Source organism: Candoia aspera, chromosome 1 (assembly GCF_035149785.1).
Source record: "Candoia aspera isolate rCanAsp1 chromosome 1, rCanAsp1.hap2, whole genome shotgun sequence".
NCBI classification, from domain to species: Eukaryota; Metazoa; Chordata; class Lepidosauria; order Squamata; family Boidae; genus Candoia; species Candoia aspera.
The window spans coordinates 226,739,451-226,811,539 of NC_086153.1; the positions used below are offsets into that span (position 1 = coordinate 226,739,451).

The 72,089-nt window shown below is 43.5% G+C and overlaps 2 protein-coding genes across 2 annotated transcripts; one reads left to right on the plus strand and one right to left on the minus strand.

Annotated features, from left to right (window-relative positions):
* Positions 1 to 8,657: 8,657 nt before the first annotated feature.
* On the plus strand, positions 8,658 to 19,154 carry FEV (FEV transcription factor, ETS family member). The gene is made up of 3 exons (XM_063288926.1): positions 8,658 to 8,744; positions 9,171 to 9,245; positions 18,389 to 19,154. The coding sequence occupies exons 1-3, from the start codon at positions 8,696 to 8,698 to the stop codon at positions 18,889 to 18,891; spliced, it is 627 nt and encodes a 208-aa protein (XP_063144996.1). The 5' UTR covers positions 8,658 to 8,695; the 3' UTR covers positions 18,892 to 19,154.
* A 44,894-nt stretch (positions 19,155 to 64,048) lies between these two features.
* Positions 64,049 to 65,415, minus strand: CDK5R2 (cyclin dependent kinase 5 regulatory subunit 2). The gene has a single exon (XM_063288908.1). The coding sequence runs from the start codon at positions 65,193 to 65,195 to the stop codon at positions 64,263 to 64,265; it is 933 nt and encodes a 310-aa protein (XP_063144978.1). The 5' UTR covers positions 65,196 to 65,415; the 3' UTR covers positions 64,049 to 64,262.
* Positions 65,416 to 72,089: the final 6,674 nt, after the last annotated feature.

Consider the following 72,089-nt stretch of genomic DNA (forward strand, 5'->3'; position numbering starts at 1 on the left):
AGCCATGACTGGAATGAAAATCCATCATCAAAACCATGGCATGGAAGGCTACAGCTTTTTTGATACTCAGATGAGGTATCCTTACAAATTCCAGCATAAACACAGACATCCCAGAAAAATAAAGAATAACTATCCCACCTGGAAAAGCTAAGAAGCACCAAAATCATACAAGACAAAGAATCTGGGACCTTAGATTAGCAATATGGACAAGATTGTAAGGAGATTTACAGCTGCTTAATGCTGGCTACATTCTGCCTTCTTCATCGTCACAACCACCATTCCAAAGAAAATCACTAAGTTTGCAGAGATGCTAAATTCTTTAGTCCTTGGGTTTATCACAAAGTGAATAGTCTGCAAAGTGGTGACCAGCTCTGTCATCCTGTAAATGACAAGAGGATCACAGAAGCTTAGCCACTGTGTGTGTGTGTGAGTACATACTTTCTAAAGGGAAATATTATAGAGTAACTAGATATTCTGAGAAGGCTCCTGTGGCATTAGCAGTGACCCACCAACAGAAGTTCAGCTGGCTAGCTGGCACTGTGATGATGGGGTCTGGTTCAGCTAGTCCACTTTCATTTGTCACACAGTCTCTAAAACTAAAACAGATGGCTGCTTCCTTCTCTGTATTGCTTGGCACAGTGTACCCTGAGGCTGTTCCTTTCCAGTCTCCAATAAGGAAGTGCTCGCTGCAGGCCTCTCCCCTTGCACAAACATTCCTCCACACCTTCGGCCTCCTATCAGGAGCAACGTGGTCCACCCTCCCTTCCTTTTCCAAACAGGTGGCAAACCTGCAATTCTCTCTGCCAGGGCCACGTCAGCTTCTGTCCTCAGCAGTCCTAGAGGTAAGTGGAAAAAAGGAAGGTGGTGGATTGTGCTGTGGGCATATGTTCCAATGCCTGATGCATGAGAGAAGGGAAAAGAGTTTTCTAAAGGGGGTATTCCTTGCTTCAAGAGGGAGACAACTTCCTGAAGTTCTGCAGGTGTGCAAGATTGCTTTATTCTGGTGAGAAAGAGCAGGTCAGCTGAGAGCAAGAACTCTTCCTTTTAACTAAGGGGAACTAGACTGTACTTACAGCCAAAGAGGTTTATCTTCCATTTTTGATCTGTACATAGAGGTAAAGGACAGATTCCATTTCTAACTCTCCATGGTTTTATTGATCTCAACAGAACAGAAGGTTCACACAATTTGTACTTTATCTTGCCTATCTCAGGATGGACTGGAATCACCTTCCTGTCTCCCATTGCCTCATTTCTGGAAGTTGGAATTTATCTTGGCTCTCTTCCCCACTCCCCACCAAAGCTCCTTATCACTTCCAGCTGGAGTCCTAATCTACAGATGAGTGGGTCTTTGGGGCAAAATGAAGTGACCCCCACACGTTAAGATTTTAGAAGGGTTTTCTTTGACCACAAATTTATTATATATACCACGGCTTTTTCTATAATTTTCAGTTTCATTTCCAGGCTCTTGCCATGAATACCCAGTACTTGGTTTTGGACAGAGAATATCAGTAGTGAGGTAGAGACCAAGCAGGATTTCCTGCATTAAAGAGACTCCTTAACTCTCCATACAACTAGCAGAAACAGAATCCAATTCTTAACAATAAACAAATAATATACATTTGATTTGGCTTTGGGGACTTCAAAATTTATCTTGATGTAAATGTTGTTTTGTACATAAGGCTCTGCAGTTTTAAGAAGGCGGTGGTAAATATTTATCCCTAATTTCATTTTTGCCCATCCTGCCTACTTCAGTCACTGAAACACTTTGTTCCAAATCTCTGTATTACCCCTCCATTTCCTGTACGTGGGCAGAGGACAAAGAGAGGGAGCAGAAAGATCAGGTGATTCTTTAGCAATTTTGAGGTTTCCTTCAGAGTATCTGCCTTAAAACTAAATTCAGAGAAGGGGGATCTGTGACCTTCCAGATGTTGCTCCCAGCATTCCTTGTATCAGCCATGCTGACTGGATCTAGAATTTTCCACCTCTGTTAGAGGACAGCTGGGACCTCCTGGGCTTCAGGTGGACCTTGACGATGCATTGACTGCATGTTCTGCAAATCAAGCTGTTCACCCAGGTAGAGAAGGGGCTTGGATAGCCACTCCACATTCCCATTACTTGCTCAGGACAGCTTTGCTAAACATTTCTCCGCAGGCCACACATGAAGCTTTGAGGAGCAAGAATCTAACCTGATCACTACTGCTCTGTGCCATAAACCTACTTGTGCTGGGCTTGTTTTCAGTTGCCTGCGGCTGGCTAATAGGACTCAGGCAGCTAAAGCAAGTCTGGGGCATGAAGGGTGAACCGGCAGAAATGAATCTTCCATTCATTAAATATCAGGAGTGTTTGGCTGGAGAAGGTGCCTCTGGGCCCTGGGACAGACCAAAATTTCCAGGGTGTTCTTTCCTGGTTTTGTGATACGCTGAGTTCAAAGCATCACATCGCAAAAAGATATGTTATATTCTTCAGTAAATGTTCCCATTTTTCAAAAAGAACTTCAGGAGATCTCCCACTTTCTTCAGCTTTTCTGCTCTCAGTTCTCTGAACTAGTAGGTGCTGCCTTGGACAACTCTGAGAAGTCTCTCTTTTGAGGGTGAAAGGAACTTGCCTGTTTGGTTTTGTATGATGGAAAGTGCAAGAGGCCACGTGCCAAAGGGGTGAGTGATACAGCAGCAACACTAATGACATGGAAACCAACTTGGTTATTGATAAATATAAACCCCACACACTCCCAGGTGTTAGTTTTTCTAGTAAAGCTCTCAAACTGTCTGTGTTTACAAGAAAGGTACAGTCTATTTATTTACCTTAGAAACACTTTTGTCCAAACCCAGCCTTGGCTCATTTTGTTCTTTCTCACTGTTTTTAAGAAAGAGAACCTTAAGGAAGGAGTAGGGGAGGGGGCTGCCCTCAGGGAATGCAGGCCTGGTGTCTCATACTGGGTGTCCTAACTGCCAGGAAACACGCTGAGACAAGGAACTGGTCTCTAATGTTTTATTGCTTGTACATAACAGGAATCCTAACAAACTGAAGAAGCGTGGGAAAAACCCAGACATATAAACCCCAAAGGTTAAGGTGGTCCCGATCTGTGTCTCTTTGAATGGCTGACCAATTCCTCAGTGCTACGCATGCGCTTAACAGTCTGGATGGGAGCCCCCTGCTCGCCATCCTTACTCATGACACTGGGTCCATGTTCCAGCTCCCCGAACTCAACCCCTGTGCCTGGTCAGCAGATCTTCAGAGGCCCTGACTTTTGGCTGCTGCTACTAAATGCCGGCCGGCCTGTAATAAGGCCTCCCTCATTTGTGATATAATGACAGATGAAAGAGCCAACCTGGCATGTATTACCAAGACCTGGCTGAGTCCGGAAGGGGGGCTGGCCCTTCTGGAAATGTGCCCAGTGGGTTTTTGGATGTGGCATCAGCCAAGACTCTAGGGCAGGGTGGAGGTGTGACGATTATCATCCAGGAGTCTCTTAAGGCTTTCAGGGGCGCTGCTCCACAGATTGCCTGTTCATTAAGTTGGGCTCTAGGGTCAGTCAGGACTGTTGCTGCTGTACCAACCTCCCTGCTGCATAGCAGCCTCCCTGCCTGAGCTGTTGGGCTCCATTGCCAAGCTGGCAGTGGAGCTCTCCAGTCTTATGGTTCTGGGGGACATCAATTTGCCTTTTCCAGGAATAGGGTCAGAGGCAGCTCAGGAGTTTATGGCTACCAAGACAGCCATGGGCTTATCCCAGGTCATTCAGAGCCCGAGACAGTGGTCATACACCTGATCTGGTTTTCCTGTTGGAGTCTTGCCCTGTTATCTGGGAACGGTTTGAACCTGTTGGGCCTAAAGAAGTGGACAGGGTCCTCATGACTGTGAGCTTGGCTGCCTGGTCTTTAGGTCCATGCCCCTCCTGGCTAATTAAAGCTGCTAATTAAAGCTGTTGTGTGAGTGGGTTCCAACAGTGATGAATTCTTCCTTGGGTGAGGGGGTTTTTCCTTCGCCTCTCAAGGAGGCCCTGGTTCTCCCCCTCCTCAAGAAACCATTGTTGAACCCCACTATACTGGACAATTTTTGTCCAGTATCTAACCTCCCTTTTTTAGGGAATGTGGTGGAGAAGGTGGTCATGCAACAGCTTCAGAGGACCCTGGATAAAGTGGATTATCTGGACCCCTTTCAGCCAGGATTCAGGCCTGGGTATGGGACAGAATCGGTCATGTTTTTAGATGATCTCTGATGGGGGCAAGATGGGGGTTGTGCATCCATCCAAGTTCTGCTTGCCCTCTCAGCAGCCTTCGATACCATCGACCATGGCATCCTTCTGGACCGGCTCTGGGGATTGGGGGTGGGTGGAATTGTATTGTGCTGGTTCTCCTCCTTTCTCTGGGGTCAATACCAGTCAGTGGTGATTGGGGAGGAGACATCCCACCCTCGGCCCCTACTGTGTGGGGTGTTGCAGGGTTCGGTGCTCTCTCCACTCCTCTTTAACATCTACATGAAGCTGCTGGGTGAGCTCATCTGCCACTATGGGGTGAGGTGTCATCAGTACCCTGATGGTACCTAATTATGCATCTCTGCCCCTGGCGAATTAAGCGATGCTGTTCATGTCTTATCCTGGTGCCTGTAGGCGGTTGGGATCTGGATGGGGGACAACAGGCTTCAACTGAAGCCTGGTAAGACTGAGTGGCTCTGAGTATTTGGGCCTGCCAGTTCTGAGATGACCCATCTTTGGTACTGGATGGGGTTGCACTGCCCCAGACAGACCCAGTGTGCAACTTGGGGGTCTTCCTGGACTTGCAACTCCTGCTTGCTAGGAGGGCCTTTGCACAGCTTCATGTCATGTGCCAGTTGCACCTGTTCCTGGATCGGGAGGCCCTGTTCAAAGTCATTCATGCCCTGGTCACCTCCCAGGTAGACTACTGTAATGCACTCTACATGGGGCTGCCCTTGAAGAGTATCTGGAAGCTTCAGCTGGTGCAAAGTGCAGTGGTGCAGGCAGTTATGTGTGTCCCTAGAACGGCACACATTACACCTCTGCTCCACGAGCTGCATTGGTTGCCAGTTCACTTCCGGGTCCAATTCAAGGTGCTGTTTTTGACCTTTAAAGCCCTTCATGGCATGGGCAAGGTTATCTGAAGGACTGCCTCTTCCCAATTACTTCTGCCTGTCCCAGGTCAGGTCTGGCAGAAGAGGTATGCTACGGGTCCCATCTGCTAAGGAACGTCTAGCGGGATCCGGGAGATGGGCCTTTTTTGCCGTGGCACCCACCCTGTGGACCCCCGAGGTGAGACTGGCCTCATCCTTGATGTCCTTCCATAAGTCCCTTAAAAATCTAGTTGTGTCAACAGGCTTGGGGGTTGGTGATCTGATGAGGTGTCTCCATTGTTTGTAATCTAATGCTCTCTCTTAGCTTTTTCATAGTAATATTACTTTTTATACTTTCTGAATGTTTTTAAAATTGTTTTTTATGGTTTGTTCATATGCTACCTAGAGTCACGCCATGTTAGATGGGTGGCCATTTAAATATGATAGATAGATAGATAGATAGATAGATAGATAGATAGATAGATAGATAGATAGATAGATAGATAGCCTCTGCACATTTTCAGTTTATAAGTGCAGGTAATTATCTCAGTTAATTAAAGGGAAGAAAGTCCCTTGAAAATCTTTCAGAACAGGCACTGAGGCCTCTTATCACCAGTCAATGTTTCAGCATTTGGGTGAATATGAGCACCAGCCAAACAAAATCATTGATCCATATTACTGTCAATTTTGGTCTGAATTCCTGGCTTATATATAAAATTTCCAGTAAAGGAAGTACAGCCATCATTACGGTAAATCACTTAAATACTGTAAGTCAAAACCAGCGCCTTGAATTGGACCCGGAAACATCATATTCTTATTTACCAGGTGTCATAACGACAATCCATGTGGACAAGGTGAGAAAGCATAGGACTTTTTGGCCATCCCTGAAATGCCACCCCACCCCACCCCACCCCACCCCATCCCATCCCATCTTTTCTTCTTTTTTTCCCTTTTTGTACTGAAACCCAGCCTTCTTTACTGCTGTCACCTTCTCTCTTGATCACAAAATGCACCTGGCTTTTCCAATAAGCAGCCACTAGATGTCTCTGCTGTGTAGAGATGCAAATTAAAAATAACAAAAGCCTGGTGAACAAGATGGGGTGACCCAAGCAGGTAAGGGGAGTGGGTGGGTTAGGATGAAGTTTTCATAAAATATTTATAAATAAATATTTATTTTTTAAATCCAGTCTCTGTGTCTGTGCTCTAACGCAGGGATTAGGTGAAGCCTCTGGAGTCAGGGTCTGGCTGTAGACAATGCTATTGCATCATTGGCAAAATCTGCAGTTTATAATAGGTTTGGGAAGGACCTAACAGAAATCACAGGCTTGGTTTTTTTTTAAAAAGCCCTGCATTTCAAAAAGTGCCTTTTTCATGAAGATGTCTTCAAAAAGCATTGTGCAAACCAACATGAGGCTATTCCTCTACATCTCCTTCCAGTAGAACATCATGTGGAGCTCACAGCAACCCAGTATTGTGCGTCAGAAACAATGTTTTGCTATGTTGAACAACTTCTTCAATGGAGTAGCCTTAAATCAAGGAAAGATTTCCCTAATGCCTTGATTTCCGGTAAATCTGAGAGCCTTTTCTCACCTGAATCTCACCATGGCAAAAAACATGCCCTAGCAACATTATTTTTCTCCTGGATCTCCATGACATTACCTTTACATTGTCTTCAGCCCATAAACGAGACAGCTTTCTGCCATCTTTAGCTGTACAGGTGTTAAAGTAGCATTCTTCCCCCCTCCCCACTTCTGACACCTTCTAAGGGCAGCCTCGGGGTTAGATCCATTGCCTTGGAGGGAAGTCAGGTGACTGTATGATGGGAAGAAAAGCAGGACAGAGATGGTGGGGGGCGGTGTTTCTTGGTGGCATAGTTTTCTGACAACTCAATGCAGCAGGGAGAAAGGCACTCAGCATCCCTCCACAACTACAGAATGGGAATGACTCAGACATGTGTTAAGGATTACTGAGAGTACTGTGTACACCTATGCATGCAACCTCATCAGATGCATGGTAGAGGCTAGACAGCCATGTGTTTGGGATACTTTGATTCAGATTCCTGCACAGATCAGGCAGGGGATGGGACTGGATGGCCTAAATAGTTCCCTTCTACCTCTATGATTCTGCAGTTATCCTCTGCTGGGTTATAGATAGAAGCCAATGAATGCACACCGGGGTATGAATACAGTGTAAACTGTGAAGTCAAAGGGCCTGAAATCTGAGATCTCAATGCAAGAACCCCAAGACGTCTGTGAGATTTCTCTGCGAAGCAAAGCAGGATAAGCATGTTGCATTACAGGCTGTGCATATTGTACTGATTGCCTTTAACAGTGTACCCTGGCCTCCTTCAGGTGTATTAACCAGCCCAACTGGGGGTGATAGGGACTGGAGGGCATCAGGTGGGCAAGCTGGGTCTGTAAGCTATTCAGGATCCCCTCACTGATTTGTGCTTCACCAAACAGGCTCTACTCTATTGAACTGCTCTATTATTGGCCTTTCTCACTAAGCTTTGAATGACAATTGTGGTGTTTTTGACCCAAATGAATTTGGAAAGGGTTTTCTCTCTGCACAGAAAACAGAAGAGTCATTGAATGAAAAAGTTCAGCCACTTTCCTCCAACCTGGTGCCTTGCAGATAGGTTGGATTACACTTCATACCAACAGCATGGGAGGGGCGGGGGGGGGGGGGATAAGGCAGTGGATTGGGACAAGGGACAGCCTGCTCATAAGCCCCCCTCTGGCTCATTTGGGGACACTCAATACGGCCCAGCCCCATCTACCTCATCAGGTTGTTGTCAAGAAAAAATTAATTCCCTTTGAACTGTCAGAGAAAATAATAACTATGGAATAATAGACAATATCAGAAGGCTGACATAAATCTTGGGTATCTTTCTGGAAAGAGGGGCGACATCAAAGGAAGCCAGGGCGCTTCGCGGGTCCCCCAGAGCAGCCTGTCGTGGGAACTGCGATGCGGAGGACAAAATCCAGAAGGGCACGCGACCCTCCTCTGGCTCGGCAGGGAGGCTTCTCGGGGAGGCTCGCTCGGCCGCTGTTGCAAACGGTGGGGCTGCAGGAGTCTCGGACCAAGTTTTCTGCCCCGCCGCCGCCGCCTCCACACACACCCAAGCTGGAGTTCTTCTCTTGGCCCGGGTGGACCCGCCGGGGCCCGGCCCTCGCCGAGACTGGTGCGCTTGTTGGCTCAAAGGCGCTGGAGCAGAAGCGCCGCCTGAGCGGAGCGGACCAGGCCAGGCCAGGGCAGGCAGGCAGGCAGGCAGGCGCTGCCTGTTTGCAAAGAGTTAAGGAGGCGGAAAACGCGGCGGCCGTGGCTGCCTCTCTCCATAGAAACGGCGATCTTTAACGGGGGAAACTTTATTAAAGTCTGATGGGCCGATAAGCGCCGCGCCGCGCCTTTAATTAAGGCGCAGAGGAAATTGCAGGCGCGCGCCCCTCGCGCGTTGCCAGGCTACTGCTCCCCCGCCCGATCTCGCCCCTCCTCCCCCCGAACCTGCGCTCGGCCTCCGCGGGTGGCGGCGATGGCAATACATAATAATAACAACCGCAGCCGCAGCCACCCGCTTCCCGGGCGAAGGCGATAATACCCCCCGCGGGCGCGGGGTGCGCGCAGAGCTGCCATGAGACGCGGCGCGGCCCGGACCCTGCTGCTCAACATGTACCTGCCAGGTAGGGCAGACGCGGGCTCGGCCGCCGAGCTGCTCCAAACTCCTCCCGGGCCCGGCGTGGCTGCTTTCAGCTTGGGAAATCGGCCCCTTTCCTCCCCCTTAATTGCCTACCTGCCACCCGGGAGGCGCTGGCAGGCGCGCAAAGCCGGCTTTGGCCTTCCCTCTTTAAAGCGGCCCCGACGGCTCTCGTCGGAAGTCGGATTTCCTTTTTCCTGGACGCGTTTCCTGGCTTCATAGCGGCTTGCCGGGGAGGCGGGGGAGAGCGGCAGAGGCAGGCGGCGTGGGACGAGGCAAGAAGGCGAGGCTCCTTCGGGGAAAGGCGCTTTTCTCCCCAAAGAGGCGAACGGACCGAGGCTGCGGGCTGGGATCGGCTCGGATTTGAGTTTTTCTGCTCCTCAGCTAGCGTCCCCTTCCTTTTTTCCTGCAGATTCCGTTGGGGAAACTTTCTTCAAAGAAGGCAAAAACCAGACGTGGGGCTCGCTGGGGCCCGGGGTTCAGAAAGGTAAGCTCAGCTTTTTCGTTTGTCGCAGGAGGGACCCGGAGTAGGACGGAAAGGAGGCTTTAAGGACCTGGCGGCCCCACTGGCTTGTCCCACAGGGCTCCGTTTCAAGGGCTGATGCCCGCGCTAAGCAGTGGGTCTTGGTTGTCCCCGTTCGGGTCGGAGTCGCGCTACCCGGGGGTGCGAGGTAGCAGCGCTTCTTCTCAGCGGTGAAAGAGGCGCATTGGGCAGCCTTCCCCCTGCTCCGCGCAGCCGGTTTACTTCACTTTTGGGGTGACCGCGAAGCCAACGAAAGGGGCGTGGAGATGTGAAGGGGCCAGCTGCCCCGGTCGCGAGGGGTACCTAAGCCAGAAAGCGCCAAAGGCGAAGTCTGATCCGAGAGAGAGACGGTCTGATTCTTAGCGAGAGAGCGTTGGAGCCACAACAAACTCCGTGTCCGCGGTTAGTTTGCTGCTCCCAGCGTTCCTCATCGCGAAGCCCTAATGAGTTGACTTTTTTTTTTAAGATTTTTTATCCCGCCTTGAATAACTCAAGGCGGCGAACATACCTAATCCTCCTATTTGCCCCACAACAACCCTGTGAGGTGGGTTGGGCTGAGAGAGAGAGGGACTGGCCCAAGGTCACCCAGCTGGCTCTCATGCCTAAGGCACGACTAGAACACACAGTCTCCTGGTTTCTAGCCTGGTGCCTTAACCACTACACTAAACACCCTCCCGATAAGGCTGGCGTTTGTTTGTTTGTTTTAAAATAAGCCCGGCTCCGAAAGCGCCTTCGACTCCGTTAGACGTTTGAGCCATCTAACTCAGAATACTCAGGTTACTGAATTAACCCACCTTCTGAGTTCACACAGTACTTTGTACCATTTAGTAACCCACTGGCCTGCCTCGGTGCCCTACACGAAGTTCTCCCAAAACAAACTAACCAGGTGTTGAACTAGTCAAGCTTAGGGTGTTTCTGCCCGAAGCCGCGAAGTCTCTAACTGGCCTGGTTAAGTGTACTGTGAGAACCGGCGGTATGCTAGCTGGCAAGATCTGTCTTAACCCTCCCTGTAGATGCTGGCACTTCAGCCTGATAGACCTTTCCTGGACACCCCTGGCTCTTTAAAGAGGATGTGATTCCTTTGAGCCACTCTTTAGCGCTGCATGCGCGGATGTCACGCTTTACTCGATGTATGGTTTGGCCACTGAAGTCAGTGATCCAATAAACGGAACTAAGAAGCAAATCAGGCTTGTGGACAAAGTCTTGAGATTCTATTGTTAACTGATCACTTCTTATCGCTTTAAATGAGAGTGTCGACCCATCGGGCTAGTTTAAATTCTGAACCGTACTTCAGACGGCCCACGTTTATGCGGGAAACGCCCCTCGTCCTCCCTTTCTAAAAGTGCCGTTTCCCAAGGATCGGCGCATCCAAGCTTTTGCGTTGGAGAGAAGCCCTCTCTGCTTGAAGGCAAACCGCTTGCCTTTTGCTCAATAGTTCGCCACTTGGTATCCTTCGCTGCTGTCTTTGTTTGGATGCGGAAAAGCGACGTTTGTCGTCCGCCCTCCGCTGAAGCCCGTGCTGCGGCGCTCACAGTGGCCAGCAAGGAAGCCGGGCGTCCAGAGGGACACGCTGCCCGCTCATCTTTTGGCTTGCGATAGGACGTGAAACAGAACAGCGCACAACTCCTTTAGGCCAAGGCCGCGTGGATGGGGCCGGGCTGCTGAATGCTCGCAAGGGAGCATTTCCTTTAAGCTCCTAACCTTAGGAGTGCTTTGCAAAACTTCCCCCCACCCGAGGCTCGCAGATCTGAAATCTTGTTTGCAAACAGGGCAAAGCCGCTTGGACAAATTTGGCTTGGGAGGAGGGGTTGGTTGATTAATTTCCTTCCCCAAAATGAAGATTCCCCCCCACCCACTTATACGAACCAGTCCTTCCTTCCTTCCCATTCCTCGCCCTTCCTACATTATATTTGGAGGCTTCTCCCCCTATCTACTTAGGGAAGGGTGTAGGGTACCGCCCTCCCCTTCGCTTGAAGTGGCAGATGAAGCCAAGGTGGAAAACATTTCTAGGTATCTTTGCGTTAAATCAGAGATGAATTTTAAATAGCACCAGAAATAATATGCCATTCAGTGAACTACGAAAACGAAGTGGGATTGCAATACAAAAACAATCTGGAACAGGAAGAATTAATCCTAAAAAAGTAGCTTTGAATATTGCAATTCGAGGATGACTATTTAAAAAGTCACAGCAGCCCGTTCCTTTAAATAGATATTTTATCCAGCGCAACATCACGTTAACTCGGCTTTATTTGTGCCTCTATAATTTTCTGCGCATTTACCTGCATTAGAACCATCCTCGACGCAAAGCAAACGAACACCCTCATCTAATCGAGCCAGAGCACCTACTGCCGATGTGGTTTCAGCTTTTGTTTTATCTTTAATGTAGTCCACGGAAATTTCCGCCACAGTAACTTTGATGACCTTTCAAAAAGCTGTTTTTTCCTGCTATAGGGGAAAACCTCTCTCTCTCTCTGGAAATGATGCCAATTTAGGGAGATCGGATTGCTTAATACAAAAAAAAAACACAACTCCCGGAGTTCCAGAACCACGTCCTCTGCTTGACGTGGGTTCCCCCTTAATGGGAATCTCTGGTTGGACGCTCCGGCGCTTCGCACTAGCGCTTACAACAGCGTATTCACTTGGAAATATGAATTCCCTTGAGTTAAGGGGATTGGGAAAATCAGCTTCTCTTGAAACTGCCCCTCTCCGGCGTGCTAAATGCTTTGTTAACTTCTCTGCCCAAGAGCGGGGATGTACCCAGCGAAGACTCTTGCGGCTCCTTAAACAAATCCTACTTCTGCTCACGCTTCACCAGATCAGGGGAATACGTTCCGGAGAGGGCAATATTATGCATGGGAGGGGGATGAAAAGGGGAGAGGGAAATAATGAGAAAAGGGGAGCTGAGAGAATCATCTGCAGTTGGGTGTGACCCAGCGATTGCACTGCTAAATTGGTTAGAAGATAAGAAACCGGGGTCTGTATTCGGAATCGGCGAGGATCTTTACCTCCCTGCATCCGACCAGCTCGCTGTGATCCACGAATACTCCTGCAAGGATACGCGGGGTGAATTTTAAGGTGCCCCAAGACTCTCTAAGGCCGTCAAGGGTTTCCTTCTGGAAATGCTGGATGCGATTCAAGGTAAGCTGCCGACGGGGCCCGAGTCGCAAGAAATGGCACCGCAGAACCACGGAAGGGCATCGAAAACCCTCCTTCCACGTATCACGGTTTCCTAGTGAAGCTCAGAGCAATTGCTCCCGGATCAAGCGCTGGCGTAAGAACCAGACCAGCGCCAGCATTCCCGCTTGCATGGCTTTGCCCGCCGCCTTCCCCAATCCCTGCCCGAAGTTGGCCCCCAGCCAAGGGCGAGGGTGCGTCTTTCGCGGCAGCATCCCAAGAAGCAGCGGCGGAGCAAACGGCTCCTTTCACGGGGCCCTGTCTCGGACGCGACATTTTCCATTTGTAGATATTTTAAACGCATTTCAAAAATGGGCCGCAACGATCCCCCAACCACGGAAGCAAAGGATAAAAGAGGAAAGACAGCGGCGCCAACTGGGTCCAAGGCAGGTCGGCTCGTGACGTCCAGGAAAGGTTCGGTGTGAAAGGGCCAGCCTTCTCTGGCCCAGAAAGAAGGCTCTCCAGCTTCCAGCGGGATGGATTCCCACGCAAGTAGGGCCGGCCTGCAATCTTTTGCCCCGGGAACGTGGGGTGGAGGCGACACCCGGAAAGTGCCGCGCGGCTGCTGGGAGAAAGTTGAAATTCGCTTTTCTTTTACTGGCTCCTCCAGAGACAATGCCTTCTCCAAGCTAAAACCTGCCTGACCCCGCAAGAATCCTTCGGTCTGAAGATCTGGAAGAGAGGCAACGAACAGCCCCGCTAGAACCACCGCGCATATTCCGACAGAAGCTCGAAATAGGACGGAAAGGAGACCTATTTTCTGAACAATGCTCTTGCCCCCCCCCCCCGTTTCTTCCTTTATTGATCTTGCTGGCGCGCAAGCCTTTGAATCGGGCGGGTTCATCAGATCCACGATCTGGTTGCAGGCGAAACCAGATTCCTCAGCCAGTCGAGGAGAGGGGCACAGGCGCCGTCTGGAATTGGGCTGATTCTAGGCTCAGGACTCCTTTGGCTGGATCGGGTTTTTTTCTCTCTCTCTCTATTTTTAACAGGGGAAAGAGGAAGCACAGCACCCTTGAGCGTACAGTATGTGTGGATTCGCAAACGCGCGTCTGGCTAAGGAAACCAGCCCGAGTGTTTCTTTCTTAGCTTCAGGTCCGTCGAGGGCAGGGGATGGGCTTCTGAGTAGACTCGCGGCGTCGGACCGGGCTCTGACTTTTACGTACCTTTTGAAACGTCGAAGTTCGAAATTATCTCGCCTCTAAATACGAATCGTGCCTCCCTACAACTAAAGGCAAGCGGGACAGATGCCAATCTTTCTATAAAGCTGAAACGGCAGGGTTTGTTTAAATGCATTTAAACAGAAATAATGCTTCAACCCAGGACAAGCGAAGACTTCATCCAGCAGAGAGACAGGGAGGACCTTCCAGGCGCTGCTTGCGGTCCCGCCCTTCCGGGGGGGCGGGTTGCGCTGCGGATGGTGCTGCGGCGGTTCCGCGCCAGCGTTTCCCTCAACGGGCTGCGACTACGGCTCTCCCGGAGATGCAGGCCGCCTTCCTCCCTAAAGGGAACCAGGCATCCAGCCAAGTCTTTTCCAGCCCCAACTTTTATTTAACTGACTTTAAACTGGGGAAGGCCTCGGTTGGATCTTTCCTAGCCAGCGACGCTCCAGACAGGCCACGTGAAGGCCCATTGTCCCAGCCAACCAAAGCAATGGCCCGCTGCGTGCAAGAGATATGGGAGTTGTAGTCCAACGCATCCGGAGGATACCAGCTTGGTGACCACTTCGGTTGCTCAAGAGGGGGCGTTGTTCTGCAAAACCAGGTGTGCCTGGAGGCATCCTGAAAGGGCGGCGCTTCCCATCTTACATCTTTGGGTTGGTTTGCACAACCAAGTAAGGAGTTTGCAGAACGTATGTCCCATCCTATGCTCTCTGTTTTATTTATTTATCAGGAAGAGTTGTATGTAACTAACCTGCAGATCAGAAATGAAAAAGGTAGCCACCCATCCCCCTGTTGTACTACTTTCAGTATTGTTCTTGTTACAAGGAAGTTTAAAACGATGCCCATCCCCACATACTTGAAAGGGCATCATCTATTTGCCCATCCACTGTGAAATCCCCTCTTCTCATCCTGCTACAAGCCTGAAACAGCCTTCTTTAGGTTTGTGTTAAAAATGAAAAGTTTAAACACCCTCCCTGCCACCATTGAAATTCAGTTATTTCAAAATATTCCTGGTGGAAATTGCAGGCTGAAGGATGAGTTCACGCACAGACATGTATCATCCCCCTAGCTGGGGCACTCAAGCTTGAAGGCACTAGCGATGTGGGATCCAGCTCTAGAAAAATAATCCAAGAGACAATCCAACCTCCATACTTGGACACCACAGGAGTGGATTAATCACATTTTATACCTACTTAGCTTCCCCAATGCCTCTTAGCAGTGAGCTCGTTAATTTTGTTCCCTTTGGTTGCTGAACTCCTTTTTCCCCATGTCTTCAGTAAAAAATATTGATTATTCAGTCTGGCTAACAAGAGTCTCTTTTGGTTTGGTGTTTTTTGTTTGTTTGTTTGTTTTGCAGAGGACAGGCCTTAAAATTTCTCATCTAACAATGAATGTCGTTAGTTGTTTGTTACAGTAGCATCTTGCATTAATAAATTACAGCTAATATTCTCATATATTTCCCTGGAAGGAAGGAACTCAAAGGAGCTTGCTTCTGAACAGTGCTCGTTAGATACTGATTTTAGCGCTTAGCTATTTGGGACATTAATTTCTCCAGAAATAAGTAGACTTCATCTTGAATAAAAGTATAGAGGGCTGCAATAATACATTGCTAGGCCATTTACAGATACAGTTTTATTTGTCTGGGTGAAAAATCTGTTTCCTAAATAGGCAAAGTGGTGGCATCTGTTAAATGTTGAATTACCAAGAATTCAGCAGGATGTGTGGATGTATGCGCACACAGACACCACGGAGTAGGACAGTTCATTATAGGAACAGCATGATAAGGCTCTTCTGTAGAGATATAAACTCATATTCTAACTTAACTTCTTACAGCAGATGTTCTGGTCCTAGAAAAAACAGAACTTTAACAAACGATTTCTAGCTGGTTGAAATGCTACCTTTAGGGACTCACTAGAACCATGAATAATTTTGCTAAGAATTGTCACCACTTCAAGCATCCTGCCTGAAGTTAAGAATCTTAAGAGAAGAAAAGAACCTGAAGGACCTTTATATTGCAAATGCTTACAGTTGTCACCTCCCCGCACCTTCAGATGAAAATACAGGTTTTAAAGACCCAGCAGATGATTGGAGATTATATCAAAAGTTATTGTAACTCCCATAATTGGGACAGGCTCCCTCCTATCTGGCCAGTCTCCAGCAGTTAAATGGGGCTGGGCCTGTAGGTCAGACAAGAAAAAAAAAATCCTGGAAGAAAGTAATTGTGAACCATGTCCTTATTGAAGGTAGGTAGGTAGGTAGGTAGGTAGGTAGATAGATAGATAGATAGATAGATAGAAGATAGATAGGACATACATGCATACATACATACATGTGTGTGTGTATACATACACATACACACACTGTATATTCATGTCATATGCATATATATATATATATGTATATATATGTATATATATATATATGCACATACATGACATAAATGTCTCCATGTAGTCACTAGGAATCAAACTTTAGGAAATTTTTACTTTGTCCCAGCAGAGGCAGCACTTGGCTGACCCTAGTTATCTCATGAAAAGCTAAGCAAGATCAGATCCTGGGAAACCATCAAGGCTGGAAGGTGGACTAGGAAACAATCCCCAAAACATAGCAGTGACAAACTGCTTTGGCGTCATTTCCACACTAAAAGAAAAATGCAGCTTTTTTGCCATTGACGTGCCAGTAGTTTCTCACCTGCCATCGGGAATGCTTCTGAAGTAAGAGGGAAACGAACAAGTGTACATGCCCCTTGCTCTTTGCATGGCTTATGCTGGTCAGAGGATCTGTCTCCCATAGTTCTGAGCTAGAAGATTGCCACCGATCCGTGAGAAACTGCAAACGGGCTCTACGCAGGGACTTAGTTTATTGTATTCATAGCATTTATTCTTCAAAGAAGAAAAGAACATGTGTCTGTAGCAACACAGGAAAACTTGAGGTAGACCCAGGTGGTTACTGCTCAACTCAACCTTCTCCACATCTTCCAGTTGTGTTGAGGCTGCCACCCTTTTTTCAAAGTAGCCATTCCAGTGGGAAAAGGGCAGGGGGAATTCCCAACTGTTCCAGGCGGAGACCTCCTCCAGGCCACATGGATTGCATGGAAAAGGGTGCTTGGCGAACAGCATGTGCCATTGCTGCTAATCAGGATGGTGGAGCTCATGGCTACATGAATAATCAGCTTTGCTAGCAATGCAGTGTAAGGAAGGATCTGGAGGTTGCATGGTTCTTTGCTTATGTTAGTCCAGTATCAGCAACCCATCTGACCTCGAGAGGAGATCTCCACTTGCGCTTGGGAATAACTGTTGTGGAAAATTCAGAAGTACAGAGCACAACCCTGAGAAGAAGAAACCGTGTTTATTGCAACGATCATTGCAAGAAAGAGGGACCCCGAACAATGGGTTCATTGAATTACTGAATGTGTAGGAGGAGAGGGCCTTCTGCTGCATTGCTTCTAGCTCTGGAATGGATTCCCTGGGACGGTGTTTCTCAGCCTTGGGAGCTTTACGATGTGTGGAGTTCAATTCATGCTGGCTGGAGAATTCTGGGAGTTGAAGTCCACACATCTTAAGGCTGCCAAGGTTGAGAAACCCTGCCCTGGGAAGTTGCAGTCAGCCTGCATCCCTCCCCTCCTCACAGCCAAGTGGCATCTCTTCTACCAGCATTTCATTGTGAAATGACTGGAATATCTAATTTTATCTTAATTTTAATCTGTGTTTTAACATTATTTAAAATCTTTTTCAATTGTTAGCTGCCTTGAAAATTTGCCATAGAGTAAGACAGGATATAAATTAAACTGTTAAATAATAAATGGAATAATAACTCCTTGTATGGAAATGTTAATTTTTTGTAAAATTGTTGTGTACAACTTCAGGGCATCAAAAATAAAAATTATAAACAAATAGAATAATGCTACTCAGAGATGTGGGATAGAAGCTAGGATCATCAAATTAAATCCTAGTTAGTTGTTTAATCATTTTCCACTTAGCCTGTTGAAACGTAGCACTGCCTGGATCCTATACTGCCCACTGCAATTAGAATAAATTAATTTAAATGTGTCTATCACCAAGCCCCCAGATTAGAGAAGGTTGTGTGAAACAACTTGTATCTTAGCAGAGGTCATGTGTTTTGCATACACAGTCTCAGGTTCAAATCTCAGAAACTCTGGGAAAAGTCTTTGCTATCCATTAGTTCCAGACAGAGCCAGAGGTCTGCCAGGGGTCTGACTGTATTAACACAGCTGCAGTGTAATGCAATATTGTATGCAATAAAAGTGCAGTGTGCAGGGGTCAGTGTAATATGTGAGCATGCTGAGTGAAAATCAGATCTTTGATTCCCAGATTAAAATAATTTGGAAGCCATCATGAGGGAGGGTGACCTTGGGGATCCAAAGGGAGAGTAGAAATTTACACGCACAAACACACATATCAACAGACACCATAGGAGGAGATCCACGTTAGTCTATACAGGAGTAGCAAAGTTTTTATGAGCAGCTGCAGCCTTTTAATAGAAATTGTGTGTTGGAAGAGGTACTACCAGGCTCCTCCTGATTTTTTGCACACATACTGATAGTGCAAGTGGAGATGGATCTAGTAGGGAATGTGCTGCTTTCACCAGCCACAGCCCTTGTGTCTGCATGACATCTGGTTTTGACTGTCAGCCTAGGCAAGCTGGAGATGCAGCAGAGTGGTCGGACTCCATCTGGTTCTTGTACTCTTTGGGGAGTGGGGGCAGAGGGGGAGTAGGAGCCTCTCTAACCCCCCTCCCTTGGCTTTGCAGGCAGTGGGCAAATCCAGCTGTGGCAATTCCTCCTGGAGCTGCTTTCGGACCGGGCCAACCTCAACTGCATTGCCTGGGAGGGCACCAATGGCGAGTTCAAACTGCTGGATCCCGATGAGGTGGCCCGGCGCTGGGGCGAGCGCAAGAGCAAGCCTAACATGAACTATGACAAGTTGAGCCGGGCGCTTCGCTACTATTATGACAAGAACATCATGACCAAGGTTCACGGCAAGCGCTATGCCTACAAGTTTGACTTCCAAGGCCTGGCCCAGGTCTGCCAGCCAGCCACGCCTGACCACACCTTGTACAAATTCCAGGCACCCCTTCCCTTCTCTGGCATCTCCAAACTCAACATCATGGCTTCAGGAGTGACCCCAACCAGTTTCTCCTACTGGCCAGGCTCTGCCCCCACCCTGTACCCCAGTCATGGCTTGCAGGCTTCAGCGCCCTTCAGCACCATGGCAACATCCCACATCAACAATATGAACAGCCATTACCACTAGACCTCTCGTGCTTCCGTGGGGTGTGGTGGGGAGCTGGGAAAATAGTTTGACCCCCTAGATTTCCGCTTAAGACATTTCCAATGCAGTGAAAGAGATATTTATTAGGTTCACCCATTGTGCTAAAACACAAGGTGGTTTGCCTGGTTTTGGTTTCATGTATTACATGAAACCAGCTATTATGATATGTAAATAATGGTTTGTGACATAGAGCGATGTGTTAATCCAGCCACTGCAACTTACTCAACGAACACTGGTGAAACAGACCATGGCTTAGGCAGATGGCTGAATCTAGCTATTGTGTAGAGTGGAAAGAGACACTTTATTGAGATAGGCTGGATCTCAGCACAGGAGCTGGATGGTCCAGAGCCATTTGGGGGTGGAGGCTCTCCCCAGTGAATCCATATTTTCCAGGGAACATTTCAGTAATTTCCCTATTTTTTCATTAAAAAAAACCACAGTATATTGGAGTGACTCTGGAACTGTCTTGTACTTGGAATTTTGGAACTGTGAAAATGTGTACAGCCCCCCTCTCCCTACTAAGTCGCATACATGTAGCCACACATCCTAAGAGACTGATGGGGAGGCATCAGCACCAGCAAGACCTTCTATCCTGAGATACAGGCTGGTGACAGTGATATCCATTTAGCCTGAATATCCCTGGGTAAAATGGACAAAGCAATCTCTAACCATTCTAGCATAATTCACACAGATCATACGCGATACTCTCTGTCAAGCATATACCGCAACTTGGCTTTCAATTGAATTAGAACAAGGGCTGTACCAAACATTGATTTGGGGGTCAAAGCCCTACAAAATATGAATTATATGAATGTTCATGCTTTTCTCAATCCAGCTCGATTTCTAAATGGCAGCTGGTTCTTTAGGGCCTGCAGTTTTGGGGAATGGAAGATCATGGCTAGGCTTACATGGATATAAGGGGGAGAGGGGCAGTAATATAAATCTAATAAATCTAATAAATAAGTAAATAAGTAAATAAAATATACTGTCACTGGGGTGATCTACCTTTCAAACAAGAGACCAACAAAAGCTGCCCTGTTAATTAGGGTCCTTTCACATGTGTGGCTTAATGGGAGTTTGTGTAAAGTAATATAAAAATCAATCCTACATTGGCAAGAATGTCCATTTGTCTTTTAAATGTCTTGCCTTTGCTTTTTGTTCTAAATGAGACTCAGTCAGAAAATTGAAAGGGTTGGGAAGCTTCAGGTATGAAAAAGCTGGTAGTTAGCACTTTCCTACCTGGTCCCAAAAAGCCAAGTTAAGGCTCCCTGTTCATCATACAAGTTCATTTTTTTATGACAGAGATATGATTTTTTTTTTTAAAAAGCCCCTGTTCCTTGGAAATTATTATTAAAACTCTAATCTTGCTGTTGCTTTTTTCCCTCTGGCTCTGGATTACGACCTTCCCCTTCATAACAGCATCTCTGTTGGTTCCATTCTCAGGTTGATGGGATTTAAACATTCATATCGTTTCCCTTGATGTAAGATAAAGACACTGTTCCAGGTTTCTCTGTGTGTGTATATGTGTTGGATGGATGAGGAGAAATAACATTAAAAGATCTACTCTGACGTATTTCAAGATTAAATTGTAATCATAGCAATGAACTTAAATAGTACCTGTCATTCCTTTTTTTCAAAAACTCCATTAAAAACAAAGCAGAACACAAGTGATTTTGATAAATAATACCAGTGTAATATTAGGTACAGGTGAGGGGAACAGAAGCATTCTCTTTGTGAATGCCTGCCCACCCCCATCCCCCATGCAAAATATTACTAGATATAAGACCCACTCCCATGAATGAAATTACACTTATTTCCGCCTTGGTTTTGGCTGAGAATCTGCCTGGGATTCTCAAAAGGAAGAGATGTACAAGGCAATGAAAGGGAGGGGGACTTCTGCAGGGGAGGATCTGCCTGGAAAACCCAAGACAATCCTGCAGGGCCACCTCCAGAGCCAGGCCAGAGACGCAGCTGGGCAAATGCCTTCAAGGGGCTACTTCCTTATTTCTGCAATGGCCCTTCCCTTTGAGGTCATTAGGCAGAGGGGAAAATGCAAGGAGAGTGAAGCAAGATGCCTCTTGCTTTTTTTTAGCAGGCAAGGGACTAGGTGGAAAGAAAAGGGGGACCAGGAGCCTTTGGGAACTGATATTGGCCCTAGCTGAGTATTAGAAAATGCTGAGCCCTGATGTTAGCCTCCCAAGGATCCTTTTCACAGCTGAAATTGCTCCCTCTTCCAAGACTCAACAGTAGCTCTTAACTGCATTGCTAATTAACTTATGTTTTTGAGTATGTCTCTCATTGCCATTTCCAAGTTAGAGCTCCTGGGCCTTCCAGCTCAGGCTTTGCGCAGAGTCCAAGGGTGCCCTTTTGAATCTGACCCCGTCCCCATTCCCAAGAAGTCTTTTCCTTCCAAAGTCCCAGAGTAAGATGGCCGGTTTTGAAAGAAGATGGCGCTCCTGGAACCTTAATGGTTAAGCAGATTAAAAGAGGGCATTCCTGCAGACTTAGTAGCTTGCCATCCTCATCTACATACCTATCCAAGATATAGGATACCATGTCTTATTTGCAAATGGTCACCATGTGCCAGAGGCAATTTCATGACCCTTTGAATGAGCCTTAGACGCCAGTATACTTGAGAACTTCCCCAGTGGATACTTTTCTGCAGTCATGTTGGTGGTTGGGAATTGGAACCTCTTTCCTTTCTGGTAATCCCTGGAAGACAATGCAAAAGTCCATCTACCTCAGGATTTTGGGATGCAAAACTGCATGCAGTCTGGACCACTTTCCATGTCTTCATACGGGTTTCAGCTCCACTAAACCAGAAGGCATTCTTCTGGGAAAGCAATGTTGGCTTTTTTTTTATGCATGCTTGGAACTGAGAACAATACTTAAACACTGCCTTTCACATGTTCCTTCCTTAGCTTCCCATCACCAACACCCTAAACTGCTTCCCTCTCTTTTAATGTCTGTTGATGTTTGCTACACATCTTTTTAGGTAGCATCCACTTGGGATCAGAATGGCTCGTGTGTTGCCAAATACTTTGACTGTCCAGCAGGGAGCAGCAGTGCCACATAGGTATCCTCCTCCCTTTCTCCCCAGGATACTATTAAATTGTGACGAATTCCAGATAGTAGCATCTCTGCAGCATCTAAAAAGTTAAGGTTAAAGAATATAGAAGCTTACATGATCCATTTGATAAAAACAAAGCAGGTGGATCAGCAGAATGAAGATCCATTTAAAGAATAAAAAGATCCAATTGGAGTTAGTGGGTATGTGTTAGTAGCTTCTGTTATTGTAACCCTATAATAAAAGTAGTTCTGGTGTTTATGACTTTGGTGTTCAAGTCTACTTTGGTCTACTTTTGAAGACAACATTCTATGGATGCCCGCGTTCTCTGAATTCCCCACAAAATTCTCTGCTTAAAGCAGGTGACTACCCAATAAAAGCTTTGTCTGGAAGCATCACCCACTCATGGTTAGGAGACAAACGTGTTTCATGCTAAGCCATACTTTCTTAAATCATAGTTTATTAAATAAACAGTCATTGGTTGGGATCATACAACACACTAAGCCATAATTTGCAAACCATAAAGGTTAGATTCAGATAATAGGTTAAGCCAGAATAAAACAAACCAATAACAGTAAAGTAATTAGTCTACTCTTTCTGTTTGCTGTAGAGACATGTAGCTATTCCTCTGAAATTAAGTAAACCAGTTCATCCTGAATTAAACTAGCCATCCCTGCCTTTCTTAAACCTGTGATCTAACCCAGCAAATCAATTCTGCCAACACATTCCAAATCTAAAGTTTACTCCAGAGTCCTCTTTTGAAACATTGACATTGACATAGGGTGGAGGAGATGCTGGGCAAGAGTGATGTCTCCTGCTCTCTTTCTTTGCCACACTAGAAGATGTGGTGCCTGAATGGTGACCCCAAATAACTTCTGCCATCCCAACAGGCACACCTCTCATCTTGTGCCAGATTCCCACCTTTTCTCCTTCCTTCTGGATTTGAAAAGTTGGAGGCCCCCAAAGTCCTGGGCTGCACTTGCTCAGAAGTTGGCATGAGTAATGGTAAAAGTGGAAAATAATAAGCCTGTCACAAAAATCACCCTGAGATGGGGTTTTTTTTTGGGGGGGGGGATGCCTTCAAGTCAGTGTTGACTCCTGGCAACTGCCTGGACTAGTCTCTGCAGTTTTCTTGGCAACATTTTGGAAGTGGTTTGCCGTCTTCCTAGGGAACAGAGAAAGTGACTGGCCGAAGGTCACCCAGCTGGCTTCATGCCCAAGTTGTTGTTGTTTATTCATTTAGTCACTTCTGACTCTTCGTGACTTCATGGACCAGCCCATGCCAGAGCTTCCTGTCAGTCGTCAACACCCCCAGCTCCCCCAGGGATGAGTCCGTCACCTCTAGAATATCATCCATCCATCTTGCCCTTGGTCGGCCCCTCTTCCTTTTGCCCCCCACTCTCCCTAGCATCAGCATCTTCTCCAGGGTGTCCTGTCTTCTCATTATGTGGCCAAAGTACTTCAGTTTTGCCTTGAATATCATTCCCTCAAGTGAGCAGTCTGGCTTTATTTCCTGGAGGATGGACTGGTCTGATCTTCTGGCAGTCCAAGGCACTCTCAGAATTTCCCAAGACAGGACTAGAACTCCCGGTCTCCTGGTTTCTAGCCTGATGACTTAACCACTACACCCAGTGGCTCTCATATTTATAATAGGCAATCACATCCTTTGGCTAGGCATGTATCAGGGCTGTGTTACTCCAGATAACTTTTAAATGGGATGCACACAGAGGACTCTCAGTGTTACACTTGTGTTCAGATACACATGAAAAAGGCAGAACCTGGTCATAACATAAAACCTTTGGCTTTTGGTTAACCATAAAACCCTTCTGTTAATAACACAGCTGTATCCATTTATTCCTGCTGTTAACAACAGAGGCATCATCAAGTGGTTAGAATACTTCATACATTATGCATGAGCCATTCAATCACTACATCTGCCCTATTTATTTATTTTCTTGCATTAGTGTCTGGTATCAAGATAAATAAATGAAAACTGGAGCCTTAAATGCTGTCTCTCTGATATCACTAACAATATTTTGTTGTATATACTTTTGATTCTGGTTCTTTTCCAAAAAGTTTAGTTAATTTTCTAGTCAGTTGTAGAACTTCCATGGTACAACTTTCCATGTAGAACTTTCCTCTGATAAAGGACATCATTAGTAGTCTACACAGTATAAGAACTTGGAATTTTCTGCTTTTCTATCACATGAGCAAGTTTCCATAAACCATTTTGCTGAATATGCATTTTATCACCTACTCCCGAAGGTGGTAATACCTTCATTTCTATATCTTTTTTTGTCTTCAGTCATTCTGTCACATTAACAAAACTCCTGTCTTCTGTAGTCTTGACTTTAAATGTCTACCCATGAGGAGTTGGGCTGGTGATTTGCTTTCTACCAATAGAGAATTTATATAAACCCAAAGTCTCTAGGATATAAACAGGACTTACTTCACCTCAATATTTTAAACATCATTTTTATATGTTGTATTGCTTTTTTCTGACATACCATGAGGACTGAAAGTAGTACTGTACATATAAAACCTAATTACTTCACAAATTAACAAAATCCTTTTGAACTAAACTGAGGACCATTATTATTTACAATTTAATAGTGGAATGCCATGTTGAGAAAGTACAGATTAACAATGCATGATTACATTACTAGTATGTTTTTTCAAATAACTTATTTCAAAGTTCTTCGAACAGTAATCTTGGGATACTTCCCAAGAAGCATCCAATCACTAACCAGCCCCACAGAATTCAAATCCCACAAAGATTATAAATACAGCAAGGCACCCTCCACTTCTGGGCCATTGCACTGATCAAGTTTTCCTGGAACACCCAGTGAACGGTCTCTACCACTTGTGATCTATACTTCGGTGCAGACCTTTCTGAGCCCAGAAAACCCCAAATAAACTATGTACAGACAACCTGGGCTACTACTACCCTTTTCTCATTTTATATTTTAATTTCTCTCTCTTGCTGTTATGAATGGAAAACAATGGGGGCACCTTTTAATAAATGTGGAAGTAGAGTGAATATGGCAAAACAGAAAATGTTTCATTAAAAAAAGCAACACAGACGGGAAGTGGCAATTGTCTTCACAAGAGACACAAATATATTTTGACCAGAAATTGCTTCCCAGCTTTTGCTGTATCCTCTGAGTGATGCAAGTGTGATGCAACATCCTACCACACAATGTCCCGCTATCAGGGCATCACAAATTCAGAAAGGATTTGTTACTGATGAGGGTGAAACTGAACAATGGGGCTTGTGCATTCAGTCTGTTGTCTACAGGCTGCCATAATATAATAGTGTTCAGGTATGATGGAATCCATCTCAGCTCATTCTGTTTTTCCTCTACATATCTTCAGGCAATGTCATCTATCCTATCCTGCTTTGAAACTCTGCCATTTAATTTCATCCCACTTCCTTGCATGTTTCCACAGAATTTGCTTCCCGTCTTCTCTTTAGTTTCCTATCACTGTTTTGTATCATAGAATGCTGGGAGTCCTTACTTCAACACTCTGCTTTATAGCTCAGGCAAATGCTGCTATAATTGGGCTTAAATCACTCTAGCAATGCCTTCCAGTTCTCCTCTATTTTTTTTTAATCTGCCAGTGTCATCTAACAAAACAGAAAGTGGAGGACTACAACTGGGTAAAACTTGATATCACAGTTAGCATGCATTTTCTGATGCCAGCAGAAGCACATGGTGACTGACTGACAAGTGACAAATTCAGTTTTATTTCAGACAGAAATATATAGTATTATTAATTGTGGTTCATAGAATTCATCTCTACATGTTGGCAAATAAACGGGAGGCACATGCCAGCCAGCCTTTTTCAGTGCTCAGTTTTTGCATTTTCTGCTCTTCCTAGGTCCTCCCTGAGCAAAAGTCACTGTCCTTCCTCTTCCCCCGGTCCACTAGCTTGTTGCCTGGATCATAGCACGATGCTCCTCCCTGGATTTCCTGGCGCTGACATAAGTTCCCCTGGTGTGCCTTTGGCAATTGGCTCCCTGCCAGATGCTCTGACTCCCTAAGGTTTTCAGCCAAGAACTGCTGGTTGTTCAGATCATTCTGCAAGAGAGGGGAAGAGCAGAGACATAAAGTCCCTTTACTTAGAACAGCCTCCCAAAGAGCCAGTTTGTTGCACTCCAGCACCATAGAGATGTCTTGGCTATACCCAGAATCATGAGACCATCAGCACATCAAGCCTGCCATTACTTGGACAGATGTGCCAGATGCTAAGCTAGTCAGGAAGTCCTTATTGTCTCTCCAGCTTCAGTATGAACTTGTAGCTCTTGAGAATTATTCCTCTTTTTGGGAACTGGACCTAAAATGAAGAAAACAGAACAGAGTGCTTATAAACTGATTTCTTGAATGAAACCTGGCATGGGATTAGAGTTCTAGCCAGCATAGAGGCTCCTCTGTCCTTAAAGGCTCACTGCCACTTCTTTATGCAGCCTTTAGAAGGCAGCTCCTTTTCTGAAGATGTATCTCTTTAGCCAGACCTACCTTGAAATGTGTGACTTATTTCCCTTTCCATCTTTCCACCTAATACATGTTTTTATACTAACTGTTATTGATTTATGGTAATGTTATTGCTTTGTTTTAATATTTTAATTTTGTTATCTGTATACCACTTTGCAATATAGGTAGTCCTTGTTTAGCAACCATAATTGGGATGGGCAACTTGGTCATTAAGCAAAGCAGTCACTAAGTGAAACCACAACTGTGTTTACGATCTTACTTCAGCTTTCCTTTGTTTTACAGACCTGCAAAGGTCACAAATGTGAGGATTAGTCATAAAGTTATCTTTTCATCATTGTTGTAACTGCAAACGGTTGCTAAATGAGGCAGTTGCTAAATGAGGAGTAACTATAATCACATAGAAAGTGATGTAAAATATATTCAGGGAGTGAATGGATGAAGCTGGAGATTTATTAAGGCCCCCATCAAGATAGAATAGGCTCCTCATGAGCATGACAAGACACCACATTTTCATACTCCCCAGGCCCATCTCTGATCAGAGGAGCTGCCTGAAATACTTATCCAAAATCATTGGTGGCTGTCACTAGATTCACACATCCTGCTAAGACCTGATTTTGGTCATGGATCACTGAATAAGCCATAACTCAATAGGTTCACAATGGCTGAATTAATATAACATGCTAATCCGAAGCCACGTTAGACTTAGCATGTTGTGTGAACCAGGCCTCTGTAGGGAGAAAGTATAACAGTGAAATTTCTGGTTGTTTTTTATTCTTCTTTATGAACCTGGAATTTGGGATAGAACTATCACATAACTTGGTCACTTTTGGCCTAGCTTGTTTCGTGAGCGTAATTGCCGTAGAACTGGTTGTGTTAGCATAGTGCGCGTATTGAAGAACAGCCAATTAGTTAGAGTCTTTATTTATTTAGCAGTGGGAGTGGATTTAATGTATAACGTATCACTCCATGGGGGAGAGATGGGTGGTGAATAAATTTATTAAATAAATAAATAAATAAATAAATAATCGGTGTGTGCATGTGCCATCTAGTCAGATGGCAATAATCACAACTTCTAAATGCCCATGAAATCCATAATATCCTCCATAGACACCTCCCATTTATCATTAAACCAGTAGCAGTAAGTTTGGCAACTTCTTGAGGCATTCTGAATAATCTGTTGGAAACCAGTGAATAAACTTTACCCTATAGATAACAAAGCACATAGGATTTTATCAGTAAGTTAAACAATAAATCATCCCCTTTCTAACTAAAGCCTCCTGCAACTTGGTGTGTCATCAATCATTATATTTTAACCATGAGCAGACCAGGAGAGAGAACACTGCTCTTAATTTCCAGTGAGGTCATCCTGGGCTCTGAGATGGACTGGAGTTTACTGATACCACAGCCGGTGCTAAAATAACTTCTCCATCTGGCTAATCCTACGACTTCCAGCCAGAGGAACAGCCTATTTCTTCTATTTCCTCTGAGTGCATACATAGCAAGTAAGGAACAATCTCTATCACTTAGCAACTGGGGAGCAGGTTATCTGTAATACCTGGTGGCCCCCCCTTCATAAAGTAAACCATTCACCCATTCCATAAAAACATTATGTATGCCTCACTCATTATTAAGGCAAGGACAAAGGCTGTTTAGCCAAAACAAAAAACAAACAAAAAACCCTTCTCCTCTATCACACCCTTATTTTCAGCGGGTTGGTAATTCTGCCCCTGCTTGATATAATCCCATTATTGAATATTTCCCTCTTTACTGATCATACCTATTAGCAACAGACATTGACTGGAATACAGAAGCAAGATACTTTTGGGTATAGATTGTGGGGGCAATGGAGAAGATAAACCACCCCCTTCTTGTGAGCTATCAGCTTTTCATTCGGGCTTCATGTTACCATTCGGCAACTGGCAGCAACCCCACTGGATTCATACACACACACAAACACAACACCAGGTCCAGAGGCTGAGGAGATATACTACCCTCGAGATAAGAGATCCTCATCCTTCATCAGGAATTTTGAAATCTACGTATCTTCAGCAGTGGCCCAAGAAAAGGCTGTTTGGGAACCCCAGGTTCTCACCACTTGTGAGCTGTTGTGGGTACTCAAGGGGATACAAGCATGAGGCTGCCCCATGCCAAACAGGAACACTACTTTCTGAAAACTACACTTGTAGTACTGTACTTCAAGTATTTCAAACAGTCTGCAAACATACCTACTTTTCCATGGTTTGGATCACTACTTTTTAAATTGTTTGGAGATCTACCTCCAAGAATGGTATTTCCGGACACTCAGGGCTTTCCTAAGCCTGGTGGCGCTTCTTTCTAATGTTGGGACGATGCCCTTTTGTAATAAGTACAATAAATAAATACCTATTTCATTATTTAAGGCTTTCACTTGGGAGTTTAGGGTGGTATACTTGGGTGTAGCTGTTCATTTTTATTCTTACAACAGTAACTCTGCGGGATAGACATTGTAGGAGAAAAGCCATGCTACTCTATGGTGGCAATCGAGTCTGATATTACCTTTTCCAACTAACAAATGTTATTAAAAGGCATAAGATTTTGTGAGCTGCCACTCACTTCGTCAGATGCGTAGAATGGCTAGACTGATGTAGGATTTAAAATGGGCTGAGGCAAGGAGTGAAAAGATGAGGGGAGGGAAGGGGAAGAGAGGTTGGTTATGCAGATGAAAGTTTGTTTGTTTGTTTGTTTATTATATCCCGCCTTTATTATTTTTATAAATAACTCAAGGCTGTGAACATACACAATACTCCTTCCTCCTCCTCTGTTCCCCACAACAACAACCCTGTGAGGTGGGTTGGGCTGAGAGAGAGGGACTGGCCCAAGGTCACCCAGGCGGCTTCCATGCCTGAGGCGGGACTAGAACTCTCAGTCTCCTGGTTTCTAGCCTGGAACCTTAAACACTAGGTGACACTGTTAATGGTTTTCCTAACAGATTAAGGTGCTATTGTCTCTAATCGTTTCGGCCGGGTGCAGAGGTTCAATTCAACTGCCCCCTTTTCGAATGTTAATTATTGCACCTGGGGGGAGGAACCTGCCTGGACTTGTTTCAGTTCCTCTTTCTCTTCTGTGCCGGCACGTAGCAAGCCAGGGAGCTCTCAATGAGAGCCAAGTCCTTTAAATATGTTTTGCTTTTGTTTTGCTTTCTGTAAATAAATTATTTTTATAGATATGCCTGGTGTGTGTGACTTTTCTGATCTCTCCTGGGCTAAAGGCTTTCCCAGCAATCTGCCAACAGGTTATGGGCCCAGTGAGCAGCCCAGTAAGCCCAGTAAAACTCAGAGAGAAAAGAGAGATCAGCTCCACACCTCATGCACAATTTAAAGGCAGATAGCAAAGACCTGTGAAGATTTTCTTTGGAGCCGCCTGGAGATTTTCCAGCAACTGCCGGTCTACAGGACAAAGAAGCTAGCTGAGGTGACTTGCAAAAGAAGGAAGAAGCCATGGCTACCTCCCAGCCCTCAGCGATGCCTCTGGAGCGCCTATCAGAGACCAACTATTTAAATTGGGCCCTGAAGATGGAGATGTATCTTCGCAGAGAGAATCTTTGGCTGCCAATTGGTGAGCAAAACCCCCCAAATCCCAGTGCTGAATGGCTGAGACAGGATGAGCGGGCTAGAGCCACCATTATCTTGGGAGTTGAGGACAATCAGCTAGTCCACGTGGGAGGCATGCAGTCTGCAAAGCAACTTTGGGACGCTTTGAGAGACTTATATGTAAAGGCAACAGCAGGGAGTAAAGTTACCCTGATGAAAAAACTGTACAAAGCCTACCTTGCAGAAGGAGATAGCCTTCCTGAGCACCTGCATTATATTCAGCAGCTGTTTGTTGAGTTGCAGGAGAGAGGAATGGAATTTACACCTCTCACAAAATCATATATCTTCCTGTCCTCACTGAATGAAACATGGGACACGCTGATTTGTACCCTGGAGGCTATGCCTGAAGCAGACCTCACCCCATCGTATGTTACACAGCGCTTACTCACTGAATGGGAGAAGAGAGAGGAAAGATCCCCCCCCCCCATCTCTTCTGGAAAGCTGCAATGCCAGAAAATGAGGGAAAAGAAGGGAAAGGAACCTGAGGCCACAGCGCTAGCCAGCCAGCGATGCTTCACTTGTGGTTCAGCTGGACATTTGCAAAAAGACTGTGCCTTGAGACCCAAGAGTAGAAAGACAGAGAAGAAGAACACAAGGGCAACACAGAAGAAGGCTCTACAGACAAGCCAAACTGCACAGGTTGCTGAGAAGGGTAATTCTGATGTATGGGTGTTAGATTCTGGGGCCAATTGTCATTTATGTAATTGTAAAAGGTCTTTTGTGTCACTGTCTAAAACTGAAAGACAAAGTGTATCTTTGGCTGATGGGTCTGTGACCAAAATTATGGGACAAGGTGACTTGTATTTAACCTGCTTAGGAGAAACGGTAAAAGGTGTGTTGTATGTGCCAAATTTACAATCAAACCTTTTATCTGTGGCACAATTGGCTGCAACAGGGTATATCATAACATTTAAGAAAAATGGTTGTGAGATACGAAAAAATGGGAAATTGTGTGCTACTGGTATGTTAAAAGACTCCTTGTACATTGTGCAAAACGCAAGGAAGCCAAGCTGCAAGGCTGCAGTTGGCAACACACCATATCATGACCAATGTGTACACCTGATGCACAGGAGATTTGGTCATGCTAATTTCAAGTATATAGCACAAATGCCACAGCTGTGTGCTGACCTAAAGATAAAACCCTGTGATAAATACTTAGACTGTGTAGTTTGCAAAGAATGCAAAACACTAAAAGCTCCTGTGAGTAAGCACAGTGACAGAGTTACAACTAGACCTTTGGAAATTGTACACTCTGACATTATTGGTCCTTTTGCTCCAAGTCTTGGACAAGCAAGGTATGCAATGACCATCATTGATGATTTCTCAAGATACACATTTATCTACATCTTAAAACATAAAGATGAGGCATTTGAGAAATTTAAAAGTTTTGTGACATGGGCAAATGGAAAATTCCCTAGGCCTGTATTTGCACTCCAATGTGATAGAGGAGGAGAATACCTTTCTCACAAATTCAGAAGGTTCCTAGTGGAAAAGGGGATAGAACAAATTCTTTCTAACCCTTACACCCCTCAGCAAAATGATGTTGCTGAAAGAAAGGGCAGAACCTTGCAAAATGCGATGGAATGCATGCTAAAAGATTCTTATTTATCTTTTAAGTATTGGGGAGAGGCCATATCTACTGCTTGTTATGTACAAAACAGATTGTATAACTCTGTGATTCAGGACACCCCATTCCATTTGTTTTATGGTGTGAAACCAAAGGTAAACCATCTTAGAGTGTTTGGTAGCACTGCTTGGGTTCACATTCCAAAACAGCAGAGAAGGAAAGGAGGCCCCACAACAAAGAAAGCCATCTTTGTTGGCTATGAACAAAGCCAAAGGAGCTACAGGTTCATAATGGGAGAGAAATTAATAATTAGCAAAAGCGCTTCTTTTGCTGAACAAAACTGGGGGAGATTAAACTCTAGCTCTTCAGTTGATCTGACCACCACAAGAGAACAGCAAGGACTTGCTGATGGTGATTTTTTGCCTGATGAGGACATTAAATCAGAAAAGCAAACTGAAGATCTGTCTGATGAGACAGATGCTTCTCAGGAAAGTGATAGGAGTCAAAATTTAAGCCCTGTATTACCTCGCAGATCTCAGAGAAGTAATAAAGGCATTCCTCCATCACGTTTTCAGGCTGAAACAGTAAAGGCTTTTCACATATTCACAGAACCTGAGTCTTTAGAACAAGTGAATGCTTTACCACCTGAGATTGCACAAAATCGCATTCTGCCATGCAACAGGAATTAGCATCCTTGAAAGAAAATAAAACATGGAAACAATGAACGCTGTCTGGGTTGTAGGTGGGTTTTCAAACTAAAAAGGGATGCTGATGGCAAAATTCAAAAATATAAAGCAAGGTTAGTTGCAAAAGGGTTCACTCAAAGGAAAGATTTAGTCTTTGACAAGACTTTTGCACCAGTTACTAAAGGTGAATCAATTAGATTACTGTTAAAAGTCGCTGCACTAAAAGGAATGTCAGTTCACCACTATGACATTCAAACTGCATTTCTCTATGGTGATTTAGGCCACAAATTATACATGCAGCAACCCCCTGGCTATGAAAAAGGGGAGAATCTAGTCTGTGAACTGCAGAAGTCAATCTATGGGTTAAAACAAGCTGCTAGATCCTGGAACCAAAAAGTAGATGAAAAACTACAGAATTTTGGTTTTGAAAAAGGAAAAGCAGATCCATGTGTATATATGAAGAAAGACAAACAAGGCTGTATGTATCTGTGCATTTATGTTGATGATTTGCTGCTGTTCACATCAACAGAAAAACAAAGGCTTGATTTTGAAGCCTGCATGAAAAGCCATTTCATATTAAAAAGCCTTGGAGTTGTGACAAATTACCTAGGTTTGGAAGTACACAGGGAGAAGGATGGTAGCTTTCTGTTAAACCAACGTAGTAAAATTCAAAAGCTCCTAGAGGATTTTAATATGCAAGACTGTAAACCAGTCTCTACTCCGATGATAATAGATTTTCAGAAAGATATAGGAGAAACTCAATTAACTGAGGCAGAGAAATATAGATCTGCAATTGGAAGTTTACTGTACATTGCAAATCATTCTCGCCCAGATATCTCAAATTCTGTGGCCATTTTAAGTAGATAGGTGTCAGGGTCAGGCTCGCTTCGCAATAAGACACGGACTCACTTAATGGGTATTAAGGATTTCCGGTTTATTGGAATGGTAGCTGACAGAACGAAAAACGGGAACGGGGGGTGTAGTGTGGAGGTGCCCATTTTATACCCTCTTGTATGACCCCGGGCTCCCTCTATTGTCCCAATCCCTCTTGATGGGATCCTTGATTGCTGCATGGGTGTTTTCCCGGTGCCTTCTCTTGTCCTCTCGATTCTGGTGTGTCCTCCAGGGCACCAGGTGCGGCTTATCTCTGTTCATCCAATGTCCTTCTTTTCAGCTGTATATGGGTCCATGGGTGTGGGTGCTTTGGGTGCTTGGTTTAATCCCTGGTTTAATTATCTTCTTCCTCTATTCCTTGATGATCATGATCTACGTTGTGAGGCTCTTTGTGCCTTGCAACGAGGTCATGACAATAGGTAGAGAAGCCTACATCTACTGGAAAAGCAGCATTGAAGAGGTTAATGAGGTATTTGCAAGGAACAAAGAATTATTGCCCGAAGCTAAATGCCTCTGGAACTGAGAAATTGCAGGCTTTTGCCGATTCTGACTGGGGAGCAGATGTCAGTGACAGAAAATCCACTTCTGGGATTTTAATTCAATTTGCTGGATCTAGCTTAGGCTGGCATTCTAGAAAACAAACACTTGTTGCTCTTTCCACTGCAGAAGAAGAGTTTTATTCTCTAACACAAACCTGTAATGAGGTTACATGGTTTAAACATTTGTTAAAAGGCATGGAAGTGAACCAGCCTATAACTCTTTATGAGGATAATCAAGCTTGCATTGTATGGCAAAATCTGAAGCCTGCAGAAATAGAACAACACATATCGATATTAGATATCAATATATCAAAGATATGATAAGCAAAGGAGAAATAATGTTAAAATATTGTGAATCAAAAGACATGATTGCTGATATTTTAATCAAACCTCTTCCTGTACCAAGACACAAAGAGTTGACAAAGCAAATTGGTTTGCATTTTAATCTGTAGTATAAAAAGGGGAGTGTTAATGGTTTTCCTACTAACAGATTAAGGTGCTATTGTATCTAATCATTTTGGCCGGGTGCAGAGGTTCAATTCAACTGCCCCCTTTTCAAATGTTAATTATTGCACCTGGGGGGAGGAACCTGCCTGGACTTGTTTCAGTTCCTCTTTCTCTTCTGTGCCGGCACGTAGCAAGCCAGGTAGCTCTCAATGAGAGCCAAGTCCTTTAAATATGTTCTGCTTTTGTTTTGCTTTCTGTAAATAAATTATTTTTATAGATATGCCTGGTGTGTGTGATTTTTCTGATCTCTCCTGCGCTAAAGGCTTTCCCAGCATTCTGCCAACAGAGACCGATTACAAATACCTTATCAATTAACAATTGTAATGTGTTAAAAAAACCATTGTGTTTGTTGAGACCTTCTGAGATAGCCTGAGTCCTTTTGATGTTTGTGAGTTCAGCAATTTCTCACTCAAAGGTGCTGTTAAAGTCCCACTTTTCCAAAACAGTCACAATTGTTGGCAGATGCTGGGAAAGCCTTTAGCCCAGGAGAGGTCAAAAAAGTCACACACCAAGCATTTCTATAAAAATAATTTATTTACAGAAAGCAAAAACAAAAGCAAAACATTTAAAGGACTTAGCTCCCTTTGGAGCAAGCCTTGCTTGGCTACATTGCCCGCAGAGAAAAAAGAGGAAGTAAGAACAAGTCCGGGCAGGTTTCCTCCCCCCAGGCTATTTTGCATGAAGCATGTGAGAGGAGACAATCTAATACAACCTTTTCACCTGGCCAAAATGACTAGGTACAACAGCAGCTTAATCTGTTAGTAGGAAAAAAAACTCAATACTCCCCTTTTTACACTATAGATTAAGTTGCAAACCAATCTTCTCTGACAACTCTTTGTGTCTTTCCATTCACATTACTTTACCATTATCTCCCCTTTGGTTTAACAGAAAGCTACCATTCTTCTTCCTGTGTTTTTCCAAACCTAGGTTATTATAATTCCAAGGCTTTTTAATGTGAAATGGCTTTTCATGCAGGCTTCAAAATCAAGCCTTTGTTTTTCTGTTGATGTGAACAGCAGCAAATCATCAACATAAATGCACAGATACATACAGCCTTGTTTGTCCTTCATATATACACATGGATCTGCTTTTCCTTTTTCAAAACCAAAATTCTGCAGTTTTTCATCTACTTTTTGGTTCCAGGATCTAGCAGCTTGTTTTAACCCATAGATTGACTTCTGCAGTTCACAGACTAGATTCTCCCCTTTTTCATAGCCAGGGGGTTGCTGCATGTATAATCTGTGGTCTAAATCACCATAGAGAAATGCAGTTTGAATGTCATAGTGGTGAACTGACATTCCTTTTAGTGCAGCAACTTTTAACAGTAATCACCTTTAGTAACTGGTGCAAAAGTCTTGTCAAAGTCTAAACCTTTCCTTTGAGTGAACCCTTTTGCAACTAACCTTGCTTTATATTTTTGGATTTTGCCATCAGCATCCCTTTTCAGTTTGAAAACCCACCTACAACCCAGACAGCGTTCATTGGGAGGTAGATTTACCAGTTTCCATGTTTTATTTTCTTTCAAGGATGCTAATTCCTGTTGCATGGCAGAATGCCAATTTTGTGCAATCTCAGGTGGTAAAGCATTCACTTGTTCTAAAGACTTGGGTTCTGTGAATATGTGAAAAGCCTTTACTGTTTCAGCCTGAAAACATGATGGAGGAATGCCTTTATTACTCCTCTGAGATCTGCGAGGTAATACAGGGCTTAAATTTTGACTCCTATCACTTTCCTGAGAAGCATCTGTCTCATCAGACAGATCTTCAGTTTGCTTTTCTGGTTTAATGTCCTCATCAGGCAAAAGATCACCATCAGCAAGTCCTTGCTGTTCTCTTGTGGTCAGTTCAACTGGAGAGCTAGAATTTAATCTCCCCCAGTTTTGTTCAGCAAAAGAAGCGCTTTTGCTAATTATTAATTTCTCTCCCATTATGAACCTGTAGCTCCTTTGGCTTTGTTCATAGCCAACAAAGATGGCTTTCTTTGTTGTGGGGCCTCCTTTCTTTCTCTGCTGTTTTGGAACGTGAACCCAAGCAGTGCTACCAAACACTCTAAGATGGCTTACCTTTGGTTTCACACCATAAAACAAATGGAATGGAGTGTCCTGAATCACAGAGTTATACAACCTGTTCTGTACATAAGTGGAAGTAGATATGGCCTCTCCCCAGTACTTAAAACATAATCGTGAATCTTTTAACATGCATTCCATCGCATTTTGCAAGGTTCTGTCCTTTCTTTCAGCAACATCATTTTGCTGAGGGGTGTAAGGGTTAGAAACAATTTGTTCTATCCCCTTTTCCACTAGGAACCTTCTGAATTTGTGAGAAAGGTATTCTCCTCCTCTATCACATTGGAGTGCAGATACAGGCCTAGATAATTTTCCATTTGCCCATGTCACAAAACTTTTAAATTTCTCAAATGCCTCATCTTTATGTTTTAAGATGTAGATAAATGTGTATCTTGAGAAATCATCAATGATGGTCATTGCATACCTTGCTTGTCCAAGACTTGGAGCAAAAGGACCAATAATGTCAGAGTGTACAATTTCCAAAGGTCTAGTTGTAACTCTGTCACTGTGCTTACTCACAGGAGCTTTTAGTGTTTTGCATTCTTTGCAAACTACACAGTCTAAGTATTTATCACAGGGTTTTATCTTTAGGTCAGCACACAGCTGTGGCATTTGTGCTATATACTTGAAATTAGCATGACCAAATCTCCTGTGCATCAGGTGTACACATTGGTCATGATATGGTGTGTTGCCAACTGCAGCCTTGCAGCTTGGCTTCCTTGCGTTTTGCACAATGTACAAGGAGTCTTTTAACATACCAGTAGCACACAATTTCCCATTTTTTCGTATCTCACAACTACTTTTCTTAAATGTTATGATATACCCTGTTGCAGCCAATTGTGCCACAGATAAAAGGTTTGATTGTAAATTTGGCACATAAAACACACCTTTTACAGTTTCTCCCAAGCAGGATAAATACAAGTCACCTTGTCCCATAATTTTGGTCACAGACCCATCAGCCAAAGATACACTTTGTCTTTCAGTTTTAGACAGTGACACAAAAGAGCTTTTACAATTACATAAATGACAATTGGCCCCAGAATCTAACACCCATACATCAGAATTACCCTTCTCAGCAACCTGTGCAATCTGGGTTGTCTGAAGAGCCTTCTTCTGTGTTGCCCTTGTGTTTTTCTTCTCTGTCTTTCTACTCTTGGGTCTCAAGGCACAGTCTCTTTGCAAATGTCCAGCTGAACCACAAGTGAAGCATCGCTGGCTGGCTAGCGCTGTGGCCTCAGGTTCCTTTCCCTTCTTTTCCCTCATTTTCTGGCATTGCAGCTTTCCAGAAGAGATGGGGGGGGATCTTTCCTCTCTCTTCTCCCATTCAGCGAGTAAGCGCTGTGTAACATACGATGGGGTGAGGTCTGCTTCAGGCATAGCCTCCAGGGTACAAATCAGCGTGTCCCACGTTGCATTTAGTGAGGACAGGAGGATATATGATTTTGTGAGAGGTGTAAATTCCATTCCTCTCTCCTGCAACTCAACAAACAGCTGCTGAATATAATGCAGGTGCTCAGGAAGGCTATCTGCTTCTGCAAGGTAGGCTCTGTACAGCTTTTTCATCAGAGTAACTTTACTCCCTGCTGTTGCCTTTACATATAAGTCTCTCAAAGCGTCCCAAAGTTGCTTTGCAGACTGCATGCCTCGCACGTGGACTAGCTGATTGTCCTCAACTCCCAAGATAATGGTGGCTCTAGCCCGCTCATCCTGTCTCAGCCATTCAGCACTGGGATTTGGGGAGTTTTGCTCACCAATTGGCAGCCAAAGATTCTCTCTGCGAAGATACATCTCCATCTTCAGGGCCCAATTCAAATAGTTGGTCTCTGATAGGCGCTCCAGAGGCATCGCTGAGGGCTGGGAGGTAGCCATGGCTTCTTCCTTCTTTTGCAAGTCACCTCAGCTAGCTTCTTTGTCCTGCAGACCGGCAGTTGCTGGAAAATCTCCAGGTGGCTCCAAAGAAAATCTTCACAGGTCTTTGCTACCTGCCTTTAAATTGTGCATGAGGTGTGGAGTTGATCTCTCTTTTCTCTCTGGGTTTTACTGGGCTTACTGGGCACATAACCTGTTGGCAGATGCTGGGAAAGCCTTTAGCCCAGGAGAGGTCAAAAAAGTAACACCAAGCATTTCTATAAAAATAATTTATTTACAGAAAGCAAAAACAAAAGCAGAACATTTAAAGGACTTAGCTCCCTTTGGAGCAAGCCTTGCTTGGCTACATTGCCGGCAGAGAAAAAAGAGGAAGTAAGAACAAGTCCGGGCAGGTTTCCTCCCCCCAGGCTATTTTGCATGAAGCACGTGAGAGGAGACAATCTAATACAACCTTTTCACCCGGCCAAAATGACTAGGTACAACAGCAGCTTAATCTGTTAGGAAAAAAAACTCAACAACAATGAGGTCTGCTATGGAGTATTCTGGGAAGCTGAAATGCTGTGATATTACTTTGTCCTTGCTTTGAGTCCTGATGTCAAACTTGTGTCCGTTAATTCTTTTGCACAAAGTTTGTTCCATTTGTCCCAAGAAAAGTAGACAATCATCCAACCTGAAGCAGATTCTCACAAGCAATAAGAAATAACAGGACAATAATGCCATCAATGCCATGCAACAACCCCAGATGTCTAGTCTGTCCCCAGATTCATACCAACAGCACCATCACAGGCTCCAACAATCCTCTGCATGACCTTTTCTACATACAGCATTAAAATATCCCAGCTGAGCTACTGGAACTGGTCTGCAAAAAATGGATGACCACTAGATGGCAGCAAAGATTTTTCTATATCTTTTGGATGCCATCTGGTGGTTGTTGAGACTTTTGTAACCCAGATCTGTTCGCTTTAATCTCAGGCCCATTCTGAGCAGCTGGCAGTTCTTTCATTACCTGTGAAGTATTGGATGCAGTGAGGGAATACATTGCAAGTTTAACCAGCACTGAAGCATGCCTGCCTTTCTCTAGACTGCAGCTTTTCCCTTCCACTGAGCTCGAAGGCAAAACTTTTCAAGAGGAATTGCTCTTCCCCTCCGACATTGGCCCGGTTCTCACTTGCAAGTCTGCTGGGTTGAAGTGGCTTTTCATATTTGGGGAGATGTGCTGTGCCTTGCTTTCTGATTAGGGGTGGGCAGAAAAGCAGTTGGCTTAGTGGGTCCAGAGCCATTTGGTGCCTTACGCTAAATGCCACCCATCACCTAGGGTACAGGAATATTGGCCCAATAGCCATCATTGGAAAGGAATCTGCACTGCATCGCAGAGTCTCCAGTATGGAAGTTGCATCCTGGCTGCTGATTTCCAGCTGCACTGAGAAGAGATTCAAGGTAGCAGCTGTTGCTTTCTGGCTTCTGTGCAGCCCAAATACTTGGGGTAATTAAGGGAAGGTGGCTTTTCTTGGGAGACACATACACAAACAATTGCTTCAGAAAGACTGGGTTCACACAATATTCTTCACCCAGTGCCTGAGGTAACCCATTTTCATGCAAACTGTTGAACTGCACACTAACAAAATGGCTTGGTTGGCATAATATCCCAGCCTACTAAAAGGTTAACACCCTCCAAGCGTAGCTGTTGTTCAAATGATGCCACAGTTCATAACTGACCTGGTTAAGGACGTTCTGTGAACTCAGCCATAGTGAGTTTATACATTGCACTAAGCCGTACTGTTATCTGCCTGATTTTGGCCTAGCATCATGCTGGAACTCTGCCAGTTGTGGTTTATTCAATATGCTTAGCAATATGTTTCTAGGGCACAGGTTTCATTTGGTGGCTGAACAGAAGTGCAGGGTAGATGGCTGCATCCCATGCAACCCATGGCTGCGTATGGTGTCATGAACATGGGTGTAAATTGACCACCAGGAGTCACTGCCTGACTAGTTTCCTCCTTATTGGGACTCTTCATACGCAGTAGCCTGTTGTTATTCTATGGGGTTCAAACCCTTTACCAGGAACTGAACTCCCAAACCTTTGCACTTCAGATGACTATTTACAGGGCATTGGCTTTGGTCTACCTATTTGAGATGCCAGCTGGGTACCCTTCTAAGGATAATCCACTCATCCTTCTGTATCAAAACCTCCTGCCACTGTCCAGGCTTTCTGCTCTATCCATCCAACCCTGCTGAAAAGCTAAGAACCAAGGAACTGATGTACAAGGGTGAATAGCTTCTTCTTCTTCTTAAATGTTTCTTGCAGGATCTACTTGGCATTAGAATCTGGACAGAAATCAGGTTCCTCACTCCTGATTATCTCCATTAATCCTCACCATTTCATCTCATATGTTGCCCTTTCCTGATTTTCATCTCCCTTATTTACCTTACTCAAATGTTCAATCACCCTTAAAATCCTTTAGTTATTTGCTGTCTTTAGGGCTTTAGACAGCCACAGAGCACATTGCAACTTATTTTCCAGCACACCTTTTGTTTTATTAACAACATAATCCAGATCATGATGTACTTCAAACAGAGGGTGTATCTACTTGAATTAGGAAGTAGGGATGTATGGCAGATCACATTCTATTCACTCTCTTCTTTGGGGAAAATTCCAACTCTGATGTTCTGTATGCTTTTGCTGACATCACAACTAGCTGCCTGTTTCCCTTAGCATCCCTCAGTTCTGCTCTGTGTACACTCCCTCTCCCTCTCCCTCTCCCTCTCCCTCTCCCTCTCCCTCTCCCTCTCCCTCTCCCTCTCTCACACACAGAATACCTACTTGATCCCAACAAATAAGCTAATTAGAACCTACACACAGAGGAATAGATGCCACTGAAATTAGCCCATTAAGGGGATAGGCATCATGATGGCAGAGTTTGGGAGTGAAGGTACAGGCAAATTGCTAATTATTAACATATATGAACTTCAATGTATACCGCTTCCCAGTGGCTTTTCCCTTCTACATGATCTGCATAAGCAGACTTGGTGGGTTCCCTCCTTTCTTCCTAAAGGAAGAAACTGAAACTAAAAATGGCATAAATTATCTAATGATGAAGTGAGGAACATCTGGCAGTCTAGATTTTTAAAATTCTAATTCCAGCAATCCCATCCAGCACGGTAGTTACTGTTGATGGGAGTTGTAGTCCAACAATTGAAAGGGTACTGATTTCCCTAACCACTCCTGTTCTAATAATTGGAAACAAAATCAGGTCATTTTAATCACTAATTTATACAATGTTCTCTGTTCATCTTTTGCTTCCCTATCATGTGTTTTCTTTATTTTTTTCCTGTTTAGATAACAGAGCTTAGGTTTAGGAAAACCAATGGAGAATCAGTGTTAGAGCAATTTGAATATGTTGCACTTATATATGGAAAATCCAAACAAAGTCCTAAGCTATAAATCAGCCAAGAAATAAGTGAAGGAAATTCATTTCTTGTATGGTAGTGTGATGACACAGAATGCTGGGAGAAGTGGTTTACTGATAGATGGATTATTTTTTGACCTTTCTAAAGTCAATAAATGGTTCTCATTAACTTCAGTAGCCTGAGAATCTTTGTTTTCTCTATGATTTGATTGTGTCCTTCTTTGATAGGAGACACCAAGTGCCATATGATAAAAACACTGTGAAAGCTATTGCTAAAGTCCACTATTTACTAAAAGGTGGGGGTGGGGTGAGGGGGGAGGGGTGAGGGGGGAGGGGGGAGGGGGGAACTACTAAAGTGGAACTGGGTTTTTAGAAATGGCCTCTGCTAAACAACTAGCACTCTGCAAAACTTGGCTGACGCTCAGCTCCTTCATGCTTTCTCTATCTTGATCGCAAGCAGGAATACTCGGGGTTCCTTGGGTACCTATGACTGGCTGGGTAAAGTTCCAGGGGCTTTAAATAGCTCTAGACTGGCATGTTTTCTCAAAAAAAACTTGGACAACAATAAAGATTGGGGGGGGGGGATGGACTGCATGCCCCAGGTCTGCTTTGTTCCTAAAGAATGAAAAAAGCTAAAAGGGGCAGCCCTCTGACCTGGGCCTCTTGTTTGGCTGCCACATTTCCTCTTGGTTCCTACCTTGTCTGTTGTCTCTGCTGTGAGTCAGTCCTGGGGAACACGTGCTTGGTGCAAATGGGGTGATTCCTGAAAGGTACCTGGTTCCTTGCAGTTTCAGTGTGGGCTGTCTTGTCAAACTACATTCAGTCCAGATTTCAGGAACTGGGTCTGGATGTGTTTCCCAACACTAAAAAAAATCAACTGCTTGCTGAATTTTATTTTGGACATTCTACAAAGTTATGTCTGAGGTATTGTGTTGGGGTTTGATCTTGATTGCTTAAAATGCCTTTAAATGCACACCCTTTCTCCCAAAGAACTAAATGAGACCTTGAAATAATCAATGTAATTCATGAAAACAGGATCATGATTAATTTATTATCTATCTTTATTTTTTTAACTTTGATGTCATTTGTGTTAAGAAACCACCAAAGCAATATACATTGATTCAGAAAGAACAGCCTAAAAACATAAAAATAAAATAATTCTGAATCATTAAATTAACAGTAAAGCACATTGATAAGCATAAGTAACGTAAGAGGTGTAGCTCTGTAGAAATCAGAAAATTCTGAAGAAGATAATATAACATTTTGAGCACCATCCACTAAAAAAAGACCAACTCCCTCAACCCTTTTAAAACCATTTTAAGCAGTCTGAGACAGACCTAGGTGTATCTGCTGCAGACCAGCATTTCAATAGAAACATCATTTATATTGTTCTTTTCTTTAATTCATTTCAACTATTTTAAAACAAAGGCCACCAACTCTCCTGTGTTTTTTGGCCAGGGAGGAAATGCTTTTGTGATGGAAAAATGTCCAGAGCTTAAGTGATATGGGTCACCCAGGACGTCAGCACCATGGACAGAGGCTTGTTTGGATTGCAGCTCTTGAAAATCTTATCTATGCATGCACGTGGCCTGCACATGTGCTTTTATCAAAGGGTGAATGACACTCCCTCAGTTGGTGTCTTCGAGTTCTCAGAGTAAGAGGATATAGTAGGGTAGGAAAGCTTGTGAGCTGGATAACTGGGAGAAAAAGAGATAGACTTTACTAAAGGTCCTTCCTCTGTGGCATCCACAGAGTCTTTTACTAGGGCCAGTAAATCCCTGCAAATGCAAGCCATAAACCAGGGGAAACTTTCACTGCACGCACAGAATTATCTGCACATTTAAAAGCCTTTACCTGTGCGTGCTTACTGTTTTAAAGTATAAACTAGAGGATAAGACGTGTGTCTTTTATTTTGTCACTCTAGAAAGAACCACCTATGCTATTTCTGAGAACAACACTGCCTACAAAGAGAAGATTTATCAGAACTGGACATGGACTCTGCACTGTAATGCCCACCTAAACCCCAAACACATATGAATAGCAGCCCTCAAGATACCTGCAAGCTAGTTAGCTTTTGTGTCTTGGGTATATGAAACAACTGAAGTGTATGGTCTGTTTGTATTAGAAGTACCCAGGGGACACTCAGGCATTTCAGTGATAGAAGCCAAGGAGATACCCAATTAAACAGTGATGCCAGGAAATGATACCATGGTGATGTTACCATAGGAACCAAGGATGCTTTAGTTAAAGAATCCTAATCCTTGGTAGGCTGAGTAAGTACAGCCTTGAACAAATATGTGCACACTATTTCTTTGCTTTACACATATACAATAATGCATATGCTTTTCTCAGCAGCAGTACCCCATCGGTATCATGTGACAGAGGCTCTTTTCCATTATCTGTTAGTCTTCGACTCAGCCTAGGCACTGAGTGTGATGCATGTTTCAGTCACTAAATGACAGCTTGGAATAGACTGCAGCAAAATCTAACCAATCAGCAAGCAGGCACTCCCTTGGCCATGTGGTGCATGCTTTATTCACAATTTTCAGAAAGGAATTCCTAATGAAGTTCCCGCCCTACTACAATTAGCTGCTGCAGACTGGAGGCAGGGTGGGGTTCTTCTTACTCCATAGCAGAGGAAACAGCAAAGCAAATAAATGACTGTTTGGGGCAGGGGAGACAGAATAGAAAGGGGCATGTCCAATCCCCACATTTGTTAGATGCCTGGTTTGTCTTTCAAGGCACATCTGCCTGTGACATCCGGCTGCAAAAGAGGTAAGTGATGTTGCAGGAAAAAGGAAGGGTTTGAACCTCTGGGAATTAAGAAGGCACTAATAGGAGGAGAGGAATATAATGAGAAGCTTTATGGAAATGCACAAAATGTCATGTTTTCTTTCTAGTAAGGACCCAAGTGTGTGTATGTCTCTCTCTGACGTATCTTTCTATAGAGGTCCACCCTACCTAAAATACAGAAAAGATTGGTGGCTAGGGCTATTATCCAGGTGTCTGAGATGGCTAGTTTAACATAACAAGCACAGCTTATTTGAGGTAAAATGCAGGTCTCTAGAGAGTGGCAGTGATTAATCATTAATGCTATAAAAAGATATCCCAGTGTGAGATAAATAGAGGCAATTCTGGATAAAGAGAATTATCCCTACTGGTTCCAGCTTTAGGGACACTCTAGAGAGGGAAGAGGATAAGAAAAAAAATTACTATTAGAAAACTAGATATATTGTGTATGGATGTATGTGTACACCCACCCACACACGCGCACGAACACACATACAGTAGTATAAAGGATTAGACTGAAACAGGTGTAAGATCAATGGATTTTGTCATCCTTCTCTGTTATTCTCGTCTGATTTCATCATTACCTTCTGCTGTCAGCTTCAAATTCCCCTCCAGAGGACCTGCTTCAAAGCTAAGTGATGCATTTCCATGGGTTTTGGATGATACTTTTATTGATTCTGTGCACACAGGCAAAGGCGCCAAACAGCAGCATCTTAACCAAAAGCCCAGCAATTTGAGGGATTTAGAATAAGCCCTGAGAATTTAGAGGCATCACATATGAATTGGGCAAATGCCACTGGTTTCTGTTCTAGGTAACCATTTATGTCACTTTCAGCACTGCCTTGTAATGACATCCGCAAGAGGTTTTCAATCTATTCACACATTTGTAATGGCCTCCATGCAATTAAAAGTTCATATTGGAGAGAGAATCTCTAATCCCATGGCCATTATCCTTGATAAATTAAGAAGTGGCATTGAAAAGAGAGCAAATTAAGAGCCAGGATCAATTGTCCATGGGGCCATAAAATTCACTGGGTAACTGTGGGCCAGGTACCAACTCTCAATCTAACTTCCTTCACATGGTTATTGTGAAGATAAAATGGGGGCTGTAGGATTAAGTGCAGGACCTTGAATTACTTGGAGAAAAGTCAGAAAGTAATGGCAAAGATAATAATGCAGCTTTCATAGCCAGAGCATAGAAGAGGTTTGTTTGTGCTGTCTTCTGGAATTTTTTTCCCCCCAATTCCTCAGTGTAGCCTACAACCCTCAGATTCCTTGATGGCCTCCCATCTAAGTACTAACCAGTTTCCAAGCCCAGAAAAGGTCAATAATAAGTAAATAAATTATGTTCTGGGGCATTTCAAATCCGTATGATTATGTCTGCGATTTCAACTGTTGGTTAGATAGAAATAATCCCTGTTCCATTGCCGGAATATGTTCTTTCTTTCCTGTTGTCGTTGTCATTGTTGAATGGCCAATTTTTGGATTACATCCATGGACAAAAATAAAAACATAAAAAACATTTACCAAATCTCAGCTCACTTTTAAGAAGGTTTCTGGACAGACTGTCTATACATGGATAGCTGCAGTTGTTCTCTCTTAGGCATATTAAAGAAAAGGAACAATAGTATACAGTATCTATAGCTTCTTCGAAACTATGAAAATAGGTGGAATAGTCTGAGTTACATTACTTCCAAATCTAAGTCCAAAAATACCGTGACCATTCCAAAACTTACCTTGCTTTTCCAGCAAAGTATGTTCAAACAAGTCATGCTCCCTGCCATCCAGATATTTGTAATCTTGCAAGCTGCACATGCAAGACTGCATCAGGAGCATGAAAAATTGAGTTCTCTAGCTATGAGCAGAGTGCTGTAAACCCTTAAAGAGCCTAGGCCCATCACTGGATAGGCATCAGCAGCAGAACAAAAATTAGAAACAGAGTGTCAAGGAAAATTCAGAAGAACAGTGCACAACATGGAGAAATAACCATTTATTTGAACAATGGTTGGGTTCAAGCTTCAAAGGAGAGAGACAGAGAACAATAGAAAAGCAAGATCTTTTATCAGACTTTTGAATTGTAGAGTGGGAATTCTAGGGCTCTGATTCACTGTCAGAATTTCTGTCAGAAATAGGGAAAACAAGGGAATTTTGATTGTGTAAGGAGACCCATTTTATTGTTAAGGAAAATTGTCACTTTTTTTTAAGAGGCGGGAGTTGTGCTGGAAATAGTTCTCTCTCCTTAGCCAGCAGAGGATGGTTGATGGGATTAGGCAGGTATCACCCAGTTACAGTACTTTGTTGCAATTTCCTTATTAGTTCTGCCTTAGTCAATTGCACAGCTGACTGTAGTCAATTTCATTTTGCCTTTTTTAATGGTAGACAATACTTCTTTCTTTTCAGCAAGGAAAAGGTTGGGGAGGCTTTGTTAAGGGGCAGAAATAGTTTCTTTGGGCCTGACAGGATTAAGTAAGGTGGGCACTGAACCTGGTCCCTGTCATGTTTGCAAGGTCAGGGGGAAGTAATAAAATAAACTCTCATCTCATTTCAGCCATAACAAGATGCCAATAAGATGGAACTCTTGGCTTCTTTAGAGGGAGTCTCCCCATTCAGAAATGCAATGGGAGATCACACCCAGCCTCCTGAATGTTCCCCAGAACTGCCTCCAACCAGGCAATCTCTGCTTAACATTAGGTGCCTTACCCACTTCATTCATTCAAGATGCACCTGGAAAGATCTTCCTACCTTCTTCACTTACTAGAAAGAACAAGAAGATTGGCACTTCCACGCATTTTCACTTATGCACCTCAGTGTGACCCAAGACAGTGACTGGGTTCATAAGTTGCACAGAAGGCTTAGTACACTGTGCCTGAGTATAGAATAAAAGGAAAATGTGACAGAATTACAGCTCTTGTTTTGTTTTGGGAAGAAGGTTAAGGGAGTGCTTTGACCATCTCATGGTGAGTAAACATTGCTTCAGCCTAGCTGAGATTGAAATCTGACCCTCACCAGGACTACTTGCAGCAAAAGCAACAGCTTTTCCCAAGACTTGGAATTCCTAATCAGGAAAGCCTTCCACATGATCTGCCTTTTAGCTGATCAGAAGCTGAAGAGCGTTCCACAGTTGGTGGGCTAGAGCTATGGAATTCATACTTGTTGTGTATGGGGTAGAGTTCACTGCCAGTAAAACAAAACTTGAGAAAGCTTTGTTACCGGTATGTGGCAAGGGTTAAGAAAAGAGGAGGAGAAGGAAAAAGAAGGAGGAGAAAACAAAGAGGCAAACCCAGCACTTTCCTCATGCATTTTATGCCCTTCAGATCAATACATTTGTTCAAATACTTCTTTGTCTAAGTGTGCCAACAAAAACCTGCAAATGCATGCATTATTTTACCTCCATGTCCAAATGTTGTACAGTTCAAAATGGAAAAAAGCAGACATACATCGGCATCTGTTCAATCAGAGAGTTAAACCAATGAGCAACTGTCATGTGGGAAAACTAATCAAGGCTTTCCCAACATTATATTTAAACGTAAAGCCATTGCAGTCTCTGTGTGTGAGAAAGAGTCATCAATTTTTACTAGAGCTAGGGATAAAATAATTTCAATTAGCGGCAGTGCTGATGAAAACCACTTCCTCCCCCATCTGCTATTTTCTCCCAGACAGATGCCAGTCTTCTTTCTCAGTGGGGCAGCTTCTGCAGGAGGGGAAAATGGTTGGGGGGGGGGAGGATTTATCTATCCCTCCTGCCGCACTCCATGCTGATCAGAATCAATCTTCCCCCGCTCCCTGCGGCTGCTTTAGCACTGAAGCATTATCAATCATATCTGTTTTAGCCCTTCCTAGCAGAAGTTCAATAAAGCTCACTATTCAAAGGTATACTGGGGGGATAATAAAATGAATATGCTTCTTCTTGCCCGGGGGCCCAGAGTAAAGGAGTGTCTGTCCTGTGAGCCAATGGATGGCTTTGCACATTGTGCTAAGCTATGGTTTGCTTAATAATGGTTACTTAACCGAAGCACAATTGGCTGAATCTAACATCATATTAAGTTGTAACAGGGATTACAAGCCATAATGAAGTGAATATTTATGGGTCAGGATAATTCTTACTATTTTTTCCAATTATGAGAAATGTAACTAGTTATCAGAAACAGGAGCAGCATTGGGTTTATTTTTTAATTTCTCCTAAGCTTCCATACATATGTATGCATCACATCAAGCCACAATGTCGTTTGTTCAGCTTTGGCCTAGAGTGTATGGTCTCAGCCCAGCTATTCTAGTCTATAAACCACATTTTATGGCTTGGCAAGATGTGTGAATCCATCCAGTTTTGGTTTATCCAATAAATCTGGACAGCATGTGAACCCTGTCAGCAGTTTTTTGTATGCAGGTTTTCTGATTCCTTGTTTGTTTGCTGTATGGGGGAAGCATTCAGTCACAGAACTTCTTTTGGTAGCAAGAAAGAGGTTGGGATGCCAGGGGTGGGGAACAGTTCCTGCCCTCATACTTGCTGCTTTGATGCCTACATTTGTTAAGTGGAGCTGTCAAGAAGGAACTTGGCTTCAGTCTGCAGCTTCTTTCTAATCAGGCCCTGAATGGTGCAAACCAGGGAATTCTCTAGGACCTGCTCCAGACCGTCCCTGGGGAGGAGCAGTCTCCATTCAGCACTTCCTCTGAGTGTCAGCTAGAATCAGATAAATATACAACACACAAATGCCAGATTAGCCACTAATGCAAAGCCATGCCCTGAACAGCTGGGGAGAGGGCAGATCCAACAAAGAGTCTCGGCTTTCCATTTTCAGTGGGGGAGGGGAGGAGAGGTATTTCATTAACAGGGAAGGAATTGGGGCAGGGCAGCAAACCACTGTTCATTCATTTATACAACTACATCTGTTCCGCCTGGACGGCTTACTAGCTGATAGATTTTGTTCCACTTTCTAGAGGAGCCTCATACAGACTGGCCACCAACCTGCCCTAAGCATAATTTCTTTTTAAATTATTTTTTGTCTTTTTCTTGCTTTCATTAATTGAACACAGAGAGAGAGAGAGAGAGAGAGAGAGAGAAAATAAATACAAAAGTTATTGAAAAGGGGGGGGGATAAAAGATACTGCTTGCCTCTGCCCCCCCCCCCCAAAAGAGAGACAGACAAAAAGATACGGGGCATGTATTCCTGGATACATATACCAAGGCATCCTCGGACAATTACTGCTTTCATCAGAATGATGAAAGGAGCATCACAGTGTTACATTACAAGCTCCATCCTTTGGGGGCAGATGTGCAATGTCGCACTACAGGTGGAAAAAGAGCAGGGCTTGCACTGTAATGCCAAGACCTTCCTTGTGTCCTCTTCATGCCCTCTGCCCCTCTGCTGCCATCCACTATATGAAAGTTCCACCTCAGCATTTCAGTGAACGGTAGCCATATTTCACTATACTCATCCATAGCAAATCTACAGTGGTAAGTGATTTGCTTGCAAGTTGCTAGTAGCATTAACTTGGCAGAATTTTGAGAATTTTTGGCCACATATTTATCTTTCCAATGTTGAAGAATAAGTGTTCGAACTACATGTCCTAACTGCCAGGAACCACGCTGAGACAAGGAATTGGTCTCTAGTGTTTTATTACTGCTACATAACAGAGAATCCTAACAAACTGAGGAAGCGTGGGAAAACCCAGACATATAAACCCCAAAGACTAAGGCGGGCCCAATCTGTGTCTCTTTGAATGGCCACCTAATTCCTCAGTACTACGCATGCGCTTTACAGCCTGGATGGGAGCCCCCTGCTTGCCATCCTCACTCATGACACTACATCTGATATGGGAAATCCACTTTTTTTGTCCAGATGTCTACTTCCATGCCAAAGGAATATAATTAAAAATACATGAACATCTAAAAATATTAACTCTTGTCTCAAAATTGAGTTAATACATGTAATAAGTTCCTTGCCCTAAGCATAGGTTTTTTTTTAATGTTTGGTGGCTCAAGTATTCAGGGTTAGGAGAATATGACTTTTAATCCTCATGCAGAAGAAAGGGGGGATTTCTTGACCACCATATCAGTGGAGGATAAGAAAAAGTTATCCTGCTTAGGGTTCCTTAAGTGAGAGGAATATTTTTATAATGTAGCATCTTAACGGCGTTCCGCTTAGTCATGCCGGCCACATGACGACGGAGGAAGTGTCTACGGACAAACGCCAGCTCTTCGGCTTTGAAATGGAGATGAGCACTGCCCCCTAGAGTCAGACACGACTGGACTTAATGTCAAGGGAAACCTTTACCTTTACCTTAGCATCTTAAAAGTCTAATGGGTTTACTAATGCATAAACTTCCATGCCACTTATGCATCTGAGGATCAGGTGACTGTGTTTATGTCACAACTTTTCCTTCAAGAGATGCAAGACAGCACACATGACTCCTGCTTTCAATTTTTAACCATATAACGAACAAGAGATAGATTAGTCTAGCAAGTATTGATGGGTTGGATCCACTTATAGCTGAGTCTGGATCTTCTCAAACTGTACAGTATTTCAGTCTGGCTCATATCATATATACTCTTGTATTAGAGAAGACCCTGTCCCCTTGACTAGATGCTGTGAGGGCCTCATCAAGCTAACATTGAGAAAGGTAGAAAGAAAGTGATTAAGGCTTCTAGTGTTAGAAGCCCCTCCCCCCTTCTTTGTTCCTAGAAAAGAGAGGGGGGATCTCTTATGAATATAGAGAAAAGTGTAAGGCTAAAGGGCCATGAAAAACTGCCCAGAGTCTTTGGGGTTAGGGCAGTATCTAAAGAATGAATGAATGAATGAATGAATGAATGAATGAATGAATGAATGAAACAAAGTGCAAAAAACAGAAACCATTAAGAAAACTAGATACATTTCTAAAAGGTTAGTTCTTAGAAGGACTTACATTACATGGAAAACACAAGAGTCTGGCTAGATAAAGCCTGTTTCTTAATGGCTGGGTTCATATATTAAACTAAACTATAATGTGGTTTGTTTATTTTAGCTTAGTATGTTTCTGAATGAAGCTATTGGTTTATAGCCTAGGGTTAAACATGAACTCATTTTATTTACAGCACGTAAAGTCAGCCAATATTTTACAGCACAATTTTTAGGTTCTATATTGTATGTATCAAAGGGTCTCTAACAAATTAGCAAAGTCAGATGCTTTTTATTAGTCTATATACTACTAAAACTGTTCTATTTGTCTGTTTGTCTGTGTGTAACCTTTAACAGGGTGAAATAGTGCATCATAGGGCAACAATTTTTGAAACAAGGTACCTCAACTGGGCTAACTTACAGAATGAGTCCAAAATCTGGGACCTGTGACTCCCATGGAATTGAAATTTTGCAAATTTTATAAAACATTTTATGACATAAAAATTATCATAAAACATTTTATGCCATAATATAAAGTGTCATAAACATTTCCTGTGGTCAACTTCTGATGTTTGACTGCTATATAGTTCAATAGGAATTGCGTGGGCTACTGTCAAGGCAGATACATCTCTGAATATCTCCCTGAATTTTTAAGAACTTTTCCAGTGAAGGCAGTACCATTGTTGAAGGCATTGAGGAAACTGGTAAGGAAATATCTCTGAAACAATGACCCAATAGGTTACAGGTTTTCTAGTAAGTGCTTAATTATAAACAATCCAACAGGGTTGCAGGAAATCTGAATGGTGTACAATTATTAAATTGACATAAAATAGATACAGTGATCTCCCCTTTGGTCTTGACTCCAGAAATCCATGTAGAAACTACTAAAATTGCTATCTACAATAATGGCACTGACATAGGTGGTTTCTTTTTAAACAACTGAAAAAAAAAATTGACTGGAATCTTATGATTCTTGTCTGTTATCCAGCACTTTGCCTCTATTTTTTTCAATTACTGTTCATCATATTTGTTAAAAAGCAATATGCCATTTCTGACATTAAGGTTATGAAATTTCCCAATGATAACAGATACTCAGCAAAGAAAGAGAACACTGGTTGGACCACCACCTGTCAACAGGGGAACCAATAATTAGATCACCATTTACACTTACATCCCAAACTGTGGCTCCTGCATTGACCATCGGTGGGCTCCAGCTTATTATCTTTGTCAGGATCCAGTTTAGTAGCTCCAGTTTATTATCTTTATCAGGATATGGATAAGTGGTAGGTGCAGTTGTATTCATTAGGCTTCTTAGCACTTTTGGTACTATGATTCGTTAACTTATACTAGCTGAAAGTGATGAAATTTTAGCAATTGCGTGTGGTGGTTCCACACCACAGTACTGTAAGGTCTCTCACACAGATGCATTGTTTGTGCCCCATACACACTCCAAAGTACCTTTTGGAAATAAAATCGAAAGTTCTGTAACAAATAAATTATACTTTTAAAAATTGGAATTGATTTTCTCCACTCAAGGCTGAAAAAAGATAGAAGATAATTGACTGAATATTCTGAAAAACAGCAGCATTTCTTACTTCTAAAAAATGTAGACTTCCTCAGGTCAAGCTTAGCTTTTGGCAATTGCATGGACATGTCCATGTAGTTTGTTCAAGAGTAGTACAAAAATGTTTTGCTGCTGCTTTCTTTCAGAAAGTTTTCTTAATGACTAAGTATAGCCTATTGCCCTGGAATTTCCTGGTGATCTCTCATCCAGGTACTAACCATGTTCAACCCTGTTTAACTTTTGAGGGGAAAAAAGAAACAACACTTCAGCCCAATCCTATGCCAAGCAACATGCATCTACCTCCACCGATTTCAAAGCCCTTAAGCATCCATATTATATAGAGTTGGACATCAATCTAGGTTAGGGTGTTGTGTTGTGCAATAAAAATGTTTATAGAAATATGATAAACTGTTTGGACAATGATATAATAATTTGACAAACAGGACACACTATACTGCTATTATGCAAAGATGTCCTACGATCTCAATATACTAGTCATTTTTAAGTTAATGGATAAGGTCAGCAGATACAATGAATTATAAGCCTTTCCCCAATTTTTTTATCAAATACAGATAATGTAAGGAAGGGACTGACCCTACAGTCCAAATCTAAGCTTAGTAATTGCATTAAACCATAACATGGATTGTTTGGTTTTGACTTAGCTGACTAACTAGCTGACTTTTGACTAACCCTAAATCATGGTTTAAAGCATGGGTGTCCAACCTTTTGGCTTCCCTGGGCCACACTGAGTGAAGAGGAATTGTCTTGGGCCACACATAAAATATACAATATAGTTAATGTATATAAGTAATAAAACTTCATTTATTTTTTTATATTTTTATTATAAAATTTTTAGAAAGAGGGCAACATAAAACTAGTGGGATATTTGACCTTATTTTTGTGAAACTAATGCATCAGTGTCCGGTTCGATGAAAGTGGTTGCAATTCTCAAGGTGCTCATAAGAAATTTTAATTCTAATTTTACTCTTCGTGTGCTTCATCCTTGAAAATAGTTGCTCACAAATGTATGTGTTGCCAAAAAGCGATGTCATGAATAAGGCGTGGTTGTGAAGCGAGGGATATTTTTCTCTGGGAAGTTAGGTCTTATAAAAGTCCAGTAGAGAGACATAATCAAATTTTTCTTTGAGTTGAACATCTGATTGCAACTCTACGCATTCCATTTGAAAATTCAGAGGTAATGTAGTTATGTCGACTGAAAATGGAGTCAAAAATATACCAAAATATTGATTGATTCTTCCAGAAATCTTGAAACCTTTTCTCAAGTTCCTGTATCAAACCAAAATGCAAGGCTGCATATTTCTTGCTGTTTACACGACTCTGTTTAGCCAATGTATTAAAATGTATAAAATTATTTTCCATAACTTGAGCTTGCCATACTTTAAGTTTTATTTCAAATGCTGTTATGGTTTGAAACATTGCAGTGATAAATTGGTTTTCACCTTGAAGACGCATGTTTAACTCATTTAAATGAATGGTCAATTCCACCAAAAGTGCTAAATCTGTGAGCCATTTTTCATCTTCAAGTTCTGGCACAAATTTTCTTTATGATTCCATAAACAACTTGGTTTCATTTCACAAATCATAAAATCTTTTCAGCATTTTACCCCGACTTAGCCACCGTACTTCAGAAAAGTAAATGATGTCCCCATAACCAGCATCCGTACTTTTAAGGAACTCCTGGAATTGGTGATGATTCAGTCCCTTGGCCCTTAGGAAATTCACTGCTTTGATGACAATTTGCATGACATTATCCATTTTTAAAGCTTTCACGCATAAATTTTCTTGATGTAGAATGCAGTGATGCTTCATCAAACATGAGTTGCTGGTGGCACTTGCATCGTCTTCTATCAATTTTGGAAGTCCCTCACTTCTACCAACCATGGCCAGGGCGCCATCAGTAGATATACCAGATATGTTGACAATGGTTAAAGAAAATTGCTTTAATGTCATTTTTACTGCTTCATACAAATCAAGAGATTTAGTTGTGTCTTCTAATGGCACCAAAGAAGTCATTTCTTCAGTGACATTATATTCGTTATCAATACCTCTAATAAAAATGACAAGTTGAGCTGTATCTGTAGCATCAGTACTTTCATCCAAAGCATAAAATTTGAAATGAGCAGCTTTACTCTTCAAACATCTTTCAATAGATTTTCTTATTTTTCAATTCACCTGGCTATAGTCTGGTGAGACAAACTGATTTTAGAAAGATCACTTTTTTTATCAGGACAAATTATATCTGCCACACTTTGCATACATTGCTTAATAAATTCACCATCAGTAAATGGTTCTGATTTTTTTGCAATCAGATTTGCTACCAAATAACTAGCTTTTATAATAGAGTCCTTTTGAGTTGTGACTTTAAAAAAAAAATTGTTGAGACGACAGACTTTTTTTCAGTTCCGCTAATTTGTCTTTACGACAAATTCCTTGATTCGCTTCAAATTTGGCAGCATGTTTTTCCGTATAATGCCTTTTCAAATTGTAATCTTTGAAAACTGACACATTTTCCCTACAAATTAAACATAGTGCCTTAGTATTTGTCTTGACAAAAACATACTCATCTGTCCATTTTTCATTGAATACTCTTCCTTTATCCGTGATTTTTCTTTTTTTCTTTTTCTTTTCTTTTTTGGGTTCTGTTTTCTGTTTAAACGATGTTGAAGCCCTGCTGGAATAAATTTATTTAGGAATAAATATATTTTTAAAGAAATAATGCAAGAAGCCCATCATAAATTGTTAGGTAGGCAAATAAACAAAGCAAATTTAATAATCAAATAAGAAAACATACATGTCTACTTAATAATAATAACAATAAATGCCTGTTGTCACAGAACACATGTAGGTAGGTTGAAATATTATATATAACGCCAAGTCACCACAAGCTGATGTGTGTAGCAGGCAGCGGCGTTAGCACTGCACTGCCCCCTCCCCTATACAGCGTTCCGTTGTTTCTACCTAGGCAGTCTGCGCTCGAGCACCGTGCAATCAAGTCACACAAAAAATTGCAAAATAATGTTAAAAGTTTACAATCTGGGCAGGCTGTATTACTAGCTGTTCAGGGCTGCATGTGGCCCATGGCCCGCAGGTTGGACTCCCTGGTTTAGAGCTTAGCTCTTCACCATTGTGACTTATTCATATCATGATTCAATGTGATGTGTGGCACTTGTTTCCTATGTAATGTGGGATGGGTTTTGAAGAGAAGTAGGACGCTTTTTCATGCTTCCAGCTCTTTAACCCACTCCAAAGCAATTGTTTTTCTCCAAACTCCTTGTCTTGTGTTTATTGTGTGGGAGGAAAGGATCAAGGTAGACTCATCTTCCAGCTGGGAAGATAATGATTAATGGAATCGGAGCTGGGAAATTTAGGTATTACTTGTTCTAAAGAAGATAATTCTTCTGCTTGTGGGGCTGGTGGTGAATCTCCCTTAGCAGATTCAGAGGGATTCAGAGGATGTGAACTTCTCTGCATGTGCTAATGATGCACCAGTAGCACTTAGTGCCTAAGCTGAGGCAAAGCTGTGGCCTTTCCAGATTGGTTGATGAGTTGCTCCCACTTTTATGATAATCTGTCAACTCTCTTGATTCAGACAAAAGCCTTGAGATGTTTTCTAAAGTTTTCAATTTATTTTTGTTGTATGTTAATAGAGAGAACCTTTTTGTCTCCTGTATACATTCTCAAAATGTGATTGGCATTGGAAACCTATATTAATTCACTGATTACAATAAAATTTAAAAAGACTCAGTGGACATCTTTGGAATTCCAGACTATTCCCCTTCTATTTCCTTCTTCAGAATCTACTCCATGAATAGCTAATCTCTATGTAGCTAATCTCTTATCTGCATTTGGTTGAATCTGAAAAGAGCTTTGTAAGCCTAGAGATCTGGCATTAGTGGCCCAGGGGCCATAAACACACTCCAGAGTTATTTGTCCTTAGAGCATTTGTCAGTACAAGACCAACCAGAGCAGAGACTGGAGACAAGAACTTGTTTTCTAAATACCAAAAGAAGTCACTCAGTCCCTAACCAAGCATAAAGTAAGGAAAGGCTGTAACAAGAAAATATAAGTTTTTAACATAGGGCAATATGAAAGAAGCCATAGGCTGGTGGCTATAAAATTGACCCTATCATCTTATCTGCACTAGGAATGGAGGTGCTAGATTTGCACTTGGAGATGGCAACTTCAAGATACTAAAACAAATTACCACTTCCTTCCCTCCGGTACAGTTCCTCATGTCTCCTTTTGGATTTATTTTTTCCTTACCAGCCATCTCTGGCAGAACACTACTTTTCTCTGCTGACAAATAAAGACAAATAAAGAGTTTGAAACAGAGGTATTGATTGATTGATTGATTGATTGATTATGTGCCATCAAGTTGGTGTCAACTCCTACTGACCACACAGATAGATTTTCTCCATGACGATCTGTCCCTAAGCTGTTCTTTCAAGTCTCCCAATGGTGCACTCATCGCCACCATAACTGAGTCCATCCACCTTGCTGCCGGTCGTCCTCTTCTTCTCTTTCCTTCCACCTTTCCCAGCATTAGAGCCTTCTCCAGAGAGCTGGGTCTTGGCATAATGGGTTTGAAGTAGGATAATTTGAGCCTGGTCATTTGTGCCTCGAGTGAGAACTCTGGACTGATTTGTTCGACAATCCATCGGTTTGTTCTCTTGGCTGTCCACAGTATTCTCAGGAGTCTCCTCCAACACCAGTGTTCAAAGAAACAGAAGTGCGGTGGCTGCATTTGCTTGGTTATCCACCAGCACATAATGCAAGAGTTGGAAATCTGCATCCATCGCCAAGATTCCTCACCAAGAGCCAGGCTGGCTGATAGTTGTATCATGTTCAGCAACTTCTGTGTGGCCACAACATTCCCCTCCTTCGGACATAAAGCCATAGACTAGATTCATGCAGTATACTAAGCCATAAGGTCTTAAGATTTGTGTGAACCCAGCAACTGTGGTTTCTTCATGGCTTAGCAGGTTGCATAAACTCAGTTATGGCTTATTTGACAAGTTATGATTAAGTCAATATGGCTTGGCATGATATGTTAACACCCATCTCCAGTTCATGACTTACGTATTTTATTTACTTATTTAAAAGATTTGTATAGCCACCCATATTATGTAGCATAACCCTAGGCAGCTTACATGCTGTAATAAAACAATAAAAGCAGTAAAGAAAACATAAAAACCAACCAAAACCCCCTCCTGGCACCACCAAATGCAATACATCCCCACTCTTCCAGAAACTTTAGAGCTTCACTGGGCTCCAGCCTAACAGTACCCCAAGGCTAGTGGGAAAGGCCAGGTCTTCATGGCTTTTTGGAAAGCCAGGAGGGAAGGGGATCAGGAGGATAGGTGTCCCAAAGGGCAGGGCCCACTACCAAGAAGGCGGGCTGTCTGGGTCCCAATAGGTGGCAACATTTAAGGGAAGGGACGTGAAGCGTGCCCACCCTGTCAGGATATCAGCCCTCCCAGGTAGACCAGACAGGAAACACGACTAGATGAACTAATTTTACTTTATTGTAAGAAATTTGCAAGTCTGAAAGTACAGATCTCCCACCCTCCCTATTTACTGCCTGAGTAATTAGGGTGGGTCTTTCCTAAGTTTTTTTCTCTGGCTGTTACTCTGTTGCAGGTTCCTTCCTCTTTTATCTGATCATTCCCTAGGTAGCATCTCTTCCCCCATCTTCCAAGGTCACCCTCACGTTCCATCACATAGGATCCTTAACCAAAATGGAAATACATAGAATGTGCCTAGAACACTAAAGTCCTGGGGATAGATGCAGACATGAAGAAAAATAATCTTTTATAGAACAAAGACTTTATTGGATTTGAGATTCCAGTGATTAAGAGGACACAACATTTATAACATTCTCCATGTCTCAAGTTTTCAGGGCTAGCACTGGTGCCTGAGATTCTGTTTATTGACACATTCCTGAGTTATGAAGTCATAGCTGGTCAACACGGTCCAGCAGTAGAAAATGCAATGCTTAAAGCAGTTTTGGTCCAGGTCCATGATCCCCAACAGCACACTGCTTCAGCCAGAACTTTGCTAACACTACCTGATGTGTTCTGTTGAAATAGCAACGCTCATCTCTCATCTCCCACCTTGCCCAGCTTATTCATTCAGTCTTTACTGGCTTGCTTTGCTTATAAAAGTGGTCTAAGTGATAGAGCAAATTAACTAGATAGTTTGGATACCTCAGTGAATGATAACTGAGGAAGAAACCAAGGGAGTAAAAATCCCCAATGCATCCTAACTGGGTAGCAGTTGGGCAACAGCTTGGAGTCCTTCTCCCTCCTGGTCATGTGACTGGTCATGTGAGTAGTTACTGCTGTATTATGGGGTTGTAAAGACTTCCAGCAGCCCCACTCCGCAAGCTTCCTCTATCATGTTCTACAAGCAACACCATACATTTCTATAGTTTCTCATTCTAAAAAGGTTTCTTAATCCCTAAACTACCCACTTGTTAATTAGCCACTCACCTCCATTAATTTCTCATAACTGCAAACCATGCATCTGGGAAAGGACGCCTATGAAGGACTCCTGTTGCTCAAAGCAGCCAGTGCTGAGTTAGATGAGCCAGTGGTCCAAATCAGTAGAAAGTCATTTTGTGTATTAATGGTAACACCCTACCTATGGTGCTGAGGCAGAAGCGAGATATAAACTTGAAGCTGTGAGACAAAGCAGCAGTCAGAATCAAAAGACAAAGCATGAGATATAATCAACAAACATATCATGGAATTAGAATTGTGAACAACCAGAAATACAAATGGTACTTTGAATGGGCTTTTATTTGCTCTTACAGCAGCACCGTGTTCCTGGGTTCCCCTTACTAAGATCCTGCTAAGCAGTCTAAACAATTTTCTTCCAGCCCAGCTCTCCAAAATTTTGAATGGCAAAATGTTACTGTAATTGGTGTTGGGTCAATCCCCCACTGGTGAGAAATCCCACAATCCCCACCTCTTGGCTTCCTAGCAACCCCACTCCCTACAGCTAACCCTCACAAAGAGCTTCAGTATAACCATTCAGACAGCTGTCATTCATGCACTCACACACACACTACCAAGCTGATTTTGGTGTGCCCCCATTGGCCAGCTGGGAGGCATACTGGTCGGCTCTGGTGAGGGCTTGCAATGGGGGTGGTAGGTGTAACAGCAGGTCTGCCTGTGGTTGGATCTTGGTTTGCGTTAAGAACAGCATAGAAGTGCCTAAGGACTCAAGAAGACCATTTGGGATAGGACACCTTCACTATTACTATGACGGATACAATGGACAGCCTGGGATGGGCAGACAAACAGGGACTCAAAGATCCCTTTCCCTGAGAAGGCTGCCATTTGTAACTCACTAGTTCACCATATGGGGCAATGGCTTTCAGAATTCAGCAGTTCTGGACATCCATCGCCCTAGATGGAAACTAAATTTAAAGAATAAACCCTGTTGAAATTAGCTGTTGATAATGACAATCTTCTCTGAAAGAACTCTCTGGAGGGCAGCTGCTGAGCCAAACATAGTATATAATTTGTGGTTTTCATTTTCTCTCACCTTCCGATATATTTCCTACCTCTCTTTAGAACTGTTGCCTGATGAAAAGTTATTTTCATTCAATACATAGCAGAAAAAGCAATTCAGCAAAATAAATAAATAAATAGAGCTGTACAATCATTTAGACACGTCCTAAATGTAGCACACACAGTTACCTTGAAACGTCTCTCCAATTACATCACCCTTCAGACATCTTTGATTTTCAGGGAGGTCCTTGCTATGACTTGCAAGTTCAGTTAGTGAGCATATGCTGTTCTCTGCAGTTCCTCAGCCTTGTGGAATGACCTTTTCTCTAGCCCCAATAATAATATAGTCAATGTGTTTTTAAAACTTATCTTATGTTGGTATTCTTCAGCTATCATTTCCTCATAATTGTTTTTAATGGATTGTTTTACCATATGTATTTATGATATTGTAAACCACAGTGGGATTTTTAAAATAAACCATATATAAATACTTCAATCACTACAAAACACCTGAGATACTCATGCCATTTCAGCTCAGTGGGCTAGCGCTGGACCAAGAAGGAAGGCAGGGAAGTTCCAAAGTGGGTTGAGATCGTAACTCCCTGCTGAAGACTGCAATCACAACCCTAAAAGGTACCATATTGGAGGAAACTACCCTGAAAATATTGCTAGTCTTGAGGCAAAGAATAGGGTTTAAATGACATTTGGGTTTAAATGACTCCAACAATGATCAAATTAAGAACATAACAACCACATGATAGCAGAAGTAGGCACAAGTATTAGCATCAGCATATGTTGTTAGAACACAAGATCTGAATGGTGACTTTTTCAACTTTGGTCTGGACCCAGCTCCCTTATCCTGACCATTTTAGCTCAAGCATGATTTTTAAAAAATGTGTCAGGTATATTTAATCACAGAGACCCAAACAGGCAGACCAGAACTGTAACTACTAATAATAGCTCATCTGCACTCTAATCAAGAAGACACTTCTGATACAAAACTGCTCTTTTCTGTTCACAATTTTTTCAAGTTTATTATTTGAATTATTATTTGCCAAAATGCCAAAGCCTAAACTTCTGGTTTTGGAGAGGTAAATATATGCAGAGGGGAACAAACAGCATAATTCTCTTACCAAAACAACAGGCATCCTGTCATCTTCCATTGTGGTTTATCACATGCAGAAGCCAGGATTCTGTGATCAAAAACCATTTCCAATCAAAATTATGGAGACAGCATGATGAGGCAAGGTAGAACCTTTTGTATTCAGAGGTTGGTTTTTCTGCTGATCTTTTTAAATCCAGAATCAGCAGTCTTCTCTAAATGATTTTATGTCAAGCTCAAAATCAGTCTGCAAATTCCTAAACCATTTGACTGTTGGTTAAAACATGAGCCAAATTGTTTATTAATTTGTAGCAACTAATCCTATCAGCTAATTTTTAGCAACTAATCCTATCAGCTAACTAATCACTGTGGACTTGTCCACTACAGCAAGAATCCATAATACTCATGTGCATTAACCGGATGGACAGAGAACTTCCATGCGGTTGGGAAAACAAAGAGTTCCTCTTTTAAAATTTCTGCTGCTGTGTTTCTGCCCCAGTGTTTGGTAAGTGAAATGGTGTAATAGACTCCTTCATGAAAAAACAAAAATAAATATTCTCTTAGAATTGCTGATAGCTCTAGTTAATAACAGTCAGGACATAACAGATCCAGTTATTATTCAATCTAATTCCACCCTTTTTAAAAATCATTGTTAAGACTGAGAACCTAACAAGTCTTTTATGCAGTGCCATCATGGCACTTTATGAAGTGAAAATTGGAAAAGGGAAACATCTGAGACAGTGGCAATGAAGATACAGAAGAAGCAAGATAAACCAAGTCTGCCACTCTAAAATAATGTTATTAAAGAAAAATAAGGCACAGCAGAGACTTTTGCCCATCAGCATTCTTCAGAGGCCAGCAATTAAGGATGCCAAACTGCAAGCAGACTTCTTATCTGGAAGGAGAGGACAAGAAGCTAACAATACGTTCCTAATCAATGTACCATTTTTGTTAGGTGCACTTTGAAAGAGGACAAAGCTGTCACGTCTGACCTGGAGGAAAAACTCAGGATTACTTTCAGTCTCAGAAATGAGAAGACAATTTAAAATAAGTCCTGCTTTGATTGCCTCTTTCAATGACCTCAGTTACAGGGGATTTCTTCTGCATGTTGGTATACACACCAAACAATGAAGCAGGTGGGCAAGAAATTTGTTGCTTTATCTTGTTGTACATTTGCAGACATTTTAGTAGTTCAATCATCATGTTTTGTTTTCTTTAAAATCAGGTTCTTTTACTGAGATTGGTCAGGGCCAGATCTCAAGAACACACAGAGTATGTCCTTGTCTAAAAGGGCTCTGGAATAAAATGGACTGCAATTCAATATCAAATCCCATTAGCAAGTCTGGGATCTCCTGCCAACACAGCCATTTAGGAAATCATCAGCCAACAACTAATGCCTCCTCCATCCTGAAATAAAGCCTCAGCATGAATTGCTATCGCTTGCATCCCTCCTCTCTGGTTTTCCCAGATCCAATGCATTTAGTATTCTCTCCTAGTACAGCTGAAATTCTCAATGATCGAACAATTTTGAAGTTCTGTTTAGACTCATTACTTTTATCTCTTTTAAATATACAATATAAAACAATATGTTTTTGTACATTTGAGCAACATTGGCACAAACATCCCATAAGTCAAACATTGTTCTGTTACATTCAAACACCATGAGACGGCTTGTTTTTCAGCTTCAAGAATGTGCAAATGTCTACGTAGGTCTAAGAGGCTAGCACCACGGACAGCTCCCAGCCTCTTTTTCAGATGGGAGGCAATGGGGGGGCAGTATGGAGAGAACAGGTGGAATGGGGCATTGGAAGGATAGCAGCAGAGCTTCCCCAGCACTTATTTTCAGTGTTGGGAATGGATACACACCTCCCCCATCCCTTGTGCCAAGATGAAAAGGAAAAAAAAATTACGAAAGGCAATTGACTTGCAGTAATGGTCTTTTATGACCATTATCCATTTTTTTAGAACCACTATGGCAGAGCTCCAACAGCAGGAAGGACAAATACATGCAGGGATTGCTTTCACTGGGGCCGGGGGAGGGGGAATAAATGCCCTGGCTGTACTGTGATTCACAGCAGCAGCAGAGAGACCCAAACCATAAGACCTACAGGTAGGGCTTTCTCGAGCAAGGGCACAGCCACTGTTTTCTCCTGCACTAGTCTGAACCTTGTCGATAAATAATGACTCAGGATGATCCATTAATATGTCTAGGGATTCTCCCATGTGGAAGGAAGAGAAAAGGACACCCTCCCCCAATGCATATACAAGGCCCAACATGCATCCAGCCTGCCTGTGGCACCTTGCTGTGATAGCAAAGGCTGGTTCTGCTCACAGATGAAAGATACAATAAGTTGTGGGCCAAACCATCCCATCTTACCTATTCTCAAATCATCTAGTTGCTGCAGTTGCGAAAAGGGGTTGATGTAATTTTGGGTGTGGCCCCCAAAATGGAGTGTGGAAAGGGGGGGCTGTAGCAAACCCTCTCCCTCCCCATACGCATACCAAAGCCTACTAAAGGCTTGGGGGGCAGCAGGGTGGGGTGGGGGGAGAGGGTGAGTTGGGAAGCAGTTCCATGATGCTACCTGTACAAAATAGGATGACTAAGGGCTGTCTATGCCCCTGGCAGCTCCCCAATCCTCACCCCTGGTTTTATTCCTCCAGGAGAAACCCTAGTTGAGCCGAGCCTTTGGGTGGGAGGGGGACGAAGAGGTGAGATACATCTGGAAGGTTGGGGGTGCTGGGGAGGGGCCCCCTGAATTTCCTAACGGTCCAAGCTTATAGTCCAGTGTTTGTTGGTGCTGGAGGAGTCCTTTGTGGGTCCCCCCTCGCCTTCGTTCTTGAGGTCCTGGAAGACCTGTGTAAAGAAGTGCGGGTCGGAGTTGATCTGCAGCATCTTGGCGCTCAAGCCCTGGATGATGGAGAGGCAGCGGTCCCAAAAGCGCTCCTTGTCACCCTCAACCAGGAAGGGCTTGAGTGGGTAGGAGATTTCATTGCCCATATAGGAGTAGGCCAGGTAGAGGCAAGTGAGGAAGGAGGCTTGAAGCTCCGCCTGGCTGCCAATCTGGTCGCCTTGCAGTGCCTCGCGACACAGCAGGTACACAAAGACCAGGTTGGCGGGGGTGATGAAGCCTTGGTCCTGCCAGCCCTGGAGCAGGAGCGAGCGATCCACGCTGCGGAACCAACCGATGAGCTCGCCGGGGCTCAGGTCCTTGAGCCGGTAGCATCGGCGGCACACGAAGTCCCCTAGGCAGCGGAGGAGCTCGCCCGTGGAAGCCTGCACGATCACCCTCCGTGGGGAGCCAGCGGCCGAGCGGTTGCTGGGCAGCGGCGGGGGCGGCGGCGGTTTTCCGCTGTCTTGGATAGAGACGGGCACAGTAGGCACCGGGACAGCCAAGGGACCCTGTTTGGTCCCGTCCGGCTGGGACTTGCGCACGTTCTCGCGGTTGCGTTGCTGCACCAGGGGATCAGATGCGCCTCCGGAGCCCGGCTTGGGCGTCACCTTCTTAGCATTCTTCTTCTTTTTCGCAGAGGCGGCCACCAGGCGCTTCCAGGTGAGGGCAGAAATCAAAACGCCGGGCCGCTTCAAGCGGCTCTCGCCTTTGCCGTGCGCCCTTCCCGGGGCCGCCTTCTCGCTCAGGACCCCACTGCTGCCCTTTCCAGACCCACCGGGCGACAGGGATAGCACTGTACCCATCCTGGCGGCGGCGGCGGCGGCGGCGGCGGCTTCACCAGCTGCTGCTGCTGCTGCTTTACGGGAAGGTCCTTACAGCTTCTGCCCAGACGCGCCCCGCACACCGGCCATGGGCTGGGCTGGACGCAGTAGCCGCGCCGGCGCCTTGAGGCTGAGCTTGCGGAGAAACCCGAAGGAGCTGCAGTGAAGCTCACCAGGCTGGAAAACTCGGGTCAACCGGCGCTCAGCAGCAGCGCTCTCCGCACTGGCTGCAGCTCCAAGCGAACCCTGCCGTGCCCCGCCCCGGCCTCTGTGTGAATAGCCAATCCCAAGCTTCTGCTGCTTGCCCCCGGAGCCAATGGCCGCGAGGCATAGCCCCCCCCCCCCACCGCTCCAATGCATTCTGAAGTCGCTTCCTCTTCGCCGAGGGGACGCCTCTCTTCCGGGGGGCTTCCAAATAAAAATAGAAAAGGGAAGCTCGGCCCTTGCCGGGTCCCGTTCCTTCTCAGGCTTAATTTCATTCATCTGCTCTTAATGCAAGGGCGTGACCTACAAAACGGGCGTAGGCAACATACGGCTCTCCAGAAACTGATGTTCTGCGTCTCCTGTTATTCCTCGCCATTAGTTGTAGTGCGCAGGGAGGATGGACGCCGGAACTGAACATCCGGGTGGTTAAATAATCTTCATTCCTGGTATTAAATGCCAGGCAATGCCCGAAGTACTTTTCTTAAGTAATAGCTTCTCTCTGCATAGCTAGGACTAGGAAACGAGACCAGTGCTTTGGGACTAGAGGCCCTTAAGCATGCTCTCTTTCCCCTTCCCCTCTAAGGATGATGCTCAGGCTCCTTAGGCCGGTCTCCCCAGGCTTGAGCCCTGCAGGTGTGCTCCATTTCAGTCCTATAATCCCCGACCAACATAGCTATGCTGTTTTAGGACTCTGAGAGTTGAAGTCAGACCAAGGCGTGGTGAGGAAGACCCTTATAAGCATAGAGCAGAAAACGATTTAAAAGTTAACCAGCGCCTTGAACAATTAGGTCAGCAGAATGCAAATTAGTGAAAGTAGATACAGTTTTGAGTTTTTCCACCTAGCCTCTGTCATGAGATTGGCAACTGGAGTCTCTAAACTCTCTTCAAGCTCAGCTCCTCCTAGAGTACCTTCAGTAGGCGAGAAATGAGCAGTGTGGAAATAATGCAATGGCCACAACTTTGTCCTTGGCCTCTAGGTGCAGGGCTACATACTAGGGCACGTTCAGACCAGGCGACTTAATCTGAGGAGAATGTTGTGTCCGGAGACAATGTTGATACCACATCTGGGTCACAAGAGCTCTGTGATAGCGGTGTTAGGCGAGTGTGGGCATATTGTATTTTAGGCAGTTGGCTCTCATCCAGCCCCAGGTTTCTTCTAGAGGCACCATTTCTGCACCTGAACTGGGAAAGGTAGTTGAGTATAACTAACACTGATAAGATTTCAAGCCTACTCTAAACTGACAGCATATTCTTTTAACATAAATCACACTGATTCCTGCAAGACTCTACAGGATAAGTCCTATGGAATTAAGCAGGCATCACTACTCTGAATGTAGGGGTACAGGTGTGGTACACACACTTGCTCTTGCTGGATTTCTCTTATAGCCAGCACGATCAGTGTTGTGGGATGCTAAAAGTTATAGTTCAGCATCAGTGGAGAGCCCTAGGTTGTCAGTTGTGAAACCTCACAGCTTATCTCACATGAATTGGGGGGGGGCAACTTCTGGTGGGGACATTGAGGACTGAACAGCTGTGCCCACGGGCTCAGTGGGCAGAACTGACAACACGGCGGTTTTTTCAGCCTCAGGCAGTTTTTTCCCAAAGCCCAGGAGTGTTTTTCCAGAAAAAGGAAAACACCTGGAATCACCCCATCTGTCCTCCAGACGGCTGCTTGCAGACAGCAGATTGCAAACAGCATTCGCGCTCGACTGGTAAGAGCGGCCGGGAGGCTGGGAGGTCACCATATCCAAGCTGTGCTGTAGCCCTAAAGGGACACTAAGACCAGCCACCCCATTTCTAAATCACCCAATTCACACTTCTTTAAGTATGTGTACCCTAAGAGACTTCAGCAAAGGATTGTTACCTTGTCATGGTGCTGGAGCTTGAGCACCTCAACGATGCCATGAGCTAAACCGTGAAGGGCCACCCAAGACGGGAAGGTCATGACAGAGAGGTCAGACTAAATGCGATCCCTGGGGAAGGTAATGGCAACCCACCCCAGTATTCTTGCCGTGAAAACTCAGTGGATCAGTACAACCAGAGATATGTCAGTATACCATCGGAAGATGAGACCCCAGGTCGGAAGATGGTCAAAATGCTACTGGGGAGGAACAGAGGATGAGTTCAACTAGCCCCAGACGTGATGACGCAGCTAGCTCAAAGCCCAAAGGACGGCTAGCGGCCGACGGTGCTGGTGGTGAACGGCGAATCCGATGTTCTAAGGATCAACACACCATTGGAACCTAGAATGTAAGATCTATGAGCCAGGGCAAATTGGATGTGGTTATTGGTGAGATGTCAAGATTAAAGATAGACATTTTGGGCATCAGTGAACTGAAATGGACTGGAATGGGCCACTTCACATCAAATGACCACCAGATCTACTACTGTGGACAAGAGGACCACAGAAGAAATGGAGTAGCCTTCATAATTAATAGTAAAGTGGCTAAAGCAGTGCTTGGATACAATGCAAAAAACGATAGAATGATCTCAATTCGAATTCAGGGCAAGCCATCTAACATCACAGTGATCCAAATATACACTCCAACCACAGATGCTGAAGAAGCTGAAGTAGAGCAGTTCTATGATGATCTGCAGCACCTACAGGACAACACGCCTGAAAGAGATGTTATTTTCATCATGGGAGACTGGAATGCTAAGGTGGGCAGTCAAATGACACCTGGAATTACAGGTAAGCATAGCCTGGGAGAACAAAACGAAGCAGGACATAGGCTGATAGAATTTTGCCAAGACAACTCACTCTGCATAACAAACACTCTCTTCCAACAACCTGAGAGATGGCTTTATACATGGACTTCACCAGATGGAAAACACCAAAATCAGATTGACTACATCGGTAAAAACAAGACCTGGAGCTGACTGTAGTTCCGATCACAAACTTCTTATTGCACAATTTAGGATCAGACTAAAGAGATTAGGGAAGACCCACAGATCAGCTAGATATGAGCTCACTAATATTCCTAAGGAATATGCAGTGGAGGTGAAGAATAGATTTAAGGGACTGGACTTAGTAGATAGGGTCCCGGAAGAACTATGGACAGAAGTTTGCAACATTGTTCAGGAGGCGGCAACAAAATACATCCCAAAGAAAGAGAAAACCAAGAAGGCAAAATGGCTTTCTGCTGAGACACTAGAAGTAGCCCAAGAAAGAAGGAAAGCAAAAGGCAACAGTGATAGTGGGAGATATGCCCAATTAAATGCAAAATTCCAGAGGTTAGCCAGAAGAGATAAGGAATTATTTTTAAACAAGCAATGCGCGGAAGTGGAAGAAGACAATAGAATAGGAAGGACAAGAGACCTCTTCCAGAAAATTAGAAACATCGGAGGTAAATTCCAGGCCAAAATGGGTATGATCAAAAACAAAGATGGCAAGGACCTAACAGAAGAAGAAGAGATACAGAAAAGGTGGCAAGAATATACGGAAGACCTGTATAGGAAGGATAACAATATCGGGGATAGCTTTGACGGTGTGGTCAGTGAGCTAGAGCCAGAAGAGTGAGCCAACCTCCTGAAGAGTGAGGTTGAATGGGCCTTAAGAAGCATTGCTAATAACAAGGCAGCAGGAGACGACGGCATCCCAGCTGAACTGTTCAAAATCTTGCAAGGTGATGCTGTCAAGGTAATGCATGCCATATGCCAGCAAATTTGGAAAACACAGGAATGGCCATCAGATTGGAAAAAATCAACTTATATCCCCATACCAAAAAAGGGGAACACTAAAGAATGCTCAAACTATTGAACAGTGGCGCTCATTTCACATGCCAGTAAGGTAATGCTCAAGATCCTGCAAGGTAGACTTCAGCAATTCATGGAGCGAGAATTGCCAGATGTACAAGCTGGGTTTAGAAAAGGCAGAGGAACTAGGGACCAAATTGCCAATATCCGCTGGATAATGGAAAAAGCCAGGGAGTTTCAGAAAAACATCTATTTCTGTTTTATTTATTCTAAAGCCTTTGACTGTGTGGACCACAACAAATTGTGGCAAGTTCTTAGCGGGATGGGGATACCAAGTCATCTTGTCTGCCTCCTGAAGAATCTGTATAACGACCAAGTAGCAACAGTAAGAACAGACCACGGAACAACAGACTGGTTTAAGATTGGGAAAGGAGTACGGCAGGGCTGTATACTCTCACCCTACCTATTCAACTTGTACGCAGAACACACCATGCGACATGCTGGGCTTGAGGAATCCAAGGCTGGAGTTAAAATCGCTGGAAGAAACATTAACAATCTCAGATATACAGATGATACCATTTTGATGGCTGAAAGTGAAGAGGAACCGAGGAGCCTTATGATGAAGGTGAAAGAAGAAAGTGCAAGAGCTGGCTTGCAGCTAAACCTCAAAAAAATCAAGATTATGGCAACCAGCTTGATTGATAACTGGCAAATAGAGGGAGAAAATGTAGAGGCAGTGAAAGACTTTCTATTCCTAGGTGCAAAGATTACTGCAGATGCTGACCACAGTCAGGAAATCAGAAGATGCTTAATCCTTGGGAGAAGAGCAATGACAAATCTCGATAAAATAATTAAGAGCAGAGACATCACACTGACAACAAAGGCCCGCATAGTTAAAGCAATGGTGTTCCCCGTAGTAACATATGGCTGCGAGAGCTGGACCATAAGGAAGGCTGAGAGAAGGAAGATCGATGCTTTTGAACTGTGGTGTTGGAGGAAAATTCTGAGACTGCCTTGGACTGCAAGAAGATCAAACCAGTCCATCCTCCAGGAAATAAAGCCAGACTGCTCACTTGAGGGAATGATATTCAAGGCAAAACTGAAATACTTTGGCCACATAATGAGAAGTCAGGACACCCTGGAGAAGATGCTGATGCTAGGGAGAGTGGAGGGCAAAAGGAGGATGGGCCGACCAAGGGCAAGGTGGATGGATGACATTCTAGAGGTGACAGACCTGTCCCTGGGGGAGCTTGGGGTGTTGACGACTGACAGAAAGCTCTGGCGTGGGCTGGTCCATGAGGTCACGAAGAGTCGGAAGCGACTAAACGAATAAACAACAAACCCTAAGAGAGGCTTTCTACAGCAAAGAGAAGCGGGTTCTCTTGGTGCTTATTGTTACTTTTGGGATCAATTTTTTTTAAAAAAAAATCTTTTTAAGTTTTGGACTTCATTTTCCATCCAAATATTAAGGAGGATTGAGAGTAAATAATTGTCTCCCTGTTATTTTTGTACTAAATTTGAAGATATTAGCATTTTCCTACACATTGACTTGGCTGTTTTGAACTTTCAGTTTTCTGCTTCTACTTTCCCTGGGGAACTGTCTGCATATCTCACTTTCACTTGTGTAAACACATTTTGGAATTCTTTCATATCTTCAACTTTCACTGGCTAAGCTCCTAGGGGGTACCATAATCTACTGCTTGAAACATGGAGGATTTTAAATTGACTTTCTCTGACTTACAAAGATTTTAAACAGATTCTTTCTGATTCCTACCAAGTTTTTATGCAAGGCATTCAGGACATTATGGAAAACATGAGGTCTGAAATGTGTCATCTGGTTGAGGACATCGTGGATGAAACTGAGGAATTTAACAGTGACAGAAATGTCTCTTCTAAGAGTGAGATTGGGACTTCTGTTGAAATGCTGGATGAAGACTGGATAGTTGAGTTGAAGAAATCAAAGGGAGAGATCGAGTTGCAAGCCATAAGTGAAATTGATCTTCTGATGGAACACCATGGAAAAGAAGGGGTTATTATGTATGGGAGGTCTCCTGAAGAGAAGTCGGAGTTTTTGAGGGGGGCAGTTGGGCTGTTTGATTTTTTTGAGGAAAAAACTTTGTGCGCATTGTGGGGATATATAAATGCTCTGGTTTATTCTGAAGTGGGATGAGGGTTTAAGAATATTTATCTGGATTGCTTTTAGTGTTTGGCTGATTTCATTTATCTTGAACGATTTGGATTAAGATTATTAAGGTATAATAAAAAATAATAAATGTCTGGTTTTGGGTTTAATATGATTAAGATTATTAAAATTGTTGTGTAATCAAGTACAATGGCAGACAATTTATACATTTTTTAGTGTGATCTTTATTATAGTAGACAGGAATGTATAGAATAGTAGTAGGAAGGAAATAAATGTTATCTTTGGGGGGAAGTTGATTAGGAGGTTTATATTTTTTCTTTTAATATAAGGGGAGGGAACAACTGTATTTAGTGATTTTTATAATGTGCCAATGGAATAATTTATAGAAATGTGATTTTGGTTTAATATAGAGTAAGGGATTGATTATGGAAAATTGTTGTATATTCTCGCTGTTAAAAGTCGGAAATCACCTCTTTTTGTAATTCTGAAAAATTTTCTCTTGTGTTTCTACACTTTAGTTTTTTCTTTTTTTTTCCTTTGTAGTTTTTTGTTTTTCTGTAGCTTTTATCTTTGCTTGAAACTTAATAAAATTCTTATTAAATAGAATGATTTGGGGGGGGGGGGGCAACAGTTCCATAGATGGTTGAGAAATTCACCAAGACCAATGGGGCAACTTCCACATCGATCTAGACATGTTGCCTACCCATCTTGAAGCAAGTGCCTGTGGCAGATTATCTGCACAGTGTCTGGCCTTTTCAAAATAGCCAAGTAGCATTTGCTAATCTTTCAGGATAAATATAATCTTAATGCAAGTTTTAGCTTGCCCTGTGTTT

Bases quoted from the DNA above. Each gene is read 5' to 3' on its own strand.
- FEV (XM_063288926.1), top strand. From the start codon at position 8,696: ATGAGACGCGGCGCGGCCCGGACCCTGCTGCTCAACATGTACCTGCCA. The intron at 8,745-9,170 runs GTAGGGCAGACG...TTTTTCCTGCAG, and splicing joins GCTCAACATGTACCTGCCAG to ATTCCGTTGGGGAAACTTTC. The intron at 9,246-18,388 runs GTAAGCTCAGCT...TTGGCTTTGCAG, and splicing joins GGGGCCCGGGGTTCAGAAAG to GCAGTGGGCAAATCCAGCTG.
- CDK5R2 (XM_063288908.1), bottom strand. From the start codon at position 65,195: ATGGGTACAGTGCTATCCCTGTCGCCCGGTGGGTCTGGAAAGGGCAGC.